The following is a 71,391-nucleotide window of genomic DNA, read 5'->3' on the forward strand; positions in this document are numbered from 1 at the left end:
ACGCCTACAAGAAAGACACACAGGGCAGAGCAAGACAGACGCAGACAAGGGCAGCAGACCATCACAGCTACCATTTAATTTCTAAGAATTTAGGTCTACTAGACCTACAATAACGTCATCACCAAATACATCTTTTATTTTTATTTGATAGCAAATAATAATTTTTATTTGATACCAAATAGCATACTGTGCACAGTGCACTGACAGCCGTAGCAGCCTAAGGTAACCAGTTGTTTTAGATGAAGGGCAACCACTTGTTTTAGATAGGACAACGTTACTGGGTGTTGGCTACGTTATTAATTGATGGTAGCCTACAATAGTAACAGCCAGGTATTAGTTGGCTCAAGGAGTAGGGAATCAGGCTGGAGAGAGTCATGCATGTGTTGCTTTTGCGGGATCGAATCTAGTTTAATGCTAGTTTTCAAAACTGTATCAAATGGAGCTCATAGAGGACCTCTCTGCTGCCCCCGCACAAGAGGTGGTAAATGAGCTAAAGAGAGTTTCAGAGGTGTTGGTGCACCTTGCTAGAGGAGCAGCACACTCCAGCGGGCGTTCCATTGCGTCTTTGTGGATGGCTCGGCGACATCTGTGGCTGGCTCAGTCAAAGCTCCCAGAGCCTGACAGAAATACTCTGATGAAGCTGCCCCTCAGTCCTGGCTTTACCTTTGGGTCTGGTGCAGTTGAAATGCTTCACAGAGCTAAGGAGTCCAGGGAGTCCAAGAAACCGTGGGAGAAGCTGTTGCCTAGACCCCCGTCGCCAAAGCGCCCACGGAACCTTCACCAAGCCCCAGCAGCGTGGCGGCTACAACCCCCATGCTGCTCCTCCGGCGGCTCCACCACACTCTTCCTGACACTTTGTGCATGGAAACTCATTCCAATCATGCATTCAGCCTCGCCCAAATTGTGGCTTGGGGAAATTGTTCTCCTGTTCCATGGATCCTTTCCATAATAATGTTTGGTTACCGGCAGCAATTCAAGCACCGTCCGACCATGTTCAAAGTCGTTCTATTCTCTCACCAACCAGACCCACAGCGGCAACTGGCTCTTCAAAACGAGATCAATACACTGTTGGAAAAAGGGGCAATCAGGGACGTAAAGCAGAGCGAACAGCAGAGTGGCTTCTATTCGAGCTACTAACTTGTTCCGAAACGGGATGGTGGGTTCCGCCCGATACTAGATTTGAGACCACTGAACGACTACCTCCGGCCATGACGTTTCAAGATGCTCTCTGTGAAACAGATCCTCCTGGGGACCTGCGTTGTGTTGAACCTGCGCGATTCAGCCCTGCACACGCCCGGACTCGAACCCGCGAACAGCAGCACCTCGGATCGGGAGGCGAGCGCGCTAACAATTGAGCCAATAGCCCAGGCTACTGGTTTGCATGCCAGCAGCACTCTTGAGGCTTCGGGGAGTGAGGTTTACCAACGTTCCACAAGCACAGCTAAGCTAGCTGGCATCCGTTACAAATGCACGTAGTGTAGCATTCCATGTCATGTGTATGGCTATGTAACTCTGTTGACAAATGTTTGTCTAGTGAAAACACAGGTTTAAATTGGTTATTGTTCATTTACATGTCTTTTAAAATGCATGGTGAGAATATGATCGGTGACTTGACTTGTAGATATTGGGTTATCAGTTAACTTGCTACTGCTAATGGGCTTGTGCAATATGCACTGGTGAACCATCAGGTGTATTTTAATTTCAGATGTATATTTTTCTATTGTGTAATTCATACTGGAAGGTAGATATTTAAACATTTGCACATGTGTGGTTTCTACTAGTGATGTGTGTTGTACTGCAAAAGCTTATATGTTTCTTTTCTTCTCTGTTTAAATGTTTGAATGTTTTTTACCTAGTGAAAACCTAGTGACAAACTAGTAACAACCAATTCCTCATGGAAATTCATCCTTGCCATCAATTTACTGCTGTCCATTGAAAATGCAATTGGAAATAAGCTGCTGAAATCTGAATAAAAAGAAAAAAAAGAGGAAAAGGACACAACTGAGTGGAATCCAGTTTTTTCTCCATGTAGATGAGTCAACTCCTTTTCAAGTTGGGGAAAACTGCACGAACCATGCACAACTTGACACACAAGGAATGGAAATATTTCTCTATTCTGGGCAGCAATTGTTTTGGGATAATGTATCACTAGAATTAGAAGAGAAATAATATAGGAGGGCACTGTGGCGCAACAGTTAACAGTGCCCGTATCATATTCAGTCTGGCCAGTTCAATTTGAGTCCAGCCTGGGTCACTCCTCCCCTTCTCTCTCCCACTCACTTCCTGTTATTCCCTCCACTGTTCTGTCAGAATTAAAGGCATACAAGCCCCAAATATATATATATATATATATATATATATATATATATATATATATATATATATATATATATATATATATATATATATATTAAAAATAGAAATAATATAGAATATAATGTAGAATACATGGCAGCAACAGTGGTTAATCTATGCATGCAAATGAAAGACTAACTCAAGCAGACATATTTATTTGTTGACTCAGTGCCGGTTCAGACCTCCATGGGGCCCTAGGCAAAATCCTGCTAAGGGGCCCTCCTACCTGAACTCCGAGGGCCGAAATGTAACCATTGTTTAATATTATCTGACACCTCAGTGCTCCCAATACAATCATCCCATTTTGGATTCGGAAGTTACCAAATAGTGTTTTTCCCCATAAAGGACCTTCACTATTTAAATTGCCAGTATCAGGGGGCTGTTTGCTTTTGATGCTTGCTGTACATATCCCCTTACAAAAAATAACTGCCGTTTTTTCAAAGTACAGTTCAGTTATAGTAGGCTTAGGCTACAGTGCAGTAGCCTAGTATTTTCATGTCCAAAATACTGCATTTCTGTAGTAAATCACTATGCAGTAGGCCTACAACGCAGTTTTTTGTGTCCAAAATACTACATTCCCTGCATAAGAACTGCAAATATTTCCTCCAAAACTGCGGCTTTGATGCTCAGAAATCTGCAGTTACGCATGAAGTAATGCAGTTATTTTTTGTAAGGGTCTGACGGCTAGTAGCCTTCTGGCTGAGGCTGACTGTTATTCACCTGTGTGTCTGTAGTAGGCTACTTCCCAAAGACATAGGCTCCCCTGATTCCCTTCAATATTTTTTAAAAACGTAGACTAGCCTACTTTAAACAATCATTTTGATACTTAATACCTGAAGTGCATCTATTGCCCATGCATTACATTAGGCTACTTTCCATTTTGCATACGTTCAGTTAGCTATCTAAACCAAAGCTTGACTGAATTTTTTTTTTTCAAAATGTAGCCAGTCGCCCGCATTCAAAAAACGGAACATGCGATTATATTTCACAACTAAAGTGAAGGACTGGGAAAGGCTAGCAAGCAAGCCGCAGACAGATCAGGGGATTCACTTCGCTGTTAGGTATAGCCTATTAAACCAAACCATGGAAACAAGTTTACCCGACTGCTGTTCCCGCTGTTAATTCTCATGAAGTTTCTTCCGTTTTTCATGCCCTGAATGGTAATTCGGTTTCATGTTCATCTTCCTGTATGAGACACTGTCGCTATAACTGTCACTAGCTTGACTCAAGGGGAGACAGGGGAGAGGGCCTTCATTAACTTGCGGGGCCCTACGCAACGTGTGTTCGTATAGGGAGAACCGGCCCTGTGTTGACTTGAGTTTGGCACACCAAATGTCTTTACTCTTCTCTTATTTTATGAGGTGGCAGCCAACAGATCCACGTTATTAGAATTATCAAGTCAGTTAAGGTTAAAATGTCGTTATTGACTAGATCTTTGCTTTGTGTTTCAAAGTAAGACTTGGAAGTGTGTTAACAAACTACATCAGATCATGTCACAGTTCAAAGTTAACCCAGTTCAAAGTCAAGTCAAATTTATTTATATAGCACATTTCATACACAGAGGTCATTCAATGTGCTCATGTGCTTTACATAAACAAAAGCAAACAGTAATAGCAAATAAAAACATAGAAGCGCAATAGTCAAAGAATAGTTTAAAAAGTAAAGATCATAATAAAAAAGAAAACATAAAACACACAAGGTAAAATCATTTAAAAATAAGGAATAATTAAAAAGACAACAGAAAAGACACAAGGTAGAATAATTAAAAGACATATTCAGAATTTGTAACTCTTAAATATTTTAAAAATGGATAAAATTGGGCCTTTTCGATGTCATCCGAAAGTTGGTTCCAGAGCTGAATCGCACAGCTAAAAGCTGCTTCACCATGTTTAGTTCTAACAGCTGGTTACTAGCAGGCTTTTCTCCTGAGACCTGAGAGGTAAGGTCAAGAAGGTGTGTGCAGTGTCATTGCAGAATTGAGATGAACTGCTGGATGTTTTTGTGTTTTGGGCACCCTCTGTTGGTTGTTAGTCTGACACTGGGAAGCCCTGAGCATTACTAATGGTTCACAGCCTTGTACTTACTTTCCCCATTATGACCATTTAAGGATCCTGAATATCATCACATCAATAACAGTGCTCATTAGATAATACACTTTTAGTGTTATCAATTGTCATTTTATGGTCTGAAAAGTTGGTGTCTTCTGAAAGTAAAAGTAAGCCATTGTATTCCAGTGAAATATGTTCCAAATAATGTACAATGCATGCATACGGAAAGTATTCACAACGCTTCACTTTTTCAGAGTCATCTTAAAATTGATTCAATTATTTTTTTTCTCATCAATCTACACACAATAATTCAACACTCCAAAAAAAGCCGGTGTTTGGATTGTTTTGTAAATGTATAAAAAAAAATAAAAGACTGAAATATGCCATTCACAGAAGTATTCAGACCCTTTGTTATGACGCTTTCAGACACTTTGTTATGACGAAGGACAATCATCAGTGGATCACTCCACCAATCAGGCCTTTATGGTAGAGTGGACAGATGTCATTTTTTGCCGGGAGTTTCCCAAAAACACCTGAACGACTCTCAGACCATGAGAAGTAAAATCATCTGGTCGGATGAAACGAAGACTGAACTATTTGGCCACAATTCCCAACAGTGTGTGTGAAAGAAACCAGGCACTGTGCTGCACTGATGTTTGTCCTTCTTTATACTTCTCTCATCTTCTCAAAGGAACTCTGGATCTCATTCATAGTGATCATTGGGTCCTTGGTTTCCTGTCTGACCAAGGTCCTTTGTCCCCAGATCTAGGAAGGCTGGTTATTCCAAACTTTTCCATTTGAGAATGATGGAGGCTACTAGGCTACTGTGCTCTTGGGCAATTTCAATGTTGCAGGAATTTACTTGTATCCTTCTCCCGATCTGTGTCTTCACGTAACCCTGTCTCGCAGGTCTGCGAACATTTACTAGTCTTTGGTTATCACTGCATGCACAGTTTTTACACTTGATCTTGTGCTGACTAGCTGATAACAGGTGCCATTAGATAAGACTGAAGGGCTACATATGCAATGGAGGGCAACAGGTATTTACTTAAACCTTTTGGGCACCAAAGGACAATCTGTGAAGGTCACACTCACCTCAGTGCCTTAAAATTCCTCCTCTCACAGGAGGGAAAGATCTCTCTGATGCTCTGTGGTATAGCTTAAATGTAATGTGTGTTAATAAGTAGACAAGGCAAGCCCAGGCACGCATATACAGTAGGGGTAATTCAATGTGCTTTACATACAGTAAACAAAAATCAAAGGGTAATAGTACATAAAAGCATAAAGGGGCAATAGTTTAAAAATGTTTTAAAAGTACAGTACATAAAATAGAATTATTAAAAGACATAAAAGTCAACATAGAATAATTAAAAGACAGAGTGCAAAACAACAAATTACTGAAACTAGTCAGTGATCCTTTTATGTGGAGAGACCTGTTATTTTTGATATTAGCCAGCTTTGGTGTTCTGGGGGTCTAAGTCTAAGAATCTTGTACACAAGGTCACTCAAATGTGACCAGGGACCAGAGTGTGAACTTATAACAATAATTTAAATAAAGGACAACAGAGCAATTTTACATAAACCAGGACTCACTGAGGTAGACATAACAAACCCCATACTGTAGCTCTGCTGAATCGCGCACATCAGACAGTTTAACAGTGCTTTCAGAGTAACAATTTAAAAGTGTTATGAAACCATACGCACACAGTTTGTCATATATTTTAGAAGGATTATTCTTTGTGTGTTTAGACTCAAAGTAAACATGGAAAGGAGTCAATGATTAACTGATATCTTTTACTTTTTATTTAATACAATGGCTGTTATTACTTCAACCTATTCTTGCACTGATATAGTTTTTATATTACCTGTCTACATTATTCTCTTATATGTCCATATTTATTTTATGCTGGTTTCTAGACTTTATACTTGCAGTGTTGCCCTGTTGGACTTACTTATTTGCACCATCACCATGACACTCACTCTCATAGAGAACCCATGCATATGGAACTACAGGCTCAGTCCCTGCCTATCATTGCAAGAGTCTCATGCTTGTTCATCCTTAAGCACACTATGTGGATATTTGATTTCGTTTTTTTTTGTATTTTTAGTATTTAGTCTTTTAGTATTTTTTTATCTTGAGTTTTTTATATTTATATACTTATATTACTTTTTCTGCTGTAAGTGCATGTTGTGTGTGATGCTGTAAGTGCATGTTGGGTCTGTATGCTACTAATACCTTGAATTTCCCCTTGGGGAAACAATAAAGTATATATCTATCTATATATCTGATCTCTTGAGTGTCTTACTTTTTATATTTTGGCCTTTTATGCACAGGACAGTAGAGAATGACAGGAAGCGAGTGGGAGAGAGAGTCGGGGTGGGATCCAGAAAGGACCACGGGGCGGGAATCGAACCCGGGTCGCCGGGGTACGGTGCAGGTGCCCCAGCCAGCCGCACCACGGCTGGGGCCAGAATGTCTTACTTTTGAGACATATACACAGATTGAGTATTCAGTGCTAGAAAAAGTAAGCTTCTAATCTTTACGTACTACTATTTTGGAATTGCCTGCATAACCCCATCTGAGTTTTACTATACAGTACTGAATGAAGGCTGAGGACCTTCTGTTTCGGTTAATATTTAACCACTGAACTAAGAACTGGCAGGGGTGGCAGGACACATTCAGTTTGTCTACTCTTTAGTTTGACTCCAGAAGATATGGATTTGATTGACAGACAAGGGTTTGTGTGAGTGACCTACACACGATAAACAGTGCAAAGCAGTGACAAAGGACAGCCATCTTAAACAGTCTGCACTGTCACTGCATGCAGTGCTTTTAAAAAGTGTATGGCCAAACTCCATTCATATAACCTTCAATGTAGCTGAGATACAAATATAAAATAATACATATAACAACAGCAACCACTGAAATCACAACCATAGTATGTGAATAAAAATAAAATTACAATTGACCCAGTGTAGATAAAAACAAATAGGCCTAAAATAATCTGATAAAACAGTTACAAACTGGGACAGGGAGGTTTGGCAATGGTAATTTGAAGGTGACAATTCACTATGAAAAGTCATTGCATCAATTATCATAGAAGTCTGAACCATTGTCTTAACCATGGACAATAAGTTACCTGTGGTAGCTGTTACTCATATTTGATGTGACCTTGTCATTGCCACAACGTAGGATTGACTAAGGCATTAAACGTGTGTGATTCTGTAACCTGCGTAAGCATGAAAAAAACAATGTTTTCACAATGATAACACAGGTAGAGTAGTTACGCACAAAGTTAAAGGCGTTGATACAAGATGGGGAAATGCACTGTAATGCCCTTAAGCTTGCTTGACATTGTCAATGGCACCTTAGGGCGGGCTGTTGTAGGTGAAGGACTTTAGCTTGGTATATAAACTTATCAAGGCTGGTCAGTCTTGTTCTGTGGCGTTGGGAACCATTTCTGGACAATTGTGTGGGAATATAAAAAGGTTTCAAGATTTCGGGGGGAAGGAATAGTGGCATTTGGACAACAATCGATTTGGATGGTGACTCAAAGACAGGCATCATGAGTAAACAGGTGAGAATCTCTCAAATTTGACTTAAGTGAGTTTTAAGTAAGTTTTCAATTAAATTCTAACCCAGTTGAAAGATCCCAAATATTAGGTCCAGAGTAAATATATCAATATTTCAGCAAGTTGCCTAACTGGAAGTGCAAGCCCAAACATATCAGTAAATAATCCTTTATGTTATGAAGGCTATTTAACTACTAATTTAAATGGTGGGCAAAGTCTAAGGTCTAACCAAAGCTAATTTAATAAGGAGGCAAAATCTGCTATTTTTTTAAATAACACAAGCAAGATACTCAGCACATAACATCAGTGTGTCAGTTCACTTCTGCTACACTTATGCTACTTAAGTACAAACTACACAATCGCTACACAAAAGCTCAAGCATGATACACTGAGTGCTTTGCTCTTCACCCATCATTTCAATTAGGGTCCATTGTGTTCTTCATTAGTCAATACCACCATAGAACATAGAAAGTCATGGGGGAAAAACATATAAATTACACTTCATTGTTTCATTGTGTCCCTTAAACATTTATATATCAAACATTATTAAACAGTTATCAGTTTTAACAGTACAATAGTATAAAGTTAATTTTGAAAGTTGCTTTTGTCTTCCCATAGGATTCTTATGATATGTTTGTCGAGATGGACAAAAGGGGGGGAGACATGGATGTCAAAATCAAAAAGAAGAAGGTCAAGAAGAAGGAGAAAATGGAGAGCATGAAAAAGGAAATGGACATTGTAGGTGACGCTGAATAGATCAACAGATTATTCCATATTTACTGAAATGTACTGTTACAGCACCTAACAGTTCTAACCTGTTCAAATAAATAATTCATGTTCAAAAAAGACCGTTTCTAATTGGATAATCGCTGTTTGACCCTCTTTTTTAAATCGTTGTCTTTACAAGGATGACCATGCAATCCCCATTGAGGAGCTAGAGATGAAGTATACCACAGATGTAAACAAGGTAAACACAAAATCTGTTGTGCAGACTGGAATATTAGAAGGTTGTTTTTTTCTGCTCCAGACATACTGAGCGGCATTTGGGCAAATGCACTGGCGCCTGCAGGCACAGTAGCACCTACTGTATGGCACATCCATGTCTCCATGCAAGTGATACGTATTGCTGCACTAACATGTCCTACTCACACTGTACCTTATGTTCCCTTGTTGTCTTAGTTGCTTTGGATAAAAGTGTCAGCTGAATGACTAAATGACTAAATGTAACGTTTTGAGAGGAGTTCACTGAATCAAGTTTTCTCTCCCAAAAGATTTCCCTACATTTTCTAATAACACCAGCAACAATCCAAATGCATTATGCCAGATTATTTTTTTCCTGAACTCTCCACTCTTACTTTGACCCTTTGACCTCCACCTCTGGTCGATATTCCTTCTTTATTTTTGTGTGTGTGGTCATGCAGGGACTCACCACCACTTTCGCCCAGCAAGTCTTGGAGCGTGACGGCCCCAACGAGCTCAAGCCCCCGAAGGGCACCCCGGAGTACGTAAAGTTCGCCCGGCAGCTGGCCGGAGGGCTGCAGTGCCTGATGTGGGTGGCGGCTGTCATCTGCTTCATCGCCTTCGGCATCGAGCTTGGCAAGGGCGAACCCTCCTGCTACGACGACGTATGTGTGTGTGTGTGTGTGTGTGTGGGGGGGGGGGGGGGGGCAACTTTGGTGATTTAATGAAAAGTTCTATTAATTGTTTACCATCTTTAATGCTTCAAGGACTCATTTGCATAATTGGTTGTATGACAAATATTTGTGTCTTTCTTTTTTCCTGTGCAGTTGTATTTGGCCATCACCCTGATTACTGTGGTGGTGGTGACAGGGTGCTTTGGATACTATCAGGAATTTAAAAGTACAAACATCATCGCCAGCTTCAAAAATCTGGTGCCACAGGTAGACTTCATCCATTTCTATTTTTTGTAATGATTAACATCGTTTTTACAATTGAATAATAAACTCAAAACTATTAGTCATTTTAACAGACTTTTTAATTTTCTTACCAGCAAGCAGTGGTGATTCGAGATGGTCAGAAAAATGAGATCAATGCCAACATGTTAGTGGTGGGTGATCTGGTGGAGATCAAAGGTGGTGACCGAGTCCCTGCTGACATCCGCATTATCACTTCACAGGGCTGTAAGGTGAGCCCCCAAAAGGAACTACTTTAAAAAGTAGAACTCGTAACTCTTGCATGGGTTTGCAATATGACAACATCAAACAAATACCAACCCAAATACCTTTTTTAGGCTTCATGAACTCAATCCATTTCACCGTTGTTTGGCTTGTCAACAGCTGCAGCAAAGGGAAACTGCTGCCATAAGCCTGCAGGTTGTTGTTGTGTGGTTGTGAAAATGCCACCTTGTGGTGTGCCTCTTTCTGTCTCGTGTGCAGGTGGACAACTCCTCTTTGACCGGCGAGTCGGAGCCGCAGAGCAAGACTCCAGAGTACACTCACGAGAGTCCCCTGGAGACGAAAAACATTGCCTTCTTCTCAACCACCTGTCTAGAGGGTTAGATAAAACAGCACTCAAAGCACTTGTGAAAGTACCTATACACACACACACACATACACACACGAGAGGTCATTTGAGGTCAAACACACACAGATGCATATCTGCTGTGTGACTGTCACAAGCATAGTGTTTACCTGACTTGACATCAAACACTGCACTGATTAAAGAACTCCAGCCTTCTTGGTTTTGACCTTTCTATTATCATCTGTCTCTCCTCAGGAGTTGCCACTGGAATTATTATCAACACAGGTGATAGGACAATCATTGGGCGGATTGCCACTTTGGCCTCAGGAGTGGGAAATGAGAAGACGCCTATTGCCATTGAGATCGAGCACTTTGTAGACATCATTGCTGGCCTGGCTATCTTCTTCGGGTTCACTTTCTTTGTGGTGGCCATGTTCATTGGGTACGCCTTCCTGGAGGCCATGATTTTCTTCATGGCCATTGTGGTAGCCTATGTACCGGAGGGTCTTCTGGCTACCGTGACTGTAAGTGCCCATACTGACAGACTTAGCATCTCATTCAGTAGCATTTTGCTACAGATGACCAAGCTCATTTACTTCTGCCAGAGAACCTTTAGAGCTGTACTTACATACTGCTACATACTACAGTCTAGATCAGGGGTCTCCAACAGGTAGCTCGCAAGCTACCACTAGCTCCCCACCTGTTTCTAAGTAGCTCTCCAAAAGGTTTGAGGAAGATGTTTATAAATCAATTTCACAGTCTACAAAGAGAGTAAGTACATGAGTTGAAAAAGGAATACAAATCTTATTCAGTGGTTCTGGGTGGAGATCAGCTATGTGGATACATGACATGCTATTAGTAATATAAAAGTTCTCGGCCCTGTCCATTTTTGTCAAAGTAGCTCTCGGAGGAAAAAAGGTTGGAGCCCCCTGGTCTATACACTGGGGTCTATGTCTTATGTTTATAGTACATAGCAGATGCTTTTGTCCAAAGTGAAGGGTCTGACTGAGTTGCACATGCACAACATGAAACAGTCAAAGCACAACAACAGTCAAAGAAACAATATTTATTTATTTGGTGGTAGATGATTTAATATCCTCATCACCTTGTTATAACCTGGTGATAGAAAGCACAGGAGACACACTGCCTGTCACTGCCTAAAGCTAATTAGCGCTCGTCAGTGAACCTGTAGCCTGGAAAATCCAGACCCTGGTAATCTAGAAAGATTAAAGGTCTGGCCACGAATGATGAAAATGGCCAAACTCTCATTCAAATCTCAATGCGCGCAATTGGATAACACTACGGCCAATGTTTACTGACTGATTCTGGACTTTGACGCAATTGGATAACACTACAACCAATATTTACTGACTGATTTGTTGCAGCTATGTCGTCATCTGTTTAGCTCGCCTCATGGCCCTTATATTTAAGATGCACCGATTGGTTCCTCGCGACGCTAGGGGTAAAAGTAACGTGCATCATTACTCATTGCCAGAGAGTCTCGCAGAGACAAATCAAATTGTGCTTTCGCGAGAACTCTGGATTTCCAGGGTAGTGAATCTAAAAGTCAAGTAAAAGTCTATACATTTGAGTCCGACTAAAACACTCAAAATATGCAACCATCAAACAAATTATAGAAGAGTTTTTAATATCCTTATCCCCTGGTTCTTCCGTGATGATAGACACCCCATCAGTCATTCTATCCTTATTCTGCCACCAGGTGTGTCTATCTCTCACGGCCAAGCGTCTGGCCAGGAAGAACTGTGTGGTGAAGAACCTAGAGGCTGTAGAGACCCTGGGCTCCACCTCAGTCATCTGCTCCGATAAGACTGGCACACTGACCCAGAACAGGATGACCGTGGCCCATCTGTGGTTTGACAATATGATTCATGCTGCCGATACAACAGAGGACCAATCAGGTGAGGTGTAAAGACCAGCTGATGCTTTTTTGGTCAATTTTAACCATTTTATTTTTTTTGGCTTGCTATTAATGTTATTCACATTCAATAACTTTAAAGTTAAGTTACTAGTGAGTCTAGATTCGTGAGATTCTCCCTAGTACATTTTGTCTACTATCTAAATAAGGTAAGTGCAATTGCCATAACATTTATGAAGTGTTGCCAAGAGTTTAACCAGGAACAGCAATTGCCATACAATTTAGGAAATGTCGCCAAGGGTCTGTCACGCAATCCAAACACTGTAAAAAACATGACAGAAGATTTATCTGATACGTAAATCATGTTATGAGGAAGTTAACTGAGACTTTGTTTGCCTTTTACGTAGGCCAAAGCTTCGACCAGTCATCAGAGACATGGAGGGCCCTAGCAAGAGTAGCTGGCCTTTGCAACCGAGCCACCTTCAAACCCAACCAAGAAACTGTCCCTGTACCTAAGGTGATGATACACAGATCACTTCTTCAACACATACACTCTAACACACACACACAGATGCATAATTCGGGAATGATTAACACTTGGTCCGTCAATTCTACTCCTATAGAGATTTGTTGTGGGTGATGCCTCAGAAACAGCCCTACTGAAGTTTACGGAACTGACTGTAGGCAATGTAATGGACTACAGGGCTAGGTTCAAGAAGGTCTGCGAGGTGCCATTTAACTCTACAAACAAATTTCAGGTAATCTTGAATATTACAGTCTTACACTTCAACGTCATACATTATATGTTGTATTTCAAAATGTTCATAAATTGTCACTTCATATTCCAATTAACTTGTTATTTGCATCAACATAGTTCTAAAGCAACTACGCTTCATATCAAACCACCAAAATCCCTCATTGAGAGCACTCATGAAAAACTTTCTCTCAACCTCTGTTTCCCCCTTGTGGCACACAGCTGTCAATGCATGAGCTGGATGACCCACTTGACTTGCGCTACTTGCTGGTGATGAAAGGAGCCCCAGAGAGAATCCTCGAGCGCTGCTCCACCATTTTGATTAAGGGTCAGGAGCTCCCCCTGGATGACCAGTGGAAGGAGGCCTTCCAGACTGCCTACATGGATCTGGGGGGCCTGGGCGAGAGAGTGCTGGGTAAGATGCCTTAGGGAGAGAGTGCTGGGTAAGATGCCTTAGGGAGAGAGTGCTGGGTAAGATGCCTTAGGGAGAGAGTGTTGGGTAAGATGCATTAGGGCCTTAGGGAGAGAGTGTTGGGTAAGATGCCTTAGGGAGAGAGTGTTGGGTAAGATGCCTTAGGGAGAGAGTGTTGGGTAAGATGCCTTAGGGGTATCATTTTCTATAACCCACACAAATGATAGGATAGCAATTATTGAGACGAAGCATGTAGTAGTAGTAGTACTTTGTACTTAATCCACATATAGTAATATGTGGATTAAGTACAAACAGAGAGCTGACAGTTTGTTTGACATCATGTTGCTATATGGTCAAGTAGAGTTGATCAGATCCATTAATACTAATCATAATGACTGAAGGAGTATTAGACACAAGTGCCCAAGTGTGAGCCCAGTGTGAGTAGTAGTGTTATATCAGCTCAAAGTGAAATGTAGTTCAGATGATACTGCACAGATGATGCTGCACAGTTTCTTCTCATTTAGGGAGCAGCACATCTTGTTCAATGCTCCTGTAAGCTCTTTAAAAACATTTGTTTCCCCCCAACAGGCTTCTGTCACCTGTACCTGAACGAGAAGGAGTTCCCCCGTGGCTTCAGCTTTGACCCCGACGAGATGAACTTCCCCACCGGTGGCCTCTGCTTCGCTGGTCTGATCTCCATGATTGACCCGCCCCGTGCCACTGTGCCCGACGCCGTCATGAAGTGCCGTACGGCTGGGATTCGGGTAACGAGGACTTCCATTAACAGCACCGAGTTGGGAAAATAGTCTGTGCCCACCAGACTTGTGACGGTTATGTACAGTGTATCATGCCCTTTTCTCTATTTACAAACCTCCTAGGTAATCATGGTGACAGGAGACCATCCAATTACTGCAAAGGCCATCGCAGCAAACGTTGGCATTATTTCCGAGGGAAGCGAGACAGTGGAGGACATTGCCGCCAGACTGAGAATCCCTGTGGAGCAGGTCAATAAGAGGTGGGTACCATGTTCCTTTTCACCAACGTTCACCAACACTAACATCTTACATCACATTCAATTCCAATTCTAATATCCAGTCCTCCAGCTACACAGCAACACAGTATTGAACTGCCATTTTGATCCAAAGGCAGTTTCTCTATGGGGTAGCTTCAACTAATAAAATGTGTGCAGGATCAATACATCTATGAGAAAAACAAACAACTTAAAATGTTGTAACAGTTTACTACTAGACACCCATTCATATTTCACAAATGTGCATTAAAATATTCATTCACAGTCCATCAGAAACATTTATAGAATCACTGTGTAACATTAACAACGAATAAAATAAAAAACAAGAATGTAATTCTAACCCAACGCCAACAGAGATGCCCGTGCCTGTGTGATCAATGGTGGTCAGTTAAAGGACATGAGCAGTGAAGAGTTGGACGAGATCCTGAAGAACCATCCAGAGATGGTCTTTGCCCGCACCTCCCCCCAGCAGAAGCTCATCATAGTGGAGAGCTGCCAGCGCCTGGTGAGTACTCACTTACCCATTGGGTGGGAAAAAACCCCTCTGACCCACCCTGCCCACTGGCCAGTCGAAGGCCAGCTTCAGTTCAATAATCCAAATGTTGCACTCCAAAACAGCACTCCTGTTGGCTGAGCTTCACTGGCACATACGGAGGATGACGTGAATATAAAAAAATCATGATCCTGACCAGATTGCAGCCTTTGATTTAGCTGATTGCATTAGTTCAAATTGGGATTTCAATTTAAAATCGGTTAATTGTGCAGCCCCAATCTAAAAGACATTTCACTGCATTTAGGACACTGGCCTTCTATTTTTTCTATGCTAAAGATGAGCTTATTACTTATTCTGCTCTGCTATGAGTTGTTGTTGTTGTTGTTGTTGTTGCAATACGGTAATATTGAGACTATCTGATTTTGTCCACCCCTCAAAACAATTAAAAATAAAATAACCCATAAATTACAAGTTACATTAGAAAACCGATTACCAAGTCAGCTGCAGATAATGTTATGTCACTTGTGTGATTGTGCTTCAATGTGACACACAACAGGGCCACAGACTTTCTGGATATGTTTTTAAGACATCTTGTATTTTATCCATTTGCATTTTGTACTGTCTTCTGTGTGTAATTCTTGTATGGGTTGCATATGTTGTTCTGTCTGTGGTGTCTCACCGTATGCTCTGTCTCCAGTCCTGAGCCTTACACGAAACCAAATTCCAGACCATGTTCCATCATGTTGGTCATAAAGCATTGACTTGATTTGACTTGACTGTTCTCCTTATTTAGGGCTCTATTGTGGCTGTGACAGGGGACGGAGTGAACGACTCGCCCGCCCTGAAAAAGGCTGACATTGGCATTGCCATGGGCATCTCTGGCTCTGATGCTGCCAAGAATGCTGCCGACATGATCTTGCTGGATGACAACTTTGCCTCTATTGTGACAGGGGTGGAGCAAGGTGAGTACGGGCCAGTGTCTGGCTTTAACAACGCACTGGAGAGGCAGCATCACACCAAGCTGACTGATGGCTTGCATTGGTCAAACATCCTAAAAATGCAACTGAAAATGATAAGATATAGATTGTACCGATATACTGTCTAAAAGGCTGCTCAAAATGACTTGGCCATAGGGAGAGCCAAGCCCTTCTGTCTACAAAGTGTGTCATACAGTAACATGCAAACCCTCTGGTCTACAGGTCGCCTTATTTTTGACAACCTGAAGAAGTCTATTGCCTACACTCTGACCAAGAACATTCCAGAGCTGACCCCCTACCTGATTTACATCACCGTTAGCGTCCCTCTCCCCCTCGGCTGCATCACCATCCTCTTCATTGAGCTGGCCACTGACATTGTGAGCATCCTTTGACCTTCAACATGCTGTCTACTGTATGTGTTGAAGAGACAAATGGTCTACACTAAACACTGTTATACATATATAACTATTTAAAATACACTAAACTTACATCCAGTGCAGTTGAGGATAAGGATGCTTCCAAGCCTACTCCTCTGGACTGGAAGCACCACACTCTTGAAGTTCACTTCACAGTCTGCAAGCATAGGTGCAAATATAAACATGCAGATACATTGTTATTGTGATTGGCTGATTGGATACTTTTGACAAGAATAAATATGGTCGCTATGGCTGTTCTCAAACTTTGATTTTGATGCATCTCTAACTTTTGTGTATTCTCATTCTCTCGCTCCTGAAGTTCCCCTCGGTATCTCTGGCCTATGAGAAAGCAGAGAGTGACATCATGCATCTCAAACCAAGGAACCCCCGCAGGGATCGGCTTGTGAACGAAGCTTTGGCTGTCTACTCATATTTCCAGATTGGTCCGTATGAATGCATGTCTGGCTGCATTAAAATGCCTACATTATTGCCAGATGATATCTCACATAATATGCAACGACAGAAAACCCTTCCCTGACCTTGGACTGCTTCTTCCCAATATTCAGGAGCGATCCAGTCTTATGCTGGCTTCACTGATTACTTCAGCGCTATGGCCCAGGAGGGTTGGTACCCGTTGCTGTGTGTGGGTCTCAGGGCACAATGGGAAGATGTCCATCTACAAGACCTGCAGGACAGTTATGGCCAGGAATGGGTGAGGAGGAACTGGAGAGTAGAAACATGGCCACACAAACTTAACAATGATCTCTTACAGAAGAGGAGTCAGGACCAAGAGGAGTGCCTTTAGACATTTTGGGCAAAATGTGCTCTCTCTCTCTCCCTCTCTCTCCTCCCTCTGACACACACACACACACTGTATTATTCTAACGAACTACAGTTGTATTTGTATACTGTATATATCCTTATAAAGCTCTATGAACATGCTGAGCATTCCTTGTAACAAAATATGAGATGGCACCTTATAGGCTACTAGGCTACACTAAAAAGAAACACCTCTCTTACAGACCTTCAGCCAACGTCTGTACCAGGAGTACACCTGCTACACTGTCTTCTTTGTCAGTATTGAGATCTGCCAGATTTCTGATGTCCTGATCAGAAAAACTCGCCGTCTGTCTGTCTTCCAGCAAGGCTTCTTCAGGTCAGTAGGCAGACCAATGACTGACCTGTTGGTGGTCTGGGTCTTGAAAGGATTAGAGTTTTTTTTGCACAGTGCTATTGAGACAGCACAAACCCATTATTTCAGTCTCAAGAGTAAATTCATATAGTTAACAACGTCTGAAATGCCTCAATAAATTTCAGATATTTGCCATGTCGTAGTCTCCTTTTTTTCTGCACAAGGCATTCTATGATAATTAGGTTACTGACTGTAGTGGTGGTGTGTGGAGATGTATATTTATTGGTTACTGACTGTAGTGGTGGTGTGTGGAGATGGACTATAGTGGTGGTGTGTGGAGATGTATATTTATTGGTTACTGACTATAGTGGTGATGTGTGGAGATGTATATTTATTGGTTACTGACTATAGTGGTGGTGTGTGGAGATGTATATTTATTGACATGAGTGCTGTTTTCCCCGGGGTCACAGAAACAAGGTCCTGGTGTCCGCTATTGTCTTCCAACTGTGTCTTGGTAACCTGCTCTGCTACTGCCCTGGCATGCCAAACATATTCAACTTCATGCCAATTCGGTAAGATCCCTCCAGTAGTGTAACATTCCTTTTCCTTTGTATTAATCATAATCATTATCATGCTGGAGTGCAAGTTTATGTCTAAACACACTTACTGCATGACTGTGTTTCTCTCTCTCCCCCTGTCTTCCATCAGAGTGCAGTGGTGGTTTGTGCCAGTACCCTACGGAATCCTAATCTTTGTGTATGATGAGATCAGGAAACTTGGAGTCAGGAGACATCCAGGAAGTGAGTTTATTTATTTTTTGTCTTAGAGCAACAAATGTATATGTTAAGGCAAGGCCACCGAAATAATGGCATGAAATAATGGCATGAAATTCTTCTTCACAGGCTGGTGGGACCAGGAGTTGTATTACTGAAAGAAAACTGTTTATCTAAATATTGCTAAACTAAACTAATTATTATTAGTATTATTATTATTATAATTATTATATTCAAATATTCCACCCAAATGTAAAATATTATTAAGGTTTTTGAAAGCCTGAAACTGTCAGTATAAGAACTGAAATTCAGTAAGTAAAACATGATATTGTAAAAGTATAGGCCTATCAGGGGGAGAAGCACTCTCTTCATTGTAGCTAATAGGCCCAGGTCAAATATGGTAATGGCCTGTTCTCTTTCTTTCAAGACTTCACTCAAATTCAAAATTGTTATCATAATTGAGAGTGTGGTTTTCACTGTATTGTTTGAAATCATTTGTAAGGCGCCTGTTTTAATCTTTAGACTTTGCATGTAAGGCATGTTTTAGACAATCTGACAGATGTGTAAGATGTGTATGTGTGTGATTGCTCATTGTTCATTGAGAAAAATCTCTGTAACCTGTTAAATATACTATAACAGCTGAATGTGACAAGTTGACTGGCCTAAAATAACAACTACATTTTTACAAATAAATTAGGCCTGAGTAGGCCTAAGTTTGGCTAATGTTGTGAATATTGTTATATCAAAAATGTTGTTGCAAGCAAGCCTAGGTTAGGGCCTACATTTCTGTTCCTGAGGAGTTCTTCTAAAAAACCATACCGTAATTGTCCACAAGGGGGCATAGCCAACGGCTCTGGTGCCAGGGTTGATGCAAATGGACTCGGACAGATCACTTTTCGAGTTTGCCTCAGACACAATGTCAAATGATTGGGTTGCTAACGTATTATGATTCCAAACACCATCGGATAGACCCTTAATGTTAAATAAAATGATATTTCCTGTGACTATCATTTTTGTCTTGTTTAATTTTAAACCAAATATTATTCCGTCTCTTCGGTCAAATTACCCTTGCCTTAATGAGTCTGTAGGGGACTACCTGAAAGTAGCCTAAATGGGATGTCGACTCAGCATCACCGTCCTAAAGCAAAATGGTATCTAGTCATTCTAGGCCTGGGCTACGTACAAATGCTCACGTAGTCCACTTCAGAATGCGCTGGTGTGAGACGTCATGTCACGTGCTTCAGCATGTGAAATTCATAGGCAATTCTATGAATTGACTAATTCTATGAATAGACAAATTATTTTGGCCATATAATTCTGTAACAACATTAGTCATCTATTTCATTATACACATGGATGAATTACTTCTAAAACAGCTGCGGACATCACGAGCACACTAGTTTATTGCTGCATAGCTTATGCCATAGCTGTAGCCTTTGAAGAAACGCTCCTACACGGTACACGGTGTGCCAGCACAGTTGTGTCTAGTGTCCTATAGCCTACTATAGCATCCAGATCTGCCCACCATCCCTCTACAGTTTCCATGGCAGCCGTGACCGTCCACTCGTTCCTCGTCTGCTCTTGTAAAAATCGTTCCCTGGCGGAGAACCTGACGTCACGTTTCCAGGGAGATTGAGCGGGTGCACGTGTCTGGTATAAAAACGAGAGGCGTTGCTTGAAAGCAGAACAGACACTGCAGCATCTTGTTGGAGGTAAGTGGATTGAGTCGTTTGAACAGTATTTAATTTCTGTCTGGTCAATATTGTTTCAAAGCTGTAGGCTATTGAAAACTAATAACTATAGGCTTGGTTCATTCCGCAGTAAGACGGATGCGAACGAATACAATGGGAAATGAAGCGCCCCTCTGTTGGCCTTGTCGCAGTAAAGATGTTATGTAATCTAAGGGATTGCCTTTAACTTGTTTTCTAACCACCAATTACCTCGATTATAAAGTAGCTGCGCAGACTCTTTGAAATGTTGCGTTACATCCACTTATTATTTGGGTGTTAATTCAACGGATGGCATGGGACACGTGTAACTTGATACCACCCAAGTTTAAATGGTGAAAGCTAGCAACATTTTGCGGAAGAATGAGGTATCTCGTGACGCAACGCAGTGTGAAATGATAAAGAATAGTATTGATATAATAGTATGTATGCGTATTACTGAATACTAATATTGAAATGCATGATATACAAACTAAATAATAGTGTGAAGACGAAAAAAAATGAATGGATGGATGAATGAATGGAAATGCTACAAGTTAGCAAATCCGGTACGTGCCAGGCGCACCTCGAAATAATTCTCAAATTGCGTGGAAATGCTGGAGGATCAACAATTACGAGGTCCAAGTATCGTAGGGTATATGCCGTATTCGCTTGTACCAATGAATGTCGTTTTGTTTGCCAATATCCACAATGTATCATAAAATAGGCCTAGTGTTATCGATTCAATTAATCTTCATCCACTATTAAATTGAGCGTTGCTAAACTAACTTGATTGCTGTACTACAATAATGCAACAAGTAAATGGCATAGGGTTCAGTACTGAAAAGATGGAAATGTAGGCCTACTATCCATCATCTGGCAATCTGTCTTTGATGAAGGTCAAGGTCAATGTTGCTAGGCCAGAAAAGATGCTGCATTGTGATGACGTTAGTGTAAACAACTCGCCCAAAGCTATTAATGTCCTCTCTCTGAAATGAGCAGTTATTGATATTTTTCCGAAATATTTTAAGCCACTTATTGCTCGGCTATGGGAAGCTGTTAGCCGGCCGGGAGCCCACGTTTGTCTACGTGCTCAGCATCATGTAGGCTATACACGGATGCGCATGCTTTGAAGCAGATGCTCTGTTAAGATAAGGTGTTTTTCTTTTTTCTCTTTACGTTCATGTTCGATTTGACTCGTTCGATTGCGATGCTCATGCGTTTATAGAGTCTATGATTTTAAGTAGCATAATTACTCATTCATTCCTTCCTATTCGCGATCTGACAGTGTTCCGCCCTCTTCCTGTTTCTGAGTTGTCACATTTACGTCATGCTATCAGCTCTAGCTTTCCGGAAAGCTGATTTGGGCTGAAGGCAGATCATATTGGACAATCATTGATGCAGACTCCACTTAAAAAAATGTAATGTTTATTGATGTAAACCTTTTAGACTGTTAGGCATACACTGAGGCCTGTTAGGAAATCTGTAACACATTTATGTAAAATGGGCATCAAAAAGAGACCAAATATCTCCTTTTTGAGATACCTTTATTTTTCTTGTTGGTGTTTATTCTTGTAGAGCCCAAACTGGCCACTGTCCCTTGCTAGGTGTCAGTTACCTGCAGTGTGACATAGCAGTGTGCACTGCAGGAAGATCATGTGAAGGATACAGGCCACGCCTCCCTGGCTGTCTCTCTCTCTCTGCTCAGCAGTTAGCAGGCATAGTCATCTGTTTCCTGGCTTTACCATCACGCTCAGACTGTCCTATAGACCAGTTGGGACATTAATATGAATATGCATTTCCTATTCTTCCTTGTAGTTGCCTGAAATGATTATATGTTGTAATGTTATATGATATTACCTTTGATAGTCGGTGAATGTGGCACATTTGCTGCAGTAGTAGCCTTTTTTTGCTTTGTAGTTCTATAATGACATTTGCCATAGCAGTATGCTTACCACTGCATACTATGCAACTGATGTATAAGTAACATGGTATAGTACTGTTACATCACATTGTTGTTTGCATCGGATTGGAATAAACTGCAAGGAAAGGAAATACCAAATATAGTTGTTTTGTCCGCTGCCTGTCCAAGTTCACAAATTAGGGCAGATTTTGGTCTTTTTATGAATTGCTTTGTTAAGTAATTATCTCTAAATATCTCAAGTTGGCTAAACACAGTGTACTGGCCTGCCATGCCTCACAGACTAAACACAGCATCCTGTTTATAGTAGAGTATTATCCTAATTAGACCACAACAGTAGTTACAAACCTGTAGAAGGACGCCATGAATAGAGGCGCTAAGAGTGAGGCCTTGGTTGGGCTTGCCTCCTCCTTCCCAGGCGCCAGACTGTCACTCGTGTGTGGAAAAGTACTGGTTTGTACTTGCAAAGAGGAATGTAGGAAGTGAAAATGAGTCAGAGTGGTAGGTGGTTGGTTGCCCAACCCCCTCTCTCTGTCTCTCTCTCTCTTTGGTATTTAACACCCTTCCTCTCTCTCTATTGTGAGGAATTGTCTATCCAGGATTTTGTTTGGTTGGTTGGATTGTCCTATTTGGATGACCCTTTTTGATAAAAGGCTCTGCATGACACAGCACTTCCTCAAAATGGCGTCGCTCCTCTGAGTCTGCAGACATGCGTGGTATCCTGTAGCATGGTGACTGGCAAGGACACAGTCACTCACGCACGCACGTATGCACACACACACACACACTACCCACACACACACTCTTCCACTGCAGCTCACTCATTAAGTATAAATGAGACAAAATTCAACCGTCACCCTCTGAAAGCATTAAATGAAGTTGCACTATTTTTGTTCTATTGTTCGTTTTTTGGTCCAGCAGGCATCTGTGATGCCCTGGGGGGATTGACCCAGTTAATCCGGGCTCCCCATTTCTCTGCCGTCCTGTTTCACAGAGGGAGAGACGGCAGCAAAAACAGGGCTGTGGCTGCAGCAGGCTTTTGTGTGGCTGGTTGATGGGGGGGGGGGGGGGGTGGTTGTGTGGAGTGAGTCATGGCGTGGTTTTAGAGGTGAATGCAGTCTGTGGACAAATTGATAACGCGACAAGGGAAGTATTCCAGAAACAACATAGCATAAATTAAACACAGTAAAAAATGTATGAAGTTGTACAAGAATGATGGTTAACAAAATGGTTTTAAGGCTGCTACTTCAGTTAATAAACACCACATGGTGACAGTTATGTGGTGGTGCACTGGAGCACGTGGTTAGCACTTGATTGGGGGGTTGGGGAGTTAATGGCTGGAGATAGAGGTGGACTACTGTGTTTTGGGATCATCACGTCCACCTAATAGAAGTCACCATCCTTTGGCTGCCACTGGCAATATTATGCAAATTTGCTCTTCAGTGCTGTACCGATTGGTTGGTCTGCCCACAACAAAGAATGTCACTGGTCAGCCCGTATTTTTCACCAGAGCAAAGAACAAGAAGGGACTGTGTTATGTTTCAATACTGTTGCGTACATGCAAACAAAGGGATGCACTCACAAAGTGGAGGCCTTTTTTTATGCCAAAGAAAGAGTTGTGAAGTGCGAATGAACTTCAATTACAGTTAAGAAGAGTGTGAACTCTTTCAGCAGCACATGCTACTATTCACTTTTAGACTTCCGTTCTAGTCTACCGCACAATCTAGTCTCTCTGAAATAGCCAATTACAATAGAAGGAATTTCAGCTTTACTTGCATACTACACTGAATTGAATAGTACATAATACATAATATTACATGTATAATTATAAAAGTGGAATGCTATTCTGCAAGTGAAAACAAATGGAGATTTCTGATTACTCCCAAGACCTTGCAGTCCTACTCGAAGGCATTGCTCATAGATACACCTGTCCAAAGATAGGGAATCGCAGATGCCTCTTGGTTGGACATCGTGCCAACTGTGAGCTAGAGTCTTTGAGCCAAGTTCATCTAGGGCAGTCAGTCAATCCATGCGCTCAGCTCAGGATACTTGGGCTCTTTAAAAAGACCTTGCAATCGTTGCTAGTGAGATTAGGATTATCCAGATGGGTTAGGTGCCTCACAGTGCTGTGGAGCTTCCAAACACCCCCCCCCCCCCCCCCCCCCCCACACACACACACACACAAACACAGATTAGGAGATTATGGATGGGGATATCTTCCACACGGGCAGATGCAAGGGCAATCCTTTGTGTCCTTTGTAAAGCTCAGTTTGGTTCCACACAAGTGCAGCTGTAATTCTTTGCCTCGTTGGCAGTCCTTTGGTGTGTGGAGAAGACATTACATTTCCCGAGGGGACTCCAGAAGGCACCTGTCTTGGCCTCATACAGATCCTGCATCCTGATTCTTGTGTGTCATGGATTGCCTTGCCTCCCATTGCAAACATTTTGCAGTGTCATGGTGCAGGGGTTGTCATGTGAGGTCCTGATTTAGCTCCTGAGGTGCTGTCCTGTTTGGGGGTAGAGGGAGGGTGGTACCAGGCCGCAGTTCTGGGTGCTAGACTGCTAATCGAATGGAAAAGCCATTAAGAGAGTGTTGCTGTTCGATTGGTCTGGGGGACCCGGAGCCTGAGGGTGGTGGTCACCTCGGTGCAAACGCTGCGTGAGCTCTTTCCATCGGCGCATGGATCGCTCGCCTGTCCTCGGAACAGGGTGTGTAAATTGGGTAAAGGTGACTGGTAGCTGTGGTCCTCAGTCAGTGGTAGATGGCAGCTGGTTGTGCGAAGTGGACACAAGTGGAGATCGATTTGGCCCGAGGGTTTGATAAGACAAGAACAAAGCTACACTTGGCCTCCACATGAGTGCATGCTGTGTTAACATGGCAAATGTGTCGGATGGTGAAGTGAGTTGCCGTGGGCACTGATGAGAGAGATTTTTGGTTTTGTAAGTGTTTTACATTGAGGTTTTGGTACGACGGTAAAATGGAAAAAGCTTAGAATATGCCAAAGTGAAATGAACTGACTTTTGGCCTGCCTGTGTCATGGGTTGATGGAGAAACTGGGATTGATTTTAAAGGACCCTTTCGGACAGTTCGATTGGACCTCAGTCCACCCTGCACACATATCCAAAAACCAGCAAATGTCGAGACAAATCAATTAAGTTCAAAGATAACATTAACTTGCTATGCTAATGGACTGGTGCAAAAGCAATATGCTGATATGATGTCCCCAGATTGTTGAAGCCTTCACTTAAAGGTCACTCTTAGTCCCCAGTATTCAAGAGTTTTATTAAATCACACTGCATACTGTTAATTTAAAATCATATAGGTGTGATTGAGGCAAACGCTTCATCAATTGCATGTTACACATTGGGTCAAAATTCCTGTGGTGTCCATTTGAATCATTCAACCCTTGTGGTTCATCCGACTTCATCATGTTCCAGTAACAGTTATGCAAAGAGTTAAATCAAGAACCCCAAGCAGTGTTTCTTGTAACATCCCTTGCAAGACGTTGTGCCACTGTAGGCCTGTTGATTTTCTCAACATTACACCCTCATTGCTGTAATTGATGATCGTGTTTTTTTAAGAGATTGTGCCAAACATATTGCAGGGTCATCCTGTTAGAATTTTTTCTAGGGATGCACGATATATCGGCAGCCGATATATTTTTGGCCGATAAGTGGAAAAAATGAAAATATTATTATCGGTCCGATAACAGAATTCTTAAATTTAATTCTTAAATTTTTTTAAAAAAATATTTTTTAAAGTCCTAATTTAGGCCTACGTAAGGTCCGTCTGGCTACGCTGAGCTACTTGAGCTTGGTTTGGTTGAACTTTTTCCTCAATATAATGTCAGCGGTGTGAATGTATTTCACCACTCTAACAAATATGTGGATAGGCGTTCATTTGGGAATCTGTGCATCTCAAAATCCTCTCGTGAATGATCCGCCATTTAACCTTACCAGAGTGGAGCTCAGCCCTATCTAGAGTTGTCTTGTGCTGATGTGTTTGCACTTTACCACGCTGGTCGGGGAAACAAATAAACAAACTCGTTAGTGGGACGAGTACATAAGTAGGCCTAGTTCTAAGTTGTGTTTTAGTATTATATTTGCATTACTTTAGCTTGAGTTTTGTATTATTACCTAGAAATATGCTAACCATTCCTGCTTCAGTTCCAGACAGGTCATCATAATAAGTTATTAAAACCTAACTAACTCCTTTAATTTCTGCTGCAGCAGGTTGTGCGCAACAGAGTAGACGGACATAAGATACAGTCTGAGGAGTTGCAGCTTTATTCAGTTACCCGCAGTTGAAACTAAACCTAAGTTTCCCTCACAAACTTTGATTTGGTCGCTATACTGTAGCTTATTCCCAGCTGAGCTGTTTATGAGTGTTTAGTCCTAAATGAAAACGATTCATACTCTCTAGCCACTCACTCGCAATTCACTGACGTTTCATGCTAAATCAGATTCTGTATGTTCCAGTTCTTAGCACAAAATAGTCCAAAAGAAAGCTTTTTCTATCTCTTTCGCAAACATGAGGACCTTTGCTTTCTGTGTCCTTGCCTAGGTTCCTCCCATAGGTTCCTCCCCCTTCCTCTGCTCTTCCCCATCTATTGGCACCTCCTTATAAGGGCACTGAAGTTAAATATTTGGGTTCAATCCAAATCTGTCTATCTTTCCGTTTAGCTTGCTGATTGCTTAGCCACATATCCTTTCTCTATCTGTAGTCTTCCGCCTACACGCAAACCATGTTTCTGCATGTAGCGCATAACTTCAGTCAAGGCCATCAGGGTGACCTTGCTTGCGAGGTCTTGCTTTCCTTCCATTTCTTTCATTGCATAGTCTGCAAAATCTTATATGCCTCTTGCACACTACCCTCAGCCACCACCACCAACCCCCCTCCCTAATAAACACCTGAACACCAAATCTGAGTTTTGTCTACAATTCCAGGGACTAGAGGCCTAGCGTATATAGATTTGATGAGATTTGATTTGCCTCTTCAAAAACAAAATATCACTGGAGAACCAAGACCCCAGCAGCACAGCTTATAGAATAGTTTGGTCGGTTGTCTGGAGCATACAGACGTATGGACAGGAGTTTTTTTCATGCAGGTTCCAACAGGCTGTGTGTCTGTGTGCTGTTCTTTGCTAGCTGTTCCATTCCTCTGGACGGCTCACAATGGGCTTTTGAGCTCCTGCCAAGTGCACAAAGGAGGCTTGGCATGGGTTCCCACGGTCCTGGACCTCCCTGTACAGCATTCTAAACAGGTCCCTTCAGAACAATCGAAGCTCCTGAAACCATGGGCTGTGCTAGCGACACGCCTCTTAAACTTCCACTCAGAAAAGGGGGTGGGAGATTACAGCACTGTTCAGTAATGGCTGAATCCATCATTCTTTGTAGCCTGATAATATTTAAGATTGGCATGTAAATGGTTTTTATATATATATATATATATATATATATATATATATATATATATATATATATATATATATATATATATATATATATATATATATATATATATATATATATTTGTGTGTGTGTGTGTTACTGTTGAATACTTTTCAGTGCAACTGAATAGTATTGTGCTCAGTATTGCATAGATCCACAACAGCGGTTGTTATTCTCAACACAAATCTTAGTACAGACGACAACAGTGTGCGGTGGCCCAGTCTGTGGGCGGCACTCCCTGTCCGTGTTGGTTGTCTTTGTAAACTGACCCTGAAACCAATGTGAGGTGCCCTCCTCTCTCAGTGTGAAACTGGTCATTACAAGGATACAAGGAAGTTTGTCATATGCATATAGTTACTGGAAGTAAGAAATGCAGTGAAATTGTCTGGTGTCAGCCTATTTGTGCATTAATGGGGGGGGGAGTGCAGTAGAAGAGGGGTTTAGTAGATTAAGTGGCAAGGGCTGCATAAAAAAGGTGGGGGAGGATTGGGATTGGGTGGGGGGCACCAACAAGGAGCACCCAAGAGCAACAGGGGCAAGGAAAAACTCCCTTACCAAGGAAGAAACCTTGGGCAGATCCACGGCTCAAGGGGCTAACCCAACTGCCAGGGGTCTTGGTGTGTGTGTTGGGGGGGATGACGGGGGAGATGGTATAGTGTGCTGTGTATGTGGGGAGAGGGCAGTGTGCAATATGTGTGTTGGAGAATTATGGTGAACAGTTGAATCATTGCCTCTTTCCTCCTCTTCTCCACCTGCAGAGGCACCAGAACCACGACCCACTAAACCATCATGTCAGATCTCTGCGTTGGAATCAATGGGTGAGCCGCCTCCTCCTGCACACGCACCGCACGACAGGATTAAAAGCCTAATAGCTTTTACCTGTGCACATGGAACATGGGGTCCACATCTCATGTTACAGTGAGCCATGCACTGGGGAAAGTCGAAAAATGTAATGGAAACTCATAGATGAACTCTCTCATTAGAGATAGTAGCCTAGTAATACCCATGCGAACCTTTGGCAAATTTGGGATTTGTTCTGCGTGTCCGTCTGGCCAAGAGGCCATTGAAGCTCCAAAAAACTGCATTTAAAACGAGCGATTTACATATGCCAATCATATTACAAAGGCCGCTGTCTCCAGAGCAACTCGGGGTTAAGTGCCTCACTCAAGGGCACAAGTGTGGAAGCCACAACTCTCAATTACAATTGGAAAGGTGTGCGTGCTAACCAGGCTATATAGATAGACCCTAAGTGGACGTCATGTGCGCAATTACAGCAGTTAAGATATTTATGCGTAGGTGTTCAGATCAATTCTCAGCTACACTGGCCCTTTCAGTGGACAGACACACCCTGCTGAACATGCTACACTGGCCCCTTCAGTGGACAGACACACCCTGCTGAACATGCTGCCTAAAACAGAAGCTGTAGCTTTACAACCAACTGTCCTTCCAGAAATTTGAATGAACTACCTTACTGTAGTAAACACTACCGATTGCTTGCACAAGAGGAGTAGTGAGGTCAGCCCTGAGGTGGATAAAATGGATGGCAACGATGCCGCACTGCCCCCTCCCATGCAGACCAGTGTCAGCGGGAGGTAACAAGATGGCAGGAGTCAGAGAGCAGGTCCCTCCGGGGTGATTATTACAACAAGATTACACCAAGTGGGATGAGCAGTAAGCCCACCAGAAGTGTGTGTGTGTGTGTGTGTGTGTGTGTGTGTGTGTGTGCTGCACGTACACAGAGATGAACTGTTGCGCACATGCTTAAGGACTGAAATTGCATAACTTGATGCCCATGTAGAGTCAGTCACATATGGACTAGATTAACACACATGTACTATACTTGCGTGTCTGGGCTCGTGTCACTATCCTATTGGTATGACTGAAAGAAATAACAGATTCCTCTATCATACATAGATAGTTTGCACCTAGCTGATAGCGTAGTCTCACATCACATACAGTTATGGGTGTCCTGCTGCCACAGCTCCCTTATCACTCATCTTAGGAAGGTTTAGAGGGTTAGTTTAAACATGGCCATTTTCAGCTTTCTAGCGAAGTTGCACCACAGCTTCAAGTAAGGCAAGGCTTTACTAATTACTAATACGGAGTTTCTGTAAGACTGCTGTGTAGTGTATTTGATTGTCTATCCTGCACACTCATTTGTGTCTGTGCACACAGTAGGGCTTGGAACCAGAGAGGCACAAGTGGCATTTCACCAACTTCATCACAGGAGGGCCAAAACAACACCAATTTGTTCAATGTGTTCAGTGTTAAGTCCTTTAGTTTTTCACTAATAACTCTAGAACTGCTTTTAAAATTATTTTCTCCTTTTGACCGTAGCAAGAGCTGATTAAGAGCTTATATTTGATCTCAATTTCATCCAAATGTCACTTACGCCCCTCTGGTTCTCACCCCTATATACCCAGGGGAACCGCTGGAAAATTCCACTTCCAGTAAACAGCAGCCCCACGGGAGGTTACATGCAGCTGTTGATGGCTAAGAAACACAAAGCAAATCAGATTACAAAATGCACTAGAGATATAAAAAAAAATGATCATTATGAAATTATGATTGATTAAAGGAGAATTCCGGTGTGATATTGACCTAAAGTGTATTGAAACATGATACCGAGTGTGAACGTATGTCTCATAGCCCATCTCGACTTGTCCCCTGCACTCCAAAATCTGGCGCTAGTTAGCCGATGCTACCAACAACTTTTTCAGTAGTGGTGCTTCGGCATCGGGCTAGCCATGCAAATAAATCACTGTTTTACACCCATTTACGAGGCTCAATGTATCTCCACACTTCATTGGTAGACTTCCTAGGGCCCTGACATTTAAAACGAGACATTGAGAACTTTGAAAAAGCACTGGTAGTTTACTTACAAGACGATTTATACAGACAGTATAAACGAGCAACGAGTAAGAATGAACAGCTATGATAAGGGATCAGATTCCAAAAATAATTCAGTGGAAATGCATGGATTCCAGTTTCTTCCAGTAGCAGCAACTGGAATCCATGCATTTCCACTGAATTATTTTTGGAATCTGATCCCTTATCATAGCTGTTCATTCTTACTCGTTGCTCGACTTATCGTGACTAAATTCAAGATGGCTGCAAACGCTAAACTTCGTGAAGATACTGTCTGTATAAATCGTCTTGTAAGTAAACTACCAGTGCCTTTTCAAAGTTCTCAATGTCTCGTTTTAAATGTCAGGGCCCTCGGAAGTCTACCAATGAAGTGTGGAGATACATTGAGCCTCGTAAATGGGTGTAAAACAGTGATTTATTTGCATGGCTAGCCCGATGCCGAAGCACCACTATTGAAAAAGATGTTGGTAGCATCGGCTAACTAGCGCCAGATTTTGGAGTGCAGGGGACAAGCCGAGATGGGCTATGAGACATACGTTCACACTCGGTATTATGTTTCGATACACTTTAGGTCAATATCACACCGGAATTCTCCTTTAATTGAAAATAAGTAATTATACATTACTAAGCAGTTATAGGCTTGTACACAAAATGAGACGAAAAAATAGTGAGATGCGAACGCAATGATCTCAGCCATATGCTGTGCCAGAAAATTCAGACTTTGTAGTCTCTACTTTGTCGAGCTTGTTATTGTGGTCATGGTCCTCTGAAGGTGAAACGGTGAGTAACTGTCGTGTTTGTCTTTGATTGTGTGCAGCTTTGGCCGTATCGGCCGCCTGGTCCTGAGGGCCTGCCTGGAGAAGGGCATCAAAGTCACCGCCATCAACGACCCCTTTATCGACCTGCAGTACATGGTGAGTCTGCAGCACACATTAGATGTACACACACGTCACCCTTCTACAGGCAAACGCCAGACCCTCCACAACACACATCTATCACCCTTCTACCAACGCCAGACCCTCCAACACACACCTGTCACCCTTCTACAAGCAAACACCAGACTCATACATCACCCTTCTATAGGCAAACACCAGACACTTGATTGACACGTTGTGCTGTTCAATTTTATTAGCTCGCTGTGCACAACATGATATTTTTTTTACTCCTTTTTTTGTTTTACAAAAACATATCAATTATAAAGCAGTTATCCTGGAGGTTAGCATCTGTCAGTGCTATGTTATAGTAAAGTGGATGTTTGCAGGAGCTGTTCTTGACACATATTTGTTGGTTTGTTTTGCGTTTGTTTCGCAGGTCTACATGTTCAAGTATGACTCCACCCACGGCCGTTACAAAGGCGAAGTGAGTCACGATGGCGGCAAGCTGATCGTCGATGGACATGAAATCTCCGTGTTCCAATGGTGAGTAGCCTAGACTGTGCACCTGTAGCTCACTGTATAAAGGCCTTGTATTCTAGTATATATGCAAAAAGTATTTGGCACAGGGGAGTGCAGGTAACCGTGTAACAGATAGACCCTGCAGTTCTCACTCAATATATAGACAATGTATAATATATTGTTGTCATTGTCTATTTACTGTATCGCTACAGCAACACCAACAGCCTTAAACAATTCCTTGCATGTGTGAAGATGTAGTCCTTGGTGAATAAAATCCGATTCTGATGGATCTTCAGTGGGTCCTCTTGTTGCTGCTTGTTGACCAATGGCACCTGATCTTCTGCTATCTTCTCCCATCCAGTATGAAGCCAGCTGAGATCCCATGGGGTAATGCTGGTGCCCTGTACGTCGTGGAGTCCACTGGTGTCTTCCTCAGCATCGAGAAGGCCTCTGTGAGTAAAGCCCACCTCCAGAACCCAATGCTATAGTTTAAAATAACAATCAGCAAACAGAATCCTCGCTTACTTTGAGCTTAAATACTACAATTCCAGTGTGTTTCATAGGATAGCTCATACACAGACCATCATTTGTCTCTTGTTTTCAGCCATTCATGAGTGCAAGATGTAATAATATATATATAGTTGTATAAAGCATTACAGAGGTATCTATAGATTTACTCATATTACGAATATGTGATTATCATCATGACTGTATCTAGTAGAGATGTTTTAGATTGTTTAACTATCTAGTAGAGATGTTTTAGATTGTTTAAATACTGCAGGCATTGTGCTGCTGTGTGCGTCCATGTGGTCGCAGCTTAACTGAATAGTATTCTGTTGTCCCTACAGTCTCACCTGCAGGGAGGAGCCAAGCGTGTGGTTGTGTCCGCCCCCTCCCCCGATGCCCCCATGTTCGTGATGGGAGTCAACGAGGACAAATATGACCCATCCAGCATGACCATCGTCAGGTTAGCACATGGCCATTTCTCTTTGTGTCCAATGCGAATAAGTGTTTATGACTTACGTGTATCACTTGTTTATTTACCTACTGTAATACCTCTCAGCCTGTCGGAAGATGATATGTAGGTTTTTAGAGGGGCTATAGCTCCACAGATTAATAATATGTGCTATGATTTGGTTTCATCCACAGCAACGCATCCTGCACCACCAACTGTCTAGCACCTCTGGCCAAGGTCATTCATGACAACTTCGGCATTGAGGAGGCCCTCATGGTAAGAGATAGTTGGTGTGCGTGTCTGTCTGTGTGCATCTCTGATCATATTTTGTGGATATGCGTGAATCTTTTGGAGGATGTGTGTACCTACCAACATTCCGCATCTTTGTTGTCACAAAAGTACAGTATGTGGATTACACAAAAGTATGTGAATTACACAACTACGTAGAATGTGTTTGTTGTCCAGGACAGGTGTTTTTGCTAGTTTTAACTGCTGTCGTTTGTTTTTTCTCTTGCTCTTTGTCAGACCACAGTCCATGCCTACACCGCCACCCAGAAGACCGTGGATGGCCCCTCTGCTAAGGCCTGGCGCGATGGCCGTGGTGCTCACCAGAACATCATTCCTGCCTCCACCGGAGCTGCCAAGGCTGTTGGCAAAGTCATCCCTGAGCTCAACGGGTCAGTATGTGGCCACCCAATAAACACCTTCTAATTTCCTGAGCTATTTCTTCCATCTTGTTTCTGTCCCATTGTGGACTGTGGTAGAGCTGTTATAACATGATAATTATATGAATGCATTGTATCATTGATTTTTGACATCCCTAAAAACAAAATGGGCTTATAGACTTGAGGACACTGAAACTAAATGCTTCCTCTTCCCTTCGCTCTGCAGCAAACTGACTGGCATGGCCTTCCGTGTGCCAGTGGCCGACGTGTCCGTGGTTGACCTCACCTGCCGTCTGTCACGGCCCGCCAGCTACGCTGACATCAAAGAGTCTGTGAAGAAGGCCGCACACGGGCCCATGAAGGGAATCCTGGGATACACAGAGGACTCCGTAAGTTAGGAAGAAGTTTTAGGAGTGTTTGGATGTGGTTTTGAGTGTCACATGGACCCTAGTATAATAGTTATGTTCTTGTGTCTGTGCGTTTGTGCCTCATAGGTTGTCTCCTCTGACTTTGTCGGTGACACCCACTCCTCCATCTTTGATGCTGGTGCTGGAATTTCCCTGAATGACAACTTTGTCAAACTCATCTCCTGGTGAGTCACCATGCACTTAATTCATATTTTTTGATACAATGATCACAAAGTCAGTTAAAAATCCCTGCTGTTTTTTTTTTTTAACTCAATCTGCAATCTGTGGCTCTGTTTCAGGTATGACAATGAGTATGGCTACAGCAACCGTGTCGCTGACCTGCTCTTGTACATGCACACCAAGGAGTAAGCTTCTGCCTGACTCCCCACCTCCACCTTAGAGAAGAGGCGACAATGGGACCACCGTTCCTCCTTCTACATGCACTCACCTCATAGTTCAAGCCATAGTGCCCCCCCTCTAGCACTCCCTTTTCCTCTCCTCCGAAAACTCTACAAGGCGTTTTTAGTCTCTGTAGCAGTCTGTGTGTGAATCTTAGTTTGTTCCTTTTACAAATAAGTCCCACTTGGAGGCGGAACTTTTGAATTGGCAGTATTTGTGTCTGTGTCGCCCCCGCGAGCATTGTTGCTGTAGATGTTTCCATTCTGGGTGTTGCCATGTTATATTGTTGTTTGAGATTTAACGGTTAAAAAGAAATGATGATGGTCAACCTGTAATGTGATTAAAGAGGAAATCTGAAATAAAAATGTTTTAAAAATACAAAATATACTTGCTCTTGTCCTTTTATGTGCTTGTCATTAAATGTGATCAAATGAATCATACAGTTGAAAATGAAGTGCCAGTAAATGTTTATTACTAATACAAAGGTCTTACAATGACATTGTGTCTTTTCAAGCTTTCACTACTACTAGATGAATCTGTGAAATAATATCTGAACAAGAAGGGCACTTGAAAAGCGCAGACCTCCACCAAATTCAATTTCCCTTCATCGCAATATTAACTGAAATGAAAATAATTAATGAAAATACTACTAAATTGGAATGGACCACCACCGGTTAGGGTCACGGTCAAGGGGTCAAGTTTCATAAGTCAGTTTGATCCCCTCCAGAGAGACGAATAATCTCCTCGGTGGAGATGGAACTAGATGTACCGCAGAGTGGTACAAAATATGACCGCCGCCCAGTCCAGCACATTTTTTCCACAAAAATAAATCACGCTGAAAGGCCTATATGATTCTAACTGTCTCACTAAATTGCATTATCCACACTCAATTCTCACTGGTATCTGCTAGACAACAAGTACCAAAACATGATTAGTTCATAGATTTCACATGTAAAATTCATTTTATACAACCCCACCCCCCATCTTGCCTATTCATAATTCTGAGAAATTCTTGAATTGTGTGCATGTACACGTTTATGTTTATGTGTGTGGGTGTGTGTGTGTGTGCGTTCTTGTGTGTTTGCCTGCGTATGTGTGTTTGTGCATGTGCATGCATGCGTGCATATGTCTACTGTGTGAGTATGTGTCATACGTATGATTACTGTGAATGTATGTGTGTGCGTGTGTATCTGTTTATGCACATGTGTGCACATGGAATGGGTTAACATACGGAAAAAATGGTCAACAAGCTGCTGGAAACTTACAATTAGGGTCAAAACAATGCTACCTCAAATTCTGCTTTAACTCCCCGGAATCACCCAATCATGCTAAAAAGGTTTAATTATATTCATGAATCCTGGGCCATATCTCCCTGATACTTTATGCTAGAAACAAACTGAGCACACCTTTCAAAAGAGTGGAAGATAGGCTTCCATCTGAAGCCTTGATTGTACATGTAATTAGAATGTAAGAGTTAACAATGCCTCTTAATTCATAGGTATACAAAGATATTTATAAATATTTAAAGAACATTCCATTATATTCGGTAGCATTCTTTTCCCTTTGTTGTTAAAATAAACAAAATACCATGTGAAGTTAACTTTTACAGATGAAATAATATTTTGATCATTTTACTAACCAGACTTCAGACCCATTAACACATTTAGAGGGAATTCAATTTCAAGCCTATGATTGCCTATCAAGTCAAACAAGATCCAAGAAAGGTTTACTGTTAATCTGTTAACTGATGTGAATTGTAGTACAGCTCTGTTTCTATACAGTAGGCCTACATAGTTTGCATATTTATGCAAGATCTGTTATTTGTATTATAATGTCTAGTATTTCTAATATTCTTTCACAAGTGGGATAGCTTTATTTATTCTATCGAAATAAAAAAAAAGGATTTCAGGATTTGGGGTTAGGCGGGTTATTCTGGAGTTCAATCCAGGTGTTTGGAGTGTAAGATAGACAACTAAATGTTGAAAGACTAAAACACACAGGAGTCATGTGTGGAGTAGTTTTTTTTTTTTTTTAAATACTGATTAAAACATTAATTAAAACAAGTTACATTAAGCAGCAATTTGTAAAACAAAACAAAAAACAATTAATGAAACAGGCAAACAGATTACAATTCAGGGTGATAACTAATTTCTGTAATAATGTTTTTACAATTTGTTTAGTTGTTTTCAGAGTCACTGCTGCTGTTGCTGCTCTCTAGTGTTTCAGCAGATAGATAGATAGATAGATAGATAGATAGATAGATAGATTGATACTTCATTGATCCCCAGGGGAAATTCAAGGTCTCAGTAGCATACAGACATCACACACACATTCACTAACAGCAGAAAAAAAGAAATTAATGGTATATAATATAAAAAAACAACTAAGCAATAAGGACAGTAGAAGATAAAGAATATACTAAATATACTAAAATACAAATTATACTTAATAACAGTTAATCTAAATCAATTCTAAAAACAGTATCCACATAGTGGGTGATTTATCAACAGGCGCTTGCAATGACTGAGGCAGGGACTGAGCCTGTGATTCTCTGTGCATAGAAAGGTAAGGTAAGGTGCTCTGTGTGAGTGAGTGTCATGGTGATGGTGCAAATGAGTAAGTCCAACAGTGCAACAGTGCAAGAATAAAGTCTAGAGACCAGCATAAAATAAGTATGGACATATCAGCGAATATAGGCAAGGTAATATAAAAAACTATAGAAAAAACTATATCTATCTATCTATCTATCTATATTAGGGCTGTCAATCGATTAAAAAATGAATCTAATTAATTACATACTCTGTGATTAATTAATCTAAATGAATCACATATTTTTTGCTGTGAAAGTATTTTACATTTTTACATTTAAATAAATCATTTAATAATCAGCATTAGTGACATTAAAGTTCAAAAACTCTTGTATTATTATTTTAATAATGGCCATAATAATCTATGATATGACCTAATATGCTGAGGAAATAAATTCAAAAGTGCTTCGGGAAGAAGTTGTTTTTCACATACAAGGTATATCAGGCCACAGATAGGCCACAGAACCTAGGGGACACAATGAAAATAAATTAACACTTCCCCTAATGTCAACACTATTTCTTTGCATTGATGTGCGACTTTAAAGTTGATGAACTCCAGTGATATGCAAATTCCTTGCTGCAGACATTGCAGAGGACTTTATTTTAATCAACACTTTATTTTGTTTGTTATTTAAAAGTAAATGTTCCAATCAATGATCTAGTCAGCACATTTTCTTCTCTCTCCTTCATTTTACAGTCTAATGGTTACTGTCTACAACGGCTCGGGGTCAAAGGTCATACGGAATCGATTAATCTGCATTATTTTTTTTAATCAGTTATTTTTTCTCAAATTAATTAATCGAAATTAATCAGTTATTTTGACAGCCCTAATCTATATAGATAGATAGATAGATAGATAGATAGATAGATAGATAGATTTAGATATTAAGATAGATTTAGATATTCTATAGAAAAGGTATAAGTGTGGCCACAATTTGGCTGTGGCATGGAGGGAGGGGTTATGCATATGTGCTAATATAGCACGCAAACAGTGAGGCAGTAAGACAGTGGTAAAAAGTGGCTAGTGGACAGACAGTATCCAAACATGGAGGGGGTGGAGAGGCAGACAGACTATGCGGAGAAGTCTATCTCTCCTCTTCCCTTAGGTGAAGCATTGAACAGTTCAATGGCCCTGGGGACAAATGACTTCCTTGTCTGTCTGTTGTGCAAGGCAGTGAGCGAAGTCTCCAGCTGATCAGGCTCTTCTGCTTTACAATAGTGCTGTGGAGTGGATGACACTCATTGTCCAAGATGTTGATCAGTGTTCAGGGTCCTTTTGTCAGATATTGAAGTGATGCACTCGTTCAGCTCCCACTACAGAGCCAGCTTTCCTTACCAGCCTGTCAAGTCGCCCCGCATCCTTCTTCTTTGTGCTTCCTTCCCAGCATACCACTGCATAGAAGAGGACGCTGGCAACAACAGACTGGTAGAACATCCTGAGGAGCTTGCTGCACACATTGAAGGACCGCAGCCTCCTCAGGAAGTACAGCCTGCTCTGCCCTTTCTTGTAGAGTGTGTCCGTGTTGGCTGACCAGTCCAGTTTATTGTCCAGGTGGAGACCCAGATACTTGTAGGCACATTGACCCCATCAATGGAGACTGGTAGCAGAGTGGGCTTAGACCTGCGTCAGAAAACTTCTGTATGTGGCATGACTCTGTGTTGTAGCAGAAGTCAGATGTGTACAGGGTGAACAGGACTGGTCAGGTAATCTGTACCAGGTTACCAGGTGAGCATCCACACCCATCTGCAATAGCTTGTCTCCTAGTCTGAGGGGTTGGATGGTGTTAAAAGCACTTGAGAAATGAAGTGATGTCTTGATGTCTTTCACAGTGTTGGAACTTGTCCGAGGCGTAGACTCAAGTTAAAGATGTGCTTCAGTGGCTTCCTCAGTTCAGCAGCACAGGCCTTGAGTAGCCTTGGACACAGTCTGTCAGGCCTTCTTGGGGTTTCTTTAGTTGAACTCTTACTTGATCTGCTGTGATGATGGGGGGTGTGGGGTGCATCTGGGATCTGTGTGTGATTGCTGTTGACTGAAGTCATTGTCACCTCATTGTTCGTGATCGCTATGTGGGGGAGGGGTGCAATATCCAGTGATGGTGGGGGTACGATAGCCTGTGATGTGGAGGTGAGTGTTGCACTGGTATTGAGGGGGTGTGGGGGTGCATGGGGGCTGGGGAATGACCACCTCCTTGATGTCCCTGTCAAGGATGCCAGAGTCGTGGACACCTCAACAGGCACAGGCAAGGAGGCGTGAGGTGATGGTGGCTTAGGTTGTTGGGTGTCACTGGGATGCAGAGCTGGAGAGACTGGGAGGTGGGGGTAGGGCAGGCACGCAAACAAGAGCAATGTCTGAGTCAGCAGGGGGTGGTGGACAGACCACTGCCATTGGAGCTGGAGCAGGGCAGTCAAACCTGTTGTAGAAGTGGTTCAGCTGGTTCACCCTGTCCAGGTCCCCCTCAACAGAGCTGCTGCAAAGGCATCCTATGTAGCATGGAATTGCCCTCTTTGCACAGGAGCAGCTCTTCTGACAACCCTTAACACAACCACATGATATTGCCATGGCCATTGACACAGGCCAGGCAGGCTGTGTAGATGGAATTGAAAATGCTTGGCCCTCATCCAGAGACCATCCAAAATTTCTGATTTTTTACTGCCCAAGCGATTCATCATTATTATAGTGTTCATATTAATAGCGACTTGAAATACAACCCCAAAACAGAAAAAGTTGGGACGTTGTGCAAAATGCAAATAAAAACTAAATGTGATAATATACAAGTCTCGTAAATCCATATTTAGCAGCAAAAACGACACAGACAACATAATGTTGAAAATGAAAATTTGGACTATTTCATGGAAAATATATGTTCATTTTGAATTTGATGCCAGCAACATGTTTCAAAAAAAGTTGGGACGGGAGCATGTTTATCACTGTACTGCTTCACCTCTTCATCTAACAAAATTCTGTAAATGTTTAGGAACTGAGGAGACTATTTGCTAGAGTTTTGAGAATGAACTCTAGCAAATAGTCATTACTACACGATTTCAGTTGCTCAACAGTATGGGGTATTCTTAGTCATGCTTTCCATTCCATTATGCACCTAATTTGACAAATCTGAACTGCAGACAGGCCATTTTAGCACCTGGACTCTTTCTCTATGGAGAAATACTATTTAAATATGTGCAGAATTCATTTGGCCATTGTTTTCCTGAAATATTCAAGGTCTTCTCTAGAATAGATATGGCAGTATATGTTGCTCAAAACCTGTATACATCTTTCAGAATTGATTGTGCTTTGCCAAATGTGCAAGATGCCCATGCTGTAGGCACTAATGCTCCTCCACACAGTCATAGATGTTGGGTTTCGAACTGAGCACTAAAACAAGTTGGATAGGTTGGATACATGGATAGGCCCTCTCCTCTTTAGCCCAGATGAGTCCATGATTTCCAAAAACAATGGCAAATGTTGATTGGTCTAACCACAGGACCTTTTTCCACGTTACCTCAGTTCATTTTAAACAAGCTCAGGCCCAGATAAGACGGTGGTATTTTCTGTATTGTGTCTCAATACAATTTTGGTTGTTAGAATTTTACAATGACAGGTGTAGAAACAGGTCTGGTGTTGATGCAGTGCCATCTGAGGTCCAGAAGACCACGACCATCCAATGTGTTTTTCAGCTCCTTCCCTTGTCCTGTAGATGATGGACCCCCCAAATACTTCACAATTTCATCTTAAGAAGCATTAAAATGGCATTGTTTTATCATTTGTGTGATGAATACCCGTACATCTTTACTTCTAAGAGACCCTGCTGGGATGCTCTTTTTCATACCCAATCATGTTGCCAGTTACCCTAATTAGTTTTGAAACATTCCTCCTTTTGTTTTCTTCATCATTACACACCTTTTCCAGCATTTTGTTATCACTGTCCCAACTTTTTTTGAAACATGTTGCTGGTATCAAATTCAAAATTAAAATATATATTTCATGAAATAGTCAAATTTGTCATTTTCAACATTTGATATGCTGTCTGTGTCCTTTTTTCAAGTAAATATGAGTTTAAGAGATTTTCAGATTATTACATTCGGTTTTTATTCACATTTTACACAACGTCCCAAGTTTTTCTGTTTTGGGTTGTAATTGTTTTATAATGAAAATTGAAAAGCACTTAGGCTACCATGAAATTTCTCAACCTTGATTTCGCCAGCTTCTCGATATTTTATCGCTGCCGATGTCTTTGCAGTCCACAGCAGCAATAAGTGGTTATTTATTGCCTTCTAGTGGTGAAATGAAAATCCAAGTAGCCTAGCCTATTTTGCATGGGATTTTCAACAATACAGGAAGTAGCGTTAACATAATCGTGCACCACTGCAGAAGAAGACGTTGTGTTTTTGATGTGTTTGTGGACTAAGTTTGTGCATAGTAAAAGTGCAAGGATACAAAGACAGAACCGACTGATATCTTATTTATGGACTGTTTTACAAGATCACCTTTTCGGTAAGTAGTATACGTAAAACTATTTGATCAATCAAAACTATTTTCTTTGCAGCAGGCTAAGCTAGAACTAGTGCTAGTGGAGAAACATGGATAATTAGCAACAGAAGTTCAAAGTCTTTCAATGTAACGTTACATAATCACAACTATATTTCATACTGCTTGTACAATCAAGATATCGTTTGAAAGCTGTATTCCCGTTGTGTTGGTAGGGCTGTAGATTTCACAACTAAAATGATATATAGCAGAGATATGAAAGCAGTTATGGATGATGGCATTTGATCGCGGCTGCTAGCTGCCATAGGGAACTGCAAAGAGCTTCAAACGCGTATTTTTTGCGGGGGGACATGCATACTTTGAACACATCCTACAAGTTTCCAGCAGCTTGTTGACCGGGTTGTCCACCCAGGTCATGATCCTCAGACATCATAGATTTCATTTTTATATGACAACCTTTTACAGCAGCCCATGTCTGATTTCGTAAAAAACGGGTGTTTTGCCACCTGGGTATACAGATCAAAACGAAAAACGATGGTTCCATGCTATCCATATGGGGTTACATGCCCACCAAGTTTCGTCTACCCCGGTCTTTCAGTGTCCCGGGAATCCTTGACGGAAATTTGGACATGCGAAAAAGAAAAAAAATTTGCGGCGGTCATAATAACCATTGTAAGAGATGTAGATCCATCTCCACGGCGCAGACCTATTTAGGCGTTTGGGGACATCTAGTGGTAAAGCATCTTACTGCAGTCATCTAGTGCTGGTACATTTCAAAATCTCAGGGGTAGAATTCTCTGCTTGTCATACAATTCAGTAAAGGACAAGGTACGCTAGGCTTGATGGAACCTTGCTTGCTACGACATAGATCAATACACCAAAAGTACGCCGCAGTCAAATACTTGTAAAGGTAGGCTACAGAGTCCATGTAGAGCCTTTTATTTCTTCAGATAAGGCTGTCAACATGAAATTATATTCTGATGCAGTAAAATCTAAATAATTTGGAAACAGAGAAAGTCATACTTAAAACACACACAAACTCTAAATCGTAGGCCACTGTGCGATGGATGGTATGTGGAACGAATATGCGATTGTTTTGACTGTCCGTGATGTTTCATTGTGGGACCGACGTGGGACACTAGCACTTCCGCCTGGAGATCAGCTAGCTACTCCGGCATTAGCTGGCCCCACTTTATCCTGTCTTACCCAATCTATGCCTAACTGTTCGAGGAATTTAATCGCTTTTAAACTCATCGCTGAATCTGGTCAAAGATAAGAAGGGTGAAATTAATTTGCGCAAGTACGTTGAATTTTTGCTGATTTTACTTGTGAGCATGTCTAGTCTAGGAGCAGAAGTAACTCACCCTAAGCGTGCTAGGCAACATAATGTCACCTTAGCTAGCCAGGCTGGCCAACATGTATTTTGTAGAATCGAGGGTTCCTCATGTCAGTGCATGTTTTGAGGATGCCGTTAGTTTCTATCTCTCCCTAATTTAACCACATCTTACGTTAGGCTGTCATATTATTACATTCGCAGCTATGGAGGCTAGCTAACTTAGTAGCTGACTGTCAAATCTGTGCAGAACTATCTGGGAATTTGAATTAAAACGAATCTTTATGTTCGTCAGGGTTGTGGACCATGACGCTTTTTCACTTCGGGAATTGTTTTGCTTTGGCTTATTTCCCTTATTTCATCACGTACAAATGCAGTGGGCTGTAAGTATCAACATGCTTCTTTTCTTTACCAGCTTATTTAAAAGTTTCTCTGTCGATTTGTCTTGATCTCTATATAGCTTAAATAATAATGGCGAAGTATTGCACAATATTGCTTGAAACAGCAACCTGGTAGATTAAATAGACATCAGAAGGTTGTACCCATAAGACAGTTTTACTGACAGCTGAAGAAAATAGCCTTTACGCCTACTCATGGTAATAATTGTTAAAAAAAAAAAAAGTAAGTAGTTTTAAATGTAGACCTTATAGAAATGTGAAAATGTGAGGTGAAACGTGTTGCCATACCAGGCATATGCTTGGATGGGTTTTGCTTAATCCTCTTATGTAGTCCACATGCCTTATGTTTCATTGTAAGGGTAGGAGTTGTTAGCATCATATCCTTGGGGTAGGATAAACCCCACTGTATAGTCTATTGGTTATTTCTTGGTGTTATTTATTAGTACTAAATTGATACCATACAATCATTCACTCAGATAATCCAAAATATTTTAATTTCAATATGTTTTGTGTAAACTAGTTATGTTCAGCAGAGGGTCCACAAAGCCCTTCCGAAAGAATGATTACAAAAACACTCTTCAGTTGGGAATCTGAATTATTTACATTAAATTTACTTAGTAGGTTATAGTTATGTTTTCTGCCTGAATACATAGTGTTGTTGGTCCAGTTTAATGAGCAACACAATTTTATTACACAATAATAGAGGTCCCTCTGCCCTGTCTCTTGGGTCCTTGGCCTGAAAAAAAAAAAACATTGAATATGTCTGGTTCAAACCAAGTACTTGTAGTTATTGTAACCTCTTTGTCCACCCAGGTCTGAATACAATGCCTTTTGGAGGTGTGTCCAAGCGGGGGCAACTTACCTATTTGTGCAGCTTTGCAAAGTGAGTTGCTATTTTCTGTCACACATCTGTTTAAGATTTTAACAGACACAGGCGCTCTGACATGTTTCACCTGGTACCCAGATGATAGAGCTCACAGAGTACTGCCGGTAGGAAAACAACATTGAGGTAGTTGTCACGGTAGTGGAGAGAATGGCCAGACAGCTACAAAGCTACCATATGTGGCCAGGAGCTAACATTAAAGCAGACTGCTTTTTGTGCTACTGAAGAGGCTCAATGTGTCATTGCAAGTCCTGTGCAACTTGCACTCATGCAGGAGTCAACATGCAACCACTGTGCCTGTTTAACATACCTCACTTTTCTTTAGTCACTACCTATCAAGTCCATACTATTTATATTAGTTGATTTCCGGTACAGTCACCCAATTTATATCATTTCTTTATTATTACTAAGCTGTTACTGTTGCACAGATAGTTTTTTCCTCCCATTGTTTTCCCTACTGACAGTATTCAAAGAGCTCTAACAGCAGGCCTCTGGGTTGAAACATGCTGGAGTGTCCTTATAGCCGTGTTGCTGTCTTATAATTTTATATTCATGTATAGTGCTGTCATACAGTCGTGTCCTTCCATCTAGGAATTTGATTCCACATTCTCAACGGCTCCTCAGCAGGCTTAGAAGAAGCTGAGGTGTTTGGCAACAGGTTAATCACTGCACATTTTCATGATGTTTTCAGATGCTGTTCTTGGCTACTTTTTTCCCTACATGGGAAGGAGGGGCTGGCGTTTATGACTTTGTTGGGGTAAGAGAGTGCTCTCAGAATTGCATTGATTGATTTAGTGATGCTTGTAATGCTCAGTGTCAACTGTGTTTTTGAAATTATATCTTCTGTCATCAAGTAATTATGACCGCCGCGCAGCGAAGCGGCGGTCATATAGGTTTAGTCAGATTGTTTTTTTTGTTTTTTTTTGTTTTTTTTTGTTTGTTTTTTTCGCATGCCCAAATTTCCGTCAATGATTCCCGGGACACTGAAAGACCGGGGTACACGAAACTTGGTGGGCATGTAACCCCACATGGATAGCATGGAACCATCGTTTTTCATTTTGATCTGTAGCCCCCCCGCTGGACTGGACCCCCCGAAAGGAGGGTAGGGCAGACACAGTTTTCTGTGAATATCTCAAAAACCGTAGGGTTTAGGAGGACCATTTTTTTTTGTATGTTGATCTCAAGGGGCCATGTCAACCCATTCCATAACCACTCATTTCATGTATAGCGCCACCTAGTTAAACACAAAAAAGTAAAAATGAGGTGTTGTAATTGAAGGTATCTGTGACCTAACATAGTCAAAACTGCACGAAATTGGAAGTGTAGGATCATTATGACACCCTCTGTATGCACGCCAAGTTTTGTGGAATTCCGTTCATGGGGGGCCACACAATAAATTAATTTATGTTACTATACACCAACTGGCCTGTAGGTGGCCGGAGACAGTTTTCTGTGAATATCTCGAGAACCGTAGGGCCTAGGAGGTCCACCTTTTTTATGTATGTTGGTCTTAAGGGGGCATGTCAACCCATCCCATTACCACTTATTTCATGTATAGCGCCACCTAGTTAAAAATTAAAAAGCAAAAAATGTGGTGTTTTCATCACAATATCTCTGGCTGACAAGGTCAAAACTGCACGAAATTAAAAGTGTAGGATCATTATGACACCCTCCGAATGCATGCCAAGTTTTGTGTACTTTCGTTCATGGGGAGCCTTACAATAAAATAATTTATGTGTACATTTAGTGACGTACACCAACAAGGATTCCCGGGACACTGAAAGACCGGGGTACACAAAACTTGGTGGGCATGTACCCCCACATGGATAGCATGGAACCGTCATTCTTCGTTTTGATCGGTAGCCCCCCCTCGCTGGACTGGACCCCCCGAAAGGAGGGTAGGGCAGACACAGTTCTCTGTGAATATCTTGAGAACTGTAGGGCCTAGGATGACCAATTTTTTCCGTATGTTTGCCTCCAGGGGTCATGTTAACCCATTCCATGTGCACACATGTGCACAAACAGCTACACACGCACACACATACATTTACAGTAATCATACGTATGACACATACTCACACAGTAGACATATGTACGCATGCACGCACATGCACAAACACACATACGCAGGCAAACACACAAGCACGCACATACACACACACACACACACCCACACACATAAACATAAATTTGTACACGCACACATGCACACAATTCAAGAATTTTTCCCGTCATCTACTCCCTGAATTTTTGGTCATTGATACCCGGGACACCGAACCACCGGGGTACATGAAATTTGGTGGGTATGTAGCCCCACTAGACTTTTACGGAAAAATTTCATTTCGTCCCGGGGACCACCACCACCAAAGCTCTTCAACTTTGGCCCGTTAAAATGTGTATGAACAGTCTAGCGACGCATTTCATTCATCAAGGCCCATTTGGACATGTCAGTTATTTGCACCACTGGTTAGATGTAAAACAGCATTTCGTTTCAGACTAGGCTACTGTTACTTAATTTGTGCATTAACAATAACGTTTCAGACTACTGTTACTTAATTTGTGCATTGACAATAAAGTATTACATGAACTAAAGATGACTAAAATCTTATGTAGAAGAAGAAACATTCACAAAAAATCCATCCATCCAAAAATGACCTTTGTTTTTGATAGCTGTTGAAAACGGCATGGAACTGACAGAGATGTTTTTGTTTATAAATACATAATAAATAAATAAATAAATAACATTATGCTGATACCTTTTGCTTTTCCCAAATACAATGTAGCCTACAGGTGTAAGTGACCTTTCATCAATCCAGTTGCAATGGATGAACTGTGATGAACTGCCCTACTTGTGATTGTTTAGAGATTTTAAAGGTTTTATAACAATGCTACATCTTCTTTGGCTATTCTACAATCTATTCACCTTTTCAGCACCAGTAGGCTACTTTCTGTGCAGCCGCACACACACACTCAGGCATGCCAAACAAGCATACACAAAAGTTTCAAGAGTGGGGGATGGAGTAAAATATGGAGACAAATTGAAGTGTTCTAGTTTTATATTCTGTTGGCTGTAGCTAAGCTCTTATTTCCAAAGAGTTTATAACTATATTCCTTAAAATGCTATTACATGATATACAGTAACATTACCTGATATACTGTAACTTCACCTGATATACCATAACATCACCTGATATATTGTAAAAGTAAGTAATTTTAGTATAACATAACTGACTTGTCTACATTAACTTGTCCACTTCCAGTTAATCTCATTTGTTAATTTGTACCAAAGCATTTCCACAAAACTCCAAAATAGGAGTGAATGAAATGGAAATAAAATAGAATTAGCTTGATATTTGTTTTGGAGCGATGTGGATTATATTTTAATTCATTTTCAGTTAGTGTGGATTATGTTTTAATTCAGATGAGTACACATGGTCAACTGTATGTATCTTAAAGTATAAAACATCAACATTGTGTTTATTTTCCAGTAGCAGTAGATTAAATGCTCCGTGTATGGATTTCTTCACTCACCAGTGTTTTGGAGAGATTAAATCTCATATAATGTGATTTTTAGAAGCTCTCAAAAAGACAATTTGTTTCCATTCCATTTGTTTCTAATCCATTGTTGTCTTTAGACCATGGGAATGGAAACTATTTTTAATAGATCGCCATTTACAACATTGTGCAATACCTGAAAGAATAGACCTGGAAGGGAGTGGGAGATCTGTGTCAGTATGTCCTACCTGTGGGCAATACCTGTTATCATTAACCTTCTCATGTATCCAACACAGGAGTTCATGAAGGCCACTGTTGATCTAGCAGACCTGCTAGGCCTCCATCTTGTCATGTCAAGGAACGCTGGGAAGGGAGAGTACAAGATCATGGTAGCAGCCATGGGCTGGGCCACTGCCGAGCTAGTCATGTCAAGGTGAACATACAGCATGCACAGAAACGGTTGAATGAATATAGTATAACATTTCTTGCCGTGAAAGAAAAGGTATCACCAGAGATCCCTTCCTTTCACTGCATGATCAGTCCTCTCCCTTGAGGCACTGGAATATTAATCAGAAGCACTGTGGAATTACCTTTTGTTTTACTTAGTAGTTTCCTCATTTTACATTCTCATGATAGGTGTATTCCACTGTGGGTGGGGGCACGAGGAATTGAATTTGATTGGAAATACATCCAAATGAGCTTTGACTCTAACATAAGTTTGGTAAGTAATTACTTCCTTCTGTCTTGTCTTGTCTCACATTCACATCAATGGCCTCAAGACTGATTACTTTCCCTCTGTCTGATTGGTCAGGTGCACTACATTGCTATGGCAGCGGTTGTATGGATGTTTACCCGGTACGATTTGCCTAAGAGCTTCCGTCTGCCTGTGACAGTGCTGCTTGGACTCTGTGTATATAAGGCCTTCCTCATGGAGTAAGTAACTTAACATACCAACACACACACACACACATTGTTTTTTACATTGTAGTGTTGCATACCACAGACTAGTCAGATGTGAACTGCAGTAATACCGTACCGTATAATTTTCTATTATTAGTACACAGTACATTTTTTAACTGAACAGCACGCCCCCTATGGTTCGATTCGCAGACTTGAACCACGGATATACGGTACATCATGTCATATTCTATTATTTCCAAGACTTTTATTGTGCTGCAAACAGCATATACTCATTCACAGAACACCACAAGAGCCTAGTGACCTCTATAGAACCATTATACAGGGTTCCCACGGGTCAAGGACTTTCTGGAATAGAAAGTAAAGATTTGACAAAGTCTATTCCAGACATGGAAAGTCAGGGAATTTTATCATTTTTGGGGCATAGTCATGGAATATCAGGGAACTTTGTTGTAGTGGTTTAAAAATTTGCTTGCCAAAATATATTAATATTATAATTAAAATTATATTTATTATAATTATAATAAATAAATCAAGGGAACTATGCCCTCTACCAAGGCCAAGTGTCTCTCGTAGTTGGCAAAAATTCCAAAATTCAGTGGATCTGCTTTTAAAGAACCCCCTTTTGGCAATTTCTTCGCTGTTTTGCTTTTTGCACGCTGGTTTCTCTCTCATATTTTACAACACTCCTCAATCGGTCAGTCTGCCGCTTCCTCTTTCCCTGTTCATCCGACAACTGTTTACTCGCTTCCTGCTTCTTTTCGCTGGCTGAGAAACTCCATTGCTACCTACCTCTAGCCGGTGCCTGGTGTGTATGTGTGAAGTGCAGTAAAGCAATTTGTTAGCGAGACCATGAGACTTTCTAAGTTGCAAGGCTCGTTTTTCCGCTCACCCCAGAAAAAGTCATATGACCATTCCAATGACTCCGAAGCTGTGTAAACATGGGCATGTTTACTACTGTGTTACTTCACCTCTTTATTTAACCTTTCCATTTAACATTCCACAGTGAATGTGAATATTTGACCTATGGCATCCATGTAAGATGTCAGATGTCGTATGGATGCCATGCGAACATATCTTATGGTGCACTTAGATTGAGCTAAATTCTTAGCTAAGATCATACTGTATATGTACTGTAGGCGTACCAATGTTCAATAGGTCATACCAGAGACTTTCTAATGAGGAGACACATGAGGTTAGTTTGTAACGCCAATATGGCCGTTGTCTACACATATCCCACCCCTTCCTCGGCAAAACGTCAACATGTGCCAATCATGTGGTGTGATGTGAATACATTGAGCCAATCATATGGTGTGTTGATCATGTGTTGTGAACTCACCACTGGAGCAAGGTTGGTGTCGTGAAGCCTTTCGCACGCGCATTTCTGCCGAATAGGATGCCTGATGAGTGCCCAAAAAGCGTTGCAATATGGCCACCGAGTAGAGGGACTTGCCTAAAAGGACTTTGGTCATACTCACACCAAACCTATGGAATACAGTTGAAGCAGAGGAAGTGTTTTAAGACTTCGCCTGCCACCTGTTTGCATCAGAGCTAGTTGCATTTCCTTCCTTAAAGCAGCCCTAAAGAGTTGTTTTTTTTACCTTAAGGTTTCCAAAATAATTTTTGATGGCACATAAACTCTTAATAGGGCGAATGCCACTTCTGAGCCCAGATAAAGCCCAGATAAAAGGGGTGGGGGTGGGTTGAAATTACTGTATCTAATCCTTCATCAACATCACATCATTATCCAAGGTGATGCACCTGGGATGAAACCATTTGGTAGCAGAAGCAGAGGTTTTTATACTGTATCTAAGGTTTTGAATATTGTGTTTGCTATTGTGGGATGTTGTGTGTTAACATTCGTAAATACTTCAAAAACAATCCATAGTTTTGTTGGGAGGTATAGCTTGTCTGTTAAGAGAATGTAAGCATTGTGGAAATGTGTTCACTGACTGCAAATTGTGTTAAAACGACAAGAAATGTGTGAATAGTATGGCCACAAAAGACTGATGCTGTGCTAATTGTGTTTAGAGTTTTGAAAATGTGACAACTGGTTAGACAAACGCTTGTTAGCGACTGAAAAAAAACTAATTAGCCACCCTACATAATAACAAATAACAAAATCAAAATGTGCCACTGGTCTATGAGCTCACACTAAAAAAACAATGTGAAGAACAACATGAAACACAAAGAACAAAGAGAACATAGGCTTAAGATAAAAAAAAACAAAAAACACCTTTCCCACATTGCCCTTTTCATCTCGCGTACCTCCTAGTGGAAGCTGTGGTCCGTAGATGGTGCACGGACCACAGTTTGGGAATCCCTGATCTATGCAACCTCATATATCAGTGGGGTGGACTTTGCAAGCTAGTCTCACTCTTAAAACTGGACTTCTGTTGTTTCATTCCTAATGCACAGTGCCCCATTCCTAATGCACAGTGTCCCATTCCTAATGCACAGTGTCTTCATTTTGTCTCTGCAGACTGTTTGTCCACATGTTCCTGCTGGGCAGCTGGACGGCGCTGCTGGTTAAAGCTGTGCTCACTGGGGCCATCTCCCTGTGCTCCCTCTTCCTCTTCATCACTCTGGTTCATAGCAACTGAGCCGGCGGGGACTCTGTGTAGCTCCAGGCATGCTGAACTTACCAGGAGTCATTTCAGCTGTGTGGAACAGCTGAAACTTTGTTTGGAGTCTGAAGATGGGAGATGAGATTATGAAAATATTTATGACAAATGATATTAAATAACGTTTAACAGTGATGTCACCTCTTGGCTTGATGCTGTAGTCATGTTTTGAAAGGGCAACAAATGAGAATTGGCTGGGGCATTTCAGACCTTTCACTTATCTGAAGTGGACTAGGTTGTGTGTGTGTGTGTGTGTGTGTGTGTGTGTGTTTGTTTCCCATGTGTTGCATTGCATTGAATTGAAGTTCTCCCAGTCTTGTCCAAGGCTCTCTTGTTCAGTTCTTCACTGACCTCATTTCATAAGAAGTGAGCTGATCTCACTGGTGCTCAGTTTGAGGTCTGTGTTGAGTGCAGCAATGTCCGTATTGGGCGTGCATTCTTAACTGGCCTGATCTAGCACCTCTGGGATCTTACCAGGGCATCTGCACATCTCATCAGATCTTTGTGCTGTGCAAGTTAAATGGCTGAGATTGGCAAGATTTTTTTTTTACTCTTAATATGACTGTCACGTAACCAGCCTTGAACATGTGTAATAAATGTACCTTTTTGAAACAAGCACTCTGAGAATGTGACATTATTTACTCCAGATGAGATAAAGGATTGCATCATTTAGTTTGACCTTCCAGTGCACTCTGCTGTTAGTCGGTTTCCCAATCCCATCATTCCTCTCCTGTTGTAGTTCATGGAATTGGACGTGCCTCGGGGATTTGGAACTATTGCCTTGAGTTATTTTTCCCACGAGGGTAGTTTTGCTCAGGCAGTAAGAACTGCCCCCTTGCAGCGCCTTGTGTAAATGGGGGGAGGGGGGGTTTCTGGTTTCACTCCAGTTAGACCTAATGTTCTACTATCTACTATCCATCTATCCATCACAGTGCCTTTGTTATGTGACTTGTAAATGCCTCCCAATTAAACTTAGTTTTGTGCCTGGCCAGAGATGGTTCCCTCAACTTGTGAAAAGATCTATTCATTGGAATAATATGAGCCGTGACTAAGTAGGTTAAGTGATGGAGTAAACTGAGCCACCAAACAAAGCGTTTACAAATACAATACCCTGTTTTTTTTTTTTTTCAGATAAGAAATCAATGGCACAGTGGTACCGTTGCATTCACTATACAAACTACCCGAGATCTGTCTCACTTGGAGGGACGACTAAGCATTTCGCTTGCTTTGTTCCAAGCGTAGGATTGGCTACACACCAACACAAGTAGAGACGGAGAGAGGCTGGTACAACATAAAGGCTTCAAACTAGCCGGCTTTCCCCACACACGCACGCAAAAGGGAATTAATATACAGACCTGGACTAACACAATGGAATGCAACTATCTAAATTATCACGGATTGCCACTTCCAAGAATTGCACACTCTGAAGATAGTTTGAAATATTTCGAGAGTTTTCAGGTCAACGATGACGATGTTTTCGCCATCACTTATCCAAAATCAGGTAGGCCTAGGTTTATGTTTGTTAGGTTTGTTGTTTTACTAAAGCATCAATCCTCAGTTAGTGTACAAAAACGATACGAGCTCAAAAGGGTTCAAAATCAGATGCATAAAGTTGTCCATTTTTGATGAATTTACAGAAATAGATTTAGGCCTAGGCCTATATACATTTAACTTGACATCAGTCAAACTGTTGTTGGGTTGTGACGATTTTGATTCATTTTAGCCTCTTAACAAATAATAATAAATAAAAAAACAAACAAATTACAGTTTGACAGAAAGTAATAGGCTAAACAATGCACAATAGATTAAAACATGCACATTTTGCACATTTGTGAAGATGGGCTTAACTGTTTTTGCATTTGAACTCTTTATAAGGTCTACACTCAGGTTTTATTTCAAGAATGTGATGTGTAAGGATGTTTCTGGTATAAACACGATCCAGCAGACACGTATGCACACGTCGGCGGTCTGAATTGTCTTGTTTATGAACGTTTGGGGACATTTTGGCACTTATTTAACGTAATGTAACTTTAATAAATAGAGTTTGTTTTGTTTCCCACAATGTACCTGTTGTGAATTGAGGCATGAAGCAGTAGGCTAATGTTGTAATCGGAACTCCCGGCGGTACAGATTTGGATTTATTGTGATTGTTAAATAGTGACACTAGGGGGAGCCAGAATCTCAAAACCAAAATAAAAGTCAAATATATTTGGCTTTTATTTTATATTATTTTGGCTCGGACAAGTGTCTTTAATGTCAACCTTTAACCACAGATTGTACTTTTTAACCGAGTATCCTGGTATGAGGCATTTGCATTCAAGACAATGTTAAGAATGAATTAACAGCATAATCACATAAATCACCAGCATGTTGCGCTTGCTATACATTTTGGTGTTAACATTTCATACATAAATAGGCCTATAGATTTGAATGTATTAGATATGAAATTCCATTTCAGTACTTTTTTCTTTTGAGATTTAATGTCTGTTTTTTTTTTTGTCAGGCACCACATGGATGCAGGAGATCCTGCCTTTGATCCTCAATGGAGGAGACTTCACTCCAGTGCAGACCATCCCAAACTGGGACAGAGTTCCCTGGCTGGAGGAGACGCGTGCTGCTCTAGTCATGGATACAATTGCTCCTCCAAGAGTGATGGTGTCACACATGCCTTACAACCTCATGCCTCCCTCTTTCTACTCGTCCAAAGCCAAGGTAATTATGCTCATTAGTCCAGTCCACTGGCGAAGTATTTTTTCACAACAGTGCATAATGTATAAAGTAAAAATGCACAGTCAAAAACAGTGGATAGTGTTGCTGACTTTGTTAAAAAACAGCATTAATGAAGATTGGGGGGGGGGGGGGGATTGGGGTTTCTTTTTCTGCTAAGATTAAAAATGAATAAATTTAAAAGCTGAAATATTTGCATAAGTATCCAACTGTCAATGGTTTTGAGGTCCTGATGACAAATTATTCAAATAGTATAAAGGTGAAACTTACATGATCATAAATTATTATTCTACCTAGAGAAGCCACCACAGTCCAGCCATTTCCCTCACAAATGTATAGCTAATACTTCTGCAAGCCACTGTGTGTGTACCTTTATTTCTTTTTAATTAAATGTAAATTGATGTTGATGTAAATTAAGTCTTAATGATTTAATACTTTTGTGTAAGTTTACACTAGAACATTCTCTCTATGAAACATCCATATGCTTCTCAGGTTATATATGTGGCTCGCAACCCCAAAGACGTGATGGTATCATCATTCTATTTCCATCAAATGGCCAGTTTCCTTGATGATCCTGGCACATTTGAAGAGTTTATCGATAAATTTCTGGAAGGGAAAGGTGAGATATACGTATAAGTTGCACAACAATGTAATAGCCTACAATATATTGAGTATATAATATATGTACCGCAAAACAGTTACTTTGTTATTTCTGTTTAAGTGCTATTTGGGAAGTGGACAAATCATGTTAGGAGCTGGAGAAACACAGATCTGGGTGATAGAATTCTGTACGTTACCTATGAGGAGATGGTTGAGGTAAGACCCGTATAAGGTATGAGTTTGGACTTATTTAAAGGCATTAAAAAAACGTACATACTGACTTGCTAAAACTAATTTACACGCTCTCTAATGTAAACAACGGGAAAAATGAAAAGTCGCACAATGAGCCCAAGTGTTTTGTGTACGAAGTGAAGTCATTTTGGGACATGTGGGAGCATTGAGCTGCTAGTGTTTGTGCTTGTTTGTGCTAGTGTTAGTGTTTGAGGATCTTGCCATGATTTTGAATTAGCAAATGGATTTTGCCTCATTGTGAAATTAGCTTTAGTTAGACTTTAGATTTTGCCTGCCCTTTAAATGAGAGGCCCTGGCCTCTGTGTAAACACTCATCTCAGTGGCCGCGTGTTCATGATTTTCTCTTCCAGGACCTAAAAGGAGTCGTTAGACGCTTTGCTGATTTCCTTGGTCAAAAGATGAGTGAGGAGACCCTGGAGCAGGTGGTCAGTCATTGCACTTTCAACACTATGAAGACCAATGCTATGTCCAACTACTCACTGGTACCACAAGAGGTTTTGGACAAGACAAAGTCAGCTTTCCTTCGCAAAGGTAATGACAGAATGTAGCCACAAGATGGCCTAACCAAGTTTCAAAACCATGTCAAATGAAATGTTTCATGTTTTCTTTTTAACTTACAGGCATATCAGGGGACTGGAAAAACCATTTCAATCCTGAGCATGAAAAGAAATTCACAGCTGTCATTAAAGAGGAGATGAAGGGAAGTAACACTCAGTTTCCCTGGGATGACGACCAGCTTGAAGCTGTATGACAAGGCTCCAGTAGATATTGCTCTCTCTTTCCAAACTGCATGGATGGGATCCAGTACATATGAGAGTTATGATATGCCTTAATGTTACATTAGAGGGAACTGAAACTCTTGCTCACTGTCTATTTCGCATGCGATATTGATTCATTATGAAAAATGTTTCGGTCTGTAGACCTCCGCCAGGTTATGTGGTGTTTCAGTCTATGGACCGAAATGTTATTCATAGTAAATTAATATTGCAAGTGAAATGAACAGTATGCAGGATTTTTTTCCCAGTTCTGTTAGTCCACCTTTGGTCTCCTCCAACACACCTGTCCACTCAAGAGGCGTACATTTTTTTTTCTTGAACATGGAAGGGAACTGAAAATATAAACATAGAATTAAAGTAAGAACACAGCATACCTCAAATACAAATGCCCTATATTCAATAATCAGGTCTTTATGTATAACTTCATATCATTTGAAATGCATGACCTTTAAACCCATTTCATTGAAAGACCTCCCAATTTGCAAAATGGGTAGGCCTACTCAAACAGCCAAGGGAGAGGCAAAGTATCTCCTAACCTTTGTGACATCAAGTGTCCTTAAGGCCTCATGAAAGCCAAAATGGATAATGGTGCTTTAGCCAAGCTGGTCGTCCGTTCTTATTACAAAACTAGCCAGTTTCAGCACATCCTCTTTGTTCAACACATGCCATCCAGATTGTGACAGGTTCTGTTGCAACTAAATCTTCGCAACTCTTCATTCATTTGGCGTTGGCAGTGAATGCAGCAGCAAATCATCTTTATCAGGATATTATTACAGTATATTATTAACCTTTTCTCATTATCTTGAATTATGATTGCATCATGGCTTCTCTTTATATCTTTGTAGAAGTCAAATGTGATTTCTATAGAGAATAAAAATAATAATATCCAAAACTAATTCTTAAAAAATGATGCCTTTAAAAACAGTCTGTGAAGTAGCATACTGAAACTATGTTCTGTTTGTATTTTGTTATGTTTGTATTTTGGAGTATTTCCATTTTATGGTGGTATGTCATAATACATTTTATTTCCTTCATTGTCTTTGATATACCCCGCTGTTTATCTTGTCATTTTACAAGTATGCTTTTTTTCATTTTAATAGTATTTAATTATATCCACAAACATTCATCCATAGCTTTTAGTTTACTCTATACATCAATTATTCTAGTGAAGAAAAGTGTTTATACAAATAAAAAGTCACTATAGTATTTAGCATATCCCTGCTCACTGTTCATTACTGTACAAATGCCTATACTGACATCCCATAATCAGTATACATGAAAACTTCCATACACTATTATGCTACTTACAGTCATAACATTTTCACTGTTCGTCTTAATACCATTCATCCTCCTAGAAGGAACTGACCACACACTTCCTGTCGGCCATTCACTCAATATGTCTGGAGATGCAAAGTTGAAATAAAGTCCTTTTAGGCAAGTCCCTCCACTCGGCAGCCATATTGCAACTCTTTTTGGGCACTTATCGGGCATCTATTTTGGGTACAACTGCGCGTGCCCAATGCTTCACGAATCACGACATACCAACCTCGCTCCAGCTGCGAGATCACAACACATAATTGGCCTGATGTATTCACAAAATACCACATGATTGGCCTGATGTATTCACAACATACCACATGATTGGCCTGATGTATTCACAACATACCACATGATTGGCACGATGTATTCACATGTCAACTTGTGGCGGCGGAAGGGGGGGAATATGTGTAGATGACTGCTATGTTTGCGTTACGAATGAACCCCATACATTCTATGGGAGATTCTTTGAGTGAAGTGTGTCCTCATTAGAAAGTCTGGTTGAAATCTGAGTAGGGAAGTGCAAGACATCTGACGTCACAAGATATAGGCCTCCAGGTGACAGCGATACAACGACTTTAAATTAGATATAAAATAAATAAGACAAAGTTACAAATCATATCACATTATAGTTCCAATATCATATCACACAACAAAAAAATTTAAATCAATTCAGCATAGTGATTAGGCCTACAATATTTTGGCAATTGAATTGAAAAAACAAACAAATATGGGGTATTTTTGGATGTGGTTGACAGGAAGTGGATAACAGGTGCATTAGGCTAGACTTGCATCTGTGTTGTCATTCCATTCTGCGGGTTCATATGAGGACACATCCTGTTCTATATGAGCATTCTCCAGGTCATTATATGAAATAATTATTTACATTTCTCACAACATTATCAACATTATCCATACCAAAAAGGTCCTGAATTTTGAGCAAAAGATGGCAGAATATTAATTGATCCTCTCCTCTTTCCCTCCATTGTTCTTGAATTGAACGGATGGGCCATGAAGATGCTTGCCAAAGTTTTCAAGAAGCTGCATACATAGCCTTAACTCTGGAAACAGCTGTGTCCTGTTGAGTCTAAATCCTTGTGGTCTTTGTCACGTAAGCCTGAAAGAGATTGCATTGTTTGCTTTTATGGAACTTTCACTTGTCTGTGCACTCTTTCTCTGCAAATTCATTCTGGCTGAGATGTCATGGTCTTAAAGAAAAAGGAGATTTGTTACATTTGTCAACTCTATGAATATGATAGTGAAGAGAAATTGGTCTAGTCAGAATACCACATCAAACAACAACTGGAATACATCCAACTTCTTTAAAGATTAAAATGCATGTTTTCTCATGCATGATTGTGCCTGTTTTCATCACCAATAAATCAATTTTAAAAATAAGTAACTAAAAAACTACCCCTAACTCAAAGATAAAAATGGCATAGGCATAATATGGATAATATCGAGATAACTGCATGTTTCAGACCATTCTTGACTTAGCCTGTGTTTACTCACAAGCATTAAGCTACAGTCCATGCTGCTGGCACTCTCTTTCAGCACCCAATGGCACCCATTTCATGTGGGGCAGGGGGGTTCAGGATTCTCTGGATTGAGGGTTGTATGCGTATTTTGTCTTTCATAACCACCATTGGGAACAATGAAGGCAGTTACACATCTGTGTATCAAATCAGTGTTTTGGCTAGTTGCTGGGACAGCTAGGCTTTATATGCAATATATTCGTTTTCTGTCCAAAGTCTAGACTTTATAGCCAACTTTCTCTGTTACAAGATTACAAGGCTGTCAATCAAACCACGCGCAGTATTCCACGTCCTTGACTCCTGCATGGAAAACTGATTTGTAAACAGTAGGCTAAGGGGAAGCAAACAATGGCACTACCAAATGCAGACGCCTGTTTAAAAAGCAGCATTTCATTGAATGTTCCTTGCCGTCAGTAGCCCAATTTTCAAGAATAAAATGTTGTAGGCCTAGCCTATCCTACGGAACCCTAGAGGGGTCATTGCAAGATATTTTTTGGTATATATCCAGAAAACGTGCGCTCATTTTACTAAATTGTGTGCACATTTTACTAAATCGTGAGCACATTTTACTAAATTGTGCACTCATTTTACAAAATTGTACTCTCAATTTAGTAAATCGTGCTCACAATTTAGTAAAATGTGCACATGATTTAGTAAATTGTGCACACGTTTTACTAAAATAGTGCGCTCATTTTACTAAATTGTGCTCTCATTTTAATTGTTGTAAATTGAGAGCACAATTTAGTAAAACTTGCGCACAATTTACTAAATCGTGTGCCGGTTTTGAGAGCACATTTTAGTAAAATGAGTGCACAATTTAGTAAAATGTGTGCACGATTTAGTAAAATGAGCGTACATTGTCTCGATACACAAAAATATCTTGCAATGACACCTCCTGTGCTCCGTATATTTGAGCATTGCAGCTAGTATTTCCTCTGACAACCGACTTGCTTCGGACAAACTGCATCAAAGCTAAACATAGCCTACAAAAGTAAAGCAGACATGCGACACACACACACACAAAACTTACAGTAGACCTAAAATCTACAATATTGGGGAGATTATAAGGTTGCACTGATTCGGGGTAGGGTAGTGGCACTATACTGGATGGTATATCGGTCAGAATAAAGGACGAAGAAGAGATGGGTTTAACTCTGTATTGTTCCAGCATTGATATTCAGTTGCCAATATGCACACACATGTATACATATCACATACATATATAGTCTGAAAGAAAAGAACAAAATACAACTTAGATTCTAATTTCATACAAATAATCTTTCTGCAGCTCATCATACATAAATGCACTATTATGCTTATCAGGCTGAAATAGTAGGCTAGAAACACATACAACAACACGAATTCCCTTCAAGTTAGGAAGTAGAACTTTAGTTCGTGACTATAACTATGCCATGGTCAATGTTGCCATCTAGTGGCTTAAAACGGTATTGTGTAATAACGTTAACGGCACATGTACACTCTTTTCCTCCGTTCGGAGATGCTACGTTCTTACAACAGTCTAAACACCAGGTGGTCAATTCCTAAGCTAAACACATGAAATATTACAATCTCCTAGAACAGTTACACTATATTACTTCAAGGAAACTACAGCAAGAGCAAGTTTAACTATCTTAGCAACTTCTTGCATACCTGTATGGATTAAGTCGATATTCACATCCTACAAACTTACTTTTCGTCAATGACTCGACACTCTGAATATTAACGACTGGATTACTCAGGATAACTACGGGATTAACAGGTAAGTAACTATACTTTTCTTGGAGCACCAAACTTGCACGTCTGCTGATTACTGCAGGCACTGGCAGAGAGAAAACTAAACAGGAAATACGTAAATCTAACAAAGAAAATATTGCGACAAATGATATATCGCGGCAAATGCACGTAACAGTCCAAGCCTTTTCTACAGCCGCCCCCAAATGTGCAAGGCACATTTGCTACTACTAAAGGCTTGTCAGTCAGTATCAGGGGGGCCGGAGGTCGGAACATCATCCTCCCCTAATGGCAGAGCTGGCTACATCACCAGCCGGGCAACTGGACGGGTGTACATATGACCTTTGATGTTCACATCAGCTGATCTGATGCACCCATCATCACTGCGATGAACCTTGGTCACACGTCCAATAGGCCACAGGGCCCTAGGTTGCTGAGGGTCCACCATCAGGACCACTGCTTTCTCCAGGAGCTCAGGAGGTGAGGCCTGCCATTTTTTGTCTGGTCTGCAGGCTGGGTAGGTATTCCCTGATGAATCGGGACCAGAAGTGATCCGCCAGTACCTGTGAGTGCCGCCATCTTTGACGACTCAGGATCTAGGTCTCTGGGTAGACCACTTGGGGAAGCGATCCATCAGGCCGCCCCATGAGCAGGCTGTTTGGGGTCACGGGGTCAATATCTGCAATGTCAGCAGACACGTAACCCAGTGGCTTTGAGTTGAGGATAGCCTCCACTTCTAGGAGAACGGTGAGTAACACTTCCTCAGGAACAGGTTGGGACCCCACGCAGGTGTAGAGTGCAGACTTAACTGAACGGACTTCTCTTTCCCACACTCCGCCGAAGTGTGGGGCTGCAGGTGGGTTAAAGCAGAACTTGATCCTTTGGCGGGTGAGCTGTGTCTGTAGGACTGGTACCATATTGGCAAAGGCTTCCTTCAGTTTCCTCTCTCCTCCTTTAAAATTAGTCCCTCGATCAGACCACAATTCGGCAGGACTTCCTCTTCTGGCGATGAATCGCCTCAGGGCCATCAGGTAGGCATCAGTGTCCATATTACTGAGGATATCCAAGTGTACTGCCCTGGTGGTTAAACACTTGAATATAATTCCCCAGCGTTTCTCTTGGCGTCTGCCTACTTTCACTGACATGGGACCAAAGCAATCTACGCCAGTCGAGTAGAAGGCTGGTTTGTGTAGTCGGAGATGGGCGGTGGGAAGATCCGCCATTTTAGGGACAGCAGGCTGGGCTCTCCAGCGCTGGCACTCTGCACAAGCGCGTTAGTGTCTGCGGACTGCTTCCCGACCATTGATGACCCAGTATGACCTCCGCAGCTCTGCAAAGACCCGCTCCGGGGCCAGGATGATGCAGGTCTTCGTCATATTTCTGGATAAGCAGCCGGGTCACTGGGTGAGCCGCGTCCAGGACAATAGGGTGCAGTGATACATCCGCCTGCCCTTCTAGTCGTCGGAGCCGCCCACCCACTCTTATAAGGCCTGTAGACTTGTCCATTTCAGGAGCTAGGGTAAGTACACGACTCCTTGACAGGACAGGACTGCTGTTGAGCTCTCTGGAGGGCGGTTACCTCTGCTTGTCGATACTCAGCAGCACTGGGGGTGGAGCTGAGAGGCTGGAGCTCTGGAGCGGTGGTGTCCATGAGCTCTTGCCACGTCTCAAACTCTTTACCCTCTTTGCTGGTCGTTTCAGGTGAGGTGACTGTTACTCCACAGAAGGCAACCTTGCGGAGCTATGTCTTGTCCTCAGGCGGTTCAGTGCTGGGCCGCTCAGGCCAGGTGTCAGGGCTCTGGAGCAGGAACGGAGGTCCTTGTGACCATCGGTTTGGCTCAATGAGGGCTTCAAGGGGCTTTCCTCTCGTCAAGTCATCGGCGGGATTATTCGCTATCTCACTCCGACGAACACCTTATACCGACAAGACTGGGTGTGTAGCCAGGTTAGTACTGTAGTGGAGTTCGACCACAAAACTTTACGGGCCACTTTCAGAGTTCCCTCTCCAAGACACGAGCCAGATGTGCGGCCACGAGAGCTGCACACAGCTCCAGGCGTGGAATTGAATGCAGGCGTTTTGGAGCTACCCGTGAGCGGGCGAGGATGAAGGCCAGGTGTATGTGGCTGTCAGCGTCCTCGGTTCTCATATATGCCACGGCTCCATACGCCTGCTCTGATGCGTCTGCGAAGATGTGCACTTCACGAGTGACACCCTCTAGTTTTACATCAGTCGGCACATACGCACGAGGGAAGGCAACATGAGGCAGTAACTTCAGCTCAGCCTCCCAGCTGGACCAGGCTTGCAGGAGCTCAGAGGGCAGATTGGAGTCATCCCAGCCGCGTTGCTTGTTCCACAGCTGGCGGATGATGAGCTTAGCCCAGGTGGAGAAGGGCAACAGATAACCTAAGGGGTCATACTGTGTAGCTACAACTTTATAAATGTTCCTCAGGGTAGGTGTCTTATACACCACTGGCTGATGTTTGTAGTCTAAGGAATCTGTCTGCCAGTTCCAGCTGAGGTTGAGGGTTGATTCCAGTGGGTTGATCTTATCTTGAGCGAGCCACAGGTCTAAGCTCTCTGATCTGGCATCTTGAGGTAGGTGACTCAGGACACTCGGATCGTTGCAGGCCCACTGACGCAGTTGGAAGCCAGCAGAGGGCAGCAGGTCCCCACAGAGAATCTCAGGTCGTGGTCAGGCTTGCTGTGGTCGATGACGTGGCGTTACAGAGCGTATGTGGCACAGCAGGGGCTGCAGGTGGTGCCGAACGGCATTACCTGCCACTCGAACACTTTGGGGGGCTCCTCAGCTTTCAGGTCACGCCACAGGAACCTCAGCAGGGGACGATCATCAGGCAGGAGGCGTACCTGATGAAACATCCCCTTGATGTCTCCACTAACGGCTACAGGCTGCTCGCGAAATCTCACCAGGACACCCAGCAAGGAGGCGCCGAGTGCAGGGCCAGGAAGGAGGTACTGGTTCAGAGTCTGCTCCAGGTACTGGTGAGAGCAGCTGAAGACAAGGCGATTTTTTCCGTTGTGTGTGACGAGGTGATGGGGGATGTACTAGCTTTCTTTAGGGGGGCTCTCTTGAGTGACTTCCCTAACCACACCTGCTTCGATTAGTTTGTGCATCTCTATCTTGTAGGCATCTGCTTGTTCTGGGTTTCTCAGGAGACGCCTCTCTGTGCTGCGTAGCATAGGCAGAACTGACTCCTTGGGTGCCTGCAGCTGTGGCATAGCCGTGTGGCGCAGCAGTGGCGTGGCGTACCTGAGGACCCTATCGACTTTAGTGCGGATGGTCTTGGCTTCAAGCAGTGCGATAGCCTGTTTATCCTGCTTTGACCTGGTCACCTCTTTCTCCCGCTGGTAAGTAAACTATGTCCACTTTCCACAGCCGTTCGACGTGCTTGTACAACTCGTCCGTCAGTGGTGGGCCAGAGGTGAACAGACACTGGGCAGCGTGTGGTGGCCGCCCCATGAACTGGATGGGGCCTTGGAGAGTCCACCCAAGCCTAGTGTGGACGGCTGCTGGACCATCCGGAGGGCCCAGTCTGACGGGTTCGACAGGCGTTATCAGGTGGGGCTGGTCAGAGCAAATCAGGAGGGATGGCGTAAGGGAAGGCCACGGAGGTGTTTAAACTTTTGCTGAAGGCGATCAATGGGATAGGTGTGCTGAGCTAAGCTGAGGGGTAGCAGCCGAGGAGACACCAGCGCATGGCGTAAAACTCGTTTTTCACCCGCGGAAAGTTTAATTTGGTATTTCGCATGTTTATTTTTTATCATTGCGCCCAGGGGTGTGGCAATTAACAACCTAGGGAGGAGCCTGGCGCGTTGTCTAAAAATCGCTATCGTACACCACCCAAACCTGGTCAGAAGTCAATGGCGAGTTGTTCATATGCTATTTTAAGAGCGCATGTCAACAGTCATATTGGCAGGTGCACGCACCATCCTTCTATCATTCATGAACGCACACCAGCGCACATCCATGCAAAGCATTACAAATTGCACGATTACAATGGGAAACATAATTAGAATAAAGATATTATGAAATACTGTACATCTCATGATGAGTAGTTATTCACCATCATTTGCAAATTGGTAATGACGGTTAAAAGTGATTAGGGGAGAGGCGAGAGATACGTATGGAGCACAGCTGAAGACGCACTGGACGAGATATAAGCAACTCCTCTGCAGGATAAATGTTGTTTTATTCAGTCATTTGAACAATATTGGTAAGTGTTGCTTTTTCCAGCCTATGTTTTCAGTGGTAACCCATTGTCAGTCAATAGTGAAAGTAACTGCATATACAGTGATGGCCAAAAAAATTGGCACCCATGCTAAAGTTGACTGAAAAGAGGAATATAAAATCATCTTTTGGAAATTGATCTTAATGCCTTAAGTGAAAAATGAGGAAATATCTAACCTTTAAGGACACCAATTTTCTTAGTGAATGAATAATGTATCATAAATAAATAAATGTTCTTCCTTAAAATACAGGGGTCATAAGTATTCCCACCCCTATGTTAAATTCCCATAGAGACAGGCAGATTTTTATTTTTAAAGGCCAGTTATTTCATGGATCCAGAATACTGTGCATCCTGATAAAGTTACCTTGACCTTTGGAATTAAAATAGCCCCACATCATCACATACCCATCACCATACCTAGAGATTGGCATGGGTGTTATTTCAGTTAGCCTATTAGCTGGTTTGATTTGCATTGAGCAATAGGCTAACTGAAATAACACCCATGCCAATCTCTAGGTATGGTGAAGGGTATGTGATGATGTGGGGCTATTTTAATTCCAAAGGCCAAGGTAACTTTATCAGGATATGTATATATATGAAGTTAGTTTCACTTTGCCAATGAGTTCAAATAATAGACGAGTGCAATTGCGTGAAGGCTATGCTAGGTTTTAGTAAAGCATGGCTTAAGAATGACTATTCCATACGGTCTCGCAAGCAGCCTCCTTCAAATGCGCCGTTGAATGCCAAAATACCGATGCATTTATTTGACATATCGCGCGTTGCGCCGTTAAAGGGAATGACAGATGTCATTCTCATTGGTTTAAAATTATGTTACGCCCCAAACACACCCTTCTGACTGATTTAAAAACCTAGGAACACCTTGTTGCGCCATGCGCTCCACTTTTGATAACGAAACCCCTCCCAATGTGAACTGGACATCCTACTAAATTTGAATAGACTTTTGACGAGTGACGATGCACTTTAGAATGTCATGATAGGGCCCAGTGTGTCCGTGAAGTACTTGGAGATCCTGACGACCAGTGCGTAATGGGAGAGCTTCAGGGGATCCCTTTACGCCGAGAGACTTGGCTGCAGCTGGCAACAACATTGTCCTCTCCGATCCGTTGTCAAGGATTGCAAAGGTGTCTAGGGTCTTCTCTACATAATGCACGAGCACTGGGACAACCTTTAGCATGACTCTTTTGCCAGTTCCAGGTCGGTCTAGGTACAGGGCGTCGGCAGGGGAGCTCGTCAGACAGCTCTCTTCCTTAACTGCCAGGTCTTTGCTACCTCTTTCTGTTCTTGTGTTTATCTCGTGGAGAGCCAGGAGGTGTTTCCCTTGACAGAGGTTGCAAGGTTTCTTTAATGTACACTGAGCTGCTTGATGAGTTCGTGCACAGCGCCAGCAGCGCTTGTTAACCTGGATCCACTCTTTAAGCTGGTCTTTGGAGAGTTTGGCGACATCACTGCATTGACTAAGGTAGTGCTCTGTACTCTCACAGTATGCACAGTAGGCTTTGGCCTTTGCTTTCTTCTTCACTGAACTCTCCCTGTGTGATGAAGACGTGGACTCAGAAGCCTCTCCAGCACCGTGTAGGACCGTCACTGCTTGTTTCCCATGACGACCATCAACCTTTGTGCCCTGCCTTTCTTTTCCGCCTTTAACACTGGCTTGATTGTCAAAGCCCTGACACCACGATTCGTAGTGTAGCCATTCTGATAGATCATACAGAGTGTGAGTGGCTCCGGGCTGCCGGAAATGATGACGGCGAAAATCAGCTCGCTGTTCTGGTGGAAGTTTACTCAAGAGCTACGTGTGAGCCACAGATGAGTTCAGTTTCCCCTTCAGGGCCCAATGTCTGCAGCAGGCCCACTAGTGACTGCACCTGGAGGGAGAATTTCTGGAACGCCGCTGTATCACCACGATTGACTTCATGGGCTTCTAGAACACTGGCTATCTTTCTTAAGGCAAGCTGATGAGGTTGGCCGAATTTATCATGCAGGGCGGCCATGGTGTCAGAGTAAGGGGTTGGTGAGTTTAGGTAGGCATCGGCTATAAGTTTAGCTTCATCCAGCTTTAGATGGTCTACAAGTATTTGGTACCTGAAGACTTCCGTGGAATCATATGGAAGCAGGTTCTCTAAAGCTATGCGTAGCCTCGCAAACTCACTAGGGTCTGGGTGAATGAATTTAGGTATAGTGGGTCTAGGGCCTCTATACGCTTGCTCGATGACAGGGGGCTGCAGTGGCAGGCTAGGCCTTGTGCCAGGTGCCCTGGTGGCCGCTAGTGGGTGCTGGATGGGCGCTGAATACGTTCCCCCAGGGTAGGCTGGAGAGGGCCGTGTGAGAGGCTGAGTGGGACGTGCTGGAGGGCGAGGTAATTGCTGGTGATGTTTTACCTGCACATGGTAGGACATCCTTGCATGAGGAGCAGAGGCTGGTGGCCGCTGTATTGGTGGTGGAGGCTTTAGAGGCATTTGGGCAGGGTCTTTAGGGCCATAGTAGGGTTGTCTATAATCTAGCTCTGATGCCTCCTGTCACAGGCGGAGGGCGCTATTGCCTCCTTAACCCAATCTCTAGCAGTGGGGAGAACACTCTACTCCTCAATAATGCCAAGAGTCCGAGAAATATATTAAAAACCAGTATTTTATTAAGTTACATATAAAAGGAGATAAATGCTAAAAGTCCCATCGACCAAATGAGCTCCCCTCCCAGTGTTCGAATGTCCAGCACCCCCAACGAGCCGGCGGCCAAGTCAGCGGAAGCAACTTTGCCCAGTGGTCGGCTCCTCCGATCGAAACAGGTCCCGCCGTCAGCAGACCTGCGTCCCAGTGGCAGCTGTTTGGTGGCAGAACAGAGGCTACTTAGTGAACGCAGCTAAATCCCTCCTATAGACCCCAGCCCATCCGAGTAACAAAAACACAATTCACTGCACCAAAATACACACAGTTCATCACACGTTACATAAGGCCGATCATAAGCACAGAAATCCAACCACTGCAATCCACACCACACGGCTATTATACGACTTGGACTCGGGCTATAGGCAAAGGGGGGGGGGGGGGGGGAGAGTGGAGTTTAGCTACAGTTCATGAGGTAGTCAGCTGCAACGGGCAGACAGCAGGAGCAGAGAGGTAAGGACACAAAGGCCGCAGCCGGGTGGCGCTAGGCAGGGAGTGTAACCAGTCCAACACAGTTCTAAACAGCACCAAAAATGCAGTCAAGGGGGGGGCCAGGGATAGGAGCTGCTAGGTAGGGACAGTCAATAATGCAGTGCAGTAGCACCAGAGTTATAGAAAAGTCTATGGCCCAGCAATGGGCATTCAGGAGGCAATTAACAAATACTTAGCTCTGCGAGGGGCGGACGCTTCCACCCCTCTGACATCCAATGACGCTTGAACACATAGTCGGCCGCCGTTGAACAGGGGACGAGCGAAGTCTGTAGCCTACTTGATAACTGGAGGCGAGTTGTAAGCCGTAGCTTCACTTGATAACTGGAGGCGTGTAGTCCGTAGCTCACTTGCTAACTGGAGGCGTGTAGTCCGTAGCTCACTTGATAACTAGAGGCGTGTAGTCCGTAGCTCACTTGATAACTGGAGGCGTGTAGTCCGTAGCTCACTTGATAACTGGAGGCGTGTAGACCGTAGCTCACTTGATAACTGGAGGCGTGTAGTCCGTAGCTCACTTGGAAACCGGCGAGTGAGCCGCCTCTAATGCAGGAGAAGAGAGGGTAGGCTCAGGAACAATAGCAGTAATCACCGCACAGCAACAAGCAGAGGGTAGACAGAAAACGGGGTACTTAGCTCTGTGAGGGGTGGACGTCTCCACCCCTCGGATATCGGCCTGGACAGCGCCTGGACAGACCGGCCGACTTGCTCGGAAGGCTTGATAACTGGAGGCGAGTGAAGTCTTTGGCCGCGGCTCACACTCAGCGTTCACACGCTGCTGTCGTGTCGTCTGTAGCTCGCCCTCTCTTTGGGACTCCAGCTCCGCTGCTTGTCACGTCCTTCTCCAAAGGCTACTTCGCCACGACTGAGAGTGGCCACGCTAGAAAAAGCCCAGTCCCCCCCCAAAGTACCAATCACCGAACCCACCGTTCCCGCTACACACCTGTGTCTAATTAATCTACACCTCAAGTGCCAATCACCCAAAACCATTCCCGCTACACACCTGTGTCTGATTTGTAAACACTGTGTGCTTAAGGGGGCTGCCATCTTGGCCTAATAGTGTTCCACCCCAAAACCAGTCCCCATGGAATTCCAGAGGCCATTTTAGTTCCCACCCTGTGACACTCTCCCCCGCTAGATTAGTTCTAGTCCCGAGAACTAAAGGTTACGATCCCCAGTTTCCATACCTCTCAGGTGGTCTCCCCTGTGTGTGCCTCTGGGATCGCCGGAGCTCTGGGCCAGATTCTAGCCCTCCAGGTGGTTGGTTCGGCCCCACCTGTGCCCACGCCCACCCCATTTGAGGCAGGGAGGAGTTTTGCTGTTTCTCTGCAGCCCCCTCCCTAGCATGGGGATAATGTGGACATGGCCGCAGTAGGTTTCGATGTAGTACCCGCTCTGGGCCCGGCTTCCCTTCTGGTCTCACAACATAGACAGGTCTGTCAGCTTGGCGAGATCGCACAACATAGGGCTGGGGTTCCCATCGGTCGCTCAATTTCCCTTTCCCTTGCCTCCGGTTGTCCCAGACCAACACACGTTCTCCAGGTAGCAATGGGGCCTCCCGCGCCGTCTTGTCATAGTGGCTTCGATTCCTCTCCGCAGCCACCCCCAATTTCTCGGACACTTTGCTGTATGCATATCGGAGCCGCTCGTGGTGTTGCATCACCCATTCGGAGACGCCACTCGCCCCATCCGATGGCGTGGTCCCCAGGAGTAGATCCAAAGGTAACCGTATGTGTCTGCCGAACATCAAATAGCTGGGTGCATAGCCTGTAGTTGCATGAACGGAGTTATTGTAGGCATGGAGCAATGCTGGAAGGTGTTCCACCCACCTATTCTGCTGTTCTGACTCCAAGGTCCCCAGCAGATTCAACAGCGTCTGGTTAAACCTCTCACAGCCGCCGTTACCCTGGGGGTGGTAAGGTGTAGTGCGGGTCTTGCGACAGCCGTATAACTGGCATAATTCCCGGATGAGGGTGGACTCGAAATTTGGCCCCTGGTCAGAATGAAGGACCTCGGGGCAGCCAAATGGCTGCAGGACTGCGTTCCACAGAACCCTTGCGGTTGTGAGAGCCGTCTGATCAGTTGTAGGAACAGCCCACGCAAACTTGGTAAATAGGTCAGTAATGACCAAAATGTTCTGGAACCTGTCCGTGGGGCGACTAAGCGTCAAAAAGTCAGTAGCCAGCATATGGAGCGGAGCCTTAGGCTCTAGGGGGACTAGGGGGGCTCTAGGATCCTGTTTGGCCTTACGCAGCATACACCTCGGACATCCCTGAACAAAGTGGCATACTGAGGCCTCCATTTGCGGCCAATAGAAAACCCTCCTCACCAAAGACAATGTCCTGTCCTGACCCTGGTGGCCCGACTGGCCATGATATGCCTCCAGCAATGGGCGGACCTGGTTCTGGGGGACCACAATTTGATAATTTAGCTCCTGGGTCAGGGGGTCTTGAACAGTGCGACAGATGACCCCTTCTCTCAGACTCAGGCGACTCCATTGGCTTAATAGTTGTTGCACAAATCGAGACTGCGCCTTCCTCTCGGGGGCTGGAGGCAACGCCCCCTTCTCCAGATAAGTTCGTGTCACCGCCAAATTCTCGTCTGCTGCTTGTAGCCCTTGCCAATGTTCGGGGTCCCACCCCCAGCAGGCATGGGGGGCATCATTACTTGACCCTGGTGCTTCCACTATGCCTACCAATAACTCTTCCTCCGGCACGGGCAGGTGGCCAGTTGGGGGACGGCTGTCGGGTGTGGGGAGTCTAGAGAGGACATCCGCATTGGTATGCTCCCTCCCTGGCCTATACCGTATGCTGTAATCAAAGTTGGCCAGCTGCGCCACCCACCTTTGTTCTACCGCCCCCAATTTAGCAGTCTTTAAATGGACCAGTGGGTTGTTGTCGGTGACAACAGTGACTTTTGCCCCCCAAAGATAATCCTTGAATTTCTCACTAATAGCCCATTTCATGGCTAAAAGTTCTAGCTTGAAGGAACTGTAGTTGGCGTCATTTCGTTCCGCGGGGTGGAGGCTTCTACTGGCATAAGCAATGACTCGTTCTACCCCCCCCTGTTGCTGGGCCAGTACAGCCCCTAAGCCACTATTGCTCGCATCGGTATACACAGTGAAAGGCTGGGTATAGTCCGCATATGCAAGAATTGGGGCCTGTAACAGTTCTTGTTTGAGCCTCTGGAAGGCAACCTCACAGTCATCATTCCACTGAATTGGGGGTGACCCTCGCCTCTGGGGACGCCCAGTACCCGCTAGGAGCCCATTAAGGGGCTTAGCAATTTTAGAAAAGTCCTTTATAAATCGCCGATAGTACCCCACAAAGCCCAGGAATGCCCTCACTTGCCTAACTGTCTTTGGTGGTTGCCACTCCTGTACAGCGGACACTTTATCGGGATCCGGGGAGACTCCTTTGTTGCTAACACAATGGCCCAAGAACTTGACCTCCTTCCTGAAGAGTTGGCATTTTTCCGGACGCAGCTTCAGGCCGTATCGTTCCAGGGCTCGAAACACCTCTTCCAGGTGTTGTAGATGAACTGTAAAATTCACAGAAAACAGGATCACATCATCCAAATACACCAATGTAGACTCAGACAATTGCCCCCCCAGGCACCTCTGCATCAATCTCTGGAACGTTGCGGGCGCGTTGCAAAGTCCAAATGGCATACGGTCCCATTCAAACAGTCCAAATGGGGTAGTGAAGGCAGTTTTTTCACGATCCTTCTCAGCAACCCGAACTTGCCAATACCCACTCGCAAGATCTAAAGTCGAGTACCAGGCTGCCTGAGTCAGGCTGGTTAGCGAATCTTCTATCCTGGGCAATGGAAAAGCATCCTTTCTAGTTACGCTATTTAGTTTACGGTAGTCTACACAGAATCTCCAGGCACCGCTCTTTTTCTGCACTAGTACTACCGGCGCTGCCCAAGGACTACTGCTTTCCCGAATGACCCCGCTTCCCAGCATACCTTGCAACAATGTCCGGATCTCTTGGTAGAGAGTGGGTGGCACAGGCCTGTACCTCTCCCGAACTGGCGCAGCCTCACCCGTTGGAATCTGGTGCGTCACTAGGTCAGTACATCCGTAATCCTCGTCATGAGAAGCGAACACGTGTTGCCATCTGGTTAAGAACCGTTGTAGCTGCAACTGCTGGTCGGTGTCCAAATCCCCCTGCAAGGACTCACACATTAAATGTTCAGGCACCCCCTCCCCGAGCGTGTTGGGTT

General features: G+C 42.7%; 4 protein-coding genes and 1 long non-coding RNA gene across 5 annotated transcripts; 4 read left to right on the top strand and 1 right to left on the bottom strand.

Annotated features, from left to right (window-relative positions):
* Window positions 1-8,237: 8,237 nt before the first annotated feature.
* On the top strand, window positions 8,238-19,316 carry LOC121720882 (potassium-transporting ATPase alpha chain 1). The gene is made up of 22 exons (XM_042107353.1): window positions 8,238-8,714; window positions 8,884-8,943; window positions 9,398-9,601; window positions 9,764-9,877; window positions 9,988-10,122; window positions 10,373-10,490; window positions 10,713-10,981; window positions 12,178-12,376; window positions 12,741-12,850; window positions 12,957-13,091; window positions 13,310-13,502; window positions 14,088-14,263; window positions 14,378-14,514; window positions 14,884-15,034; window positions 15,816-15,984; window positions 16,222-16,376; window positions 16,735-16,858; window positions 16,982-17,127; window positions 17,438-17,571; window positions 18,018-18,119; window positions 18,256-18,347; window positions 18,450-19,316. The coding sequence occupies exons 1-22, from the start codon at window positions 8,607-8,609 to the stop codon at window positions 18,476-18,478; spliced, it is 3,060 nt and encodes a 1,019-aa protein (XP_041963287.1). The 5' UTR covers window positions 8,238-8,606; the 3' UTR covers window positions 18,479-19,316.
* A 658-nt stretch (window positions 19,317-19,974) lies between these two features.
* Window positions 19,975-34,469, top strand: gapdhs (glyceraldehyde-3-phosphate dehydrogenase, spermatogenic). Its single transcript, XM_042106558.1, has 11 exons — window positions 19,975-20,032; window positions 28,157-28,216; window positions 31,084-31,180; window positions 31,578-31,684; window positions 32,022-32,112; window positions 32,509-32,627; window positions 32,810-32,891; window positions 33,141-33,292; window positions 33,507-33,669; window positions 33,775-33,872; window positions 33,987-34,469. Exons 2-11 carry the CDS (start codon window positions 28,188-28,190, stop codon window positions 34,054-34,056), a joined length of 1,008 nt encoding a protein of 335 aa, XP_041962492.1. The 5' UTR covers window positions 19,975-20,032; window positions 28,157-28,187; the 3' UTR covers window positions 34,057-34,469.
* LOC121720472 lies at window positions 21,613-22,385 on the bottom strand. Its single transcript, XR_006034562.1, has 3 exons — window positions 22,296-22,385; window positions 21,887-22,065; window positions 21,613-21,789 (listed from the first exon to the last, which is right to left on the bottom strand). It is a non-coding gene; the product is annotated as an uncharacterized LOC121720472 (long non-coding RNA).
* Window positions 34,470-42,283: 7,814 nt separating the features above from the next.
* Window positions 42,284-51,427, top strand: tmem147 (transmembrane protein 147). The gene is made up of 8 exons (XM_042106559.1): window positions 42,284-42,460; window positions 42,789-42,876; window positions 43,705-43,774; window positions 44,466-44,531; window positions 47,566-47,702; window positions 47,906-47,990; window positions 48,081-48,202; window positions 50,670-51,427. Exons 2-8 carry the CDS (start codon window positions 42,800-42,802, stop codon window positions 50,788-50,790), a joined length of 678 nt encoding a protein of 225 aa, XP_041962493.1. The 5' UTR covers window positions 42,284-42,460; window positions 42,789-42,799; the 3' UTR covers window positions 50,791-51,427.
* A 560-nt stretch (window positions 51,428-51,987) lies between these two features.
* LOC121721496 (sulfotransferase 2B1-like) lies at window positions 51,988-56,785 on the top strand. Its single transcript, XM_042108464.1, has 6 exons — window positions 51,988-52,312; window positions 53,315-53,523; window positions 54,031-54,157; window positions 54,260-54,354; window positions 54,741-54,921; window positions 55,011-56,785. The coding sequence occupies exons 1-6, from the start codon at window positions 52,180-52,182 to the stop codon at window positions 55,139-55,141; spliced, it is 876 nt and encodes a 291-aa protein (XP_041964398.1). The 5' UTR covers window positions 51,988-52,179; the 3' UTR covers window positions 55,142-56,785.
* The last annotated feature ends 14,606 nt before the right edge of the window (window positions 56,786-71,391 follow it).

This window comes from Alosa sapidissima, chromosome 10, assembly GCF_018492685.1.
Source record: "Alosa sapidissima isolate fAloSap1 chromosome 10, fAloSap1.pri, whole genome shotgun sequence".
NCBI classification, from domain to species: Eukaryota; Metazoa; Chordata; class Actinopteri; order Clupeiformes; family Clupeidae; genus Alosa; species Alosa sapidissima.

Excerpts from the sequence above, each read along its gene's own strand:
- LOC121720882 (XM_042107353.1), top strand. The coding sequence starts at position 8,607 with ATGTTTGTCGAGATGGACAAAAGGGGGGGAGACATGGATGTCAAAATC. Across the intron at positions 8,715-8,883 it reads TGAAAAAGGAAATGGACATT|GATGACCATGCAATCCCCAT; the intron begins GTAGGTGACGCT and ends TGTCTTTACAAG. Across the intron at positions 14,515-14,883 it reads GTGGAGCAGGTCAATAAGAG|AGATGCCCGTGCCTGTGTGA; the intron begins GTGGGTACCATG and ends CAACGCCAACAG.
- gapdhs (XM_042106558.1), top strand. The coding sequence starts at position 28,188 with ATGTCAGATCTCTGCGTTGGAATCAATGG. Across the intron at positions 28,217-31,083 it reads CTCTGCGTTGGAATCAATGG|CTTTGGCCGTATCGGCCGCC; the intron begins GTGAGCCGCCTC and ends GATTGTGTGCAG. Across the intron at positions 33,293-33,506 it reads GTCATCCCTGAGCTCAACGG|CAAACTGACTGGCATGGCCT; the intron begins GTCAGTATGTGG and ends TTCGCTCTGCAG.
- tmem147 (XM_042106559.1), top strand. The coding sequence starts at position 42,800 with ATGACGCTTTTTCACTTCGGGAATTGTTTTGCTTTGGCTTATTTCCCT. Across the intron at positions 42,877-43,704 it reads ACGTACAAATGCAGTGGGCT|GTCTGAATACAATGCCTTTT; the intron begins GTAAGTATCAAC and ends TTGTCCACCCAG. Across the intron at positions 44,532-47,565 it reads GCGTTTATGACTTTGTTGGG|GAGTTCATGAAGGCCACTGT; the intron begins GTAAGAGAGTGC and ends TATCCAACACAG.
- LOC121721496 (XM_042108464.1), top strand. The coding sequence starts at position 52,180 with ATGGAATGCAACTATCTAAATTATCACGGATTGCCACTTCCAAGAATT. Across the intron at positions 52,313-53,314 it reads CATCACTTATCCAAAATCAG|GCACCACATGGATGCAGGAG; the intron begins GTAGGCCTAGGT and ends TTTTTTTGTCAG. Across the intron at positions 54,355-54,740 it reads CCTATGAGGAGATGGTTGAG|GACCTAAAAGGAGTCGTTAG; the intron begins GTAAGACCCGTA and ends TTTCTCTTCCAG.